This window comes from Silene latifolia, chromosome X (assembly GCF_048544455.1).
Source record: "Silene latifolia isolate original U9 population chromosome X, ASM4854445v1, whole genome shotgun sequence".
NCBI classification, from domain to species: domain Eukaryota; kingdom Viridiplantae; phylum Streptophyta; class Magnoliopsida; order Caryophyllales; family Caryophyllaceae; genus Silene; species Silene latifolia.
In genome coordinates, this window is record NC_133537.1 from 8,080,270 (window position 1) to 8,152,358 (window position 72,089).

Consider the following 72,089-nt stretch of genomic DNA (forward strand, 5'->3'; position numbering starts at 1 on the left):
TTCAGGAGAGGCCGAAAGGAAGAGTCAAGCAAAGTCATCATTCTTCAAGCTTACGTGGTAACAAATCTTGCTCCGGAATTACACCCGGAACACTAGTTTTAAACCCGTGCAAAAAAATTGCACGAGATTGAATATTCAGCGATTACACTAAATACGGATAAAAATTAAAAACACAATTCCACATATTTTATTTTTAAATACTAATCAATCATCTAATGTACGTGAAGTTATAAAATATAAATAATATAATAAAATTACAAATATTGGACCATACGGCTTATGATCATCTTTATACCATAATAGATAATTGCATAACTCAAGACAAAATAATATTAACCTTGTATACCGTAAATTTTGATAATTTGATTTTTATTACAGTGTAGTTGTTTAACGACAGGTGACATAGATTTAGGTTATAATCCATCTTATGTAGTTTTTTAATGGCAAATGACATAGGTTTAGGTTATACCTATCTTATTTTCCTTCTGTATAATTCATTAATGTATAATAATATGAGATTAGATTTTGTGCTTATGATTAATCGGTTTTGAAAAATTTATTCTAGCTATATGTGTTATTGTTTTAATCATTAAGTACTTAGTCTAGTGGTTAAGACAAAGCTATCCTAGACAATAGGTCCCAGGTTCGATTCCCCCTCCCCTCTAGACTCAAATGCAATGCGATTAAATGCGCGCTTCGTTGAACTAAAAACAAAATGAGTACTTTATTCATCTTAAAGGCTAATTGTGAAATACTTTTTTTTTTAATTGTTCAATTTGTAATTTTTATTTGCTCATATTGTATTGGTAATATTTGTTAGAAAGGGTATATTATAATATGTGGTTTAAAATTGACCCAAACCCAAAATAACCCATTTTGAGACCTTATCAACCTCTGTCGACCCGTTAGATCAAGGATTCCTAATTTTTTTTATATTAGGTCAACTTGTTTTGATAATATAAGCCGTGCATTTTAAAAATGCACGGTTATTTTTAAAATTCTAATATTCAAAATCTCGTTTAGTGAAAATGTGGTTTGACGTAATATTATTCTCAAGTGATAATACAATAATATGATGTATAATGATAATAACATGTTATAAATTATACTCCGTACTCATGAAGATATAGCTCCATATGATTGAATATTTAAATACTTACTAAATTCAGAAGTACTGAAAACAAATTATATTTTAAATGCTCTTAATATTATCCGATGTAAGTCGTGATACAAATTAATAATTATACCATATATGCCCAAATAAAATTAAAATAAACCCTAAACTAAACACCATATAATGATAAAAACCCAAACCCACCGCAATACTAAATTATAGAGTATAAATATTTATGTCCCAAATAATTAAACTAAGCTGAAATCTAAATCTAAATAAATCCTAAACTAAACACCTGAAAACCCAAACCCACCCTCACTAACCTAATACTCACAATTTTTCTCAAATTCCGCCTCCTTGCTCCCTCTGCATAGTGCCTACCCATGTCATTCATCTTCTTTCCTTTCATTTTTCACTAAAGCTGATCATCTCATTTTCCACAATTCATCTATCTTCATCATCCAAATTTTATAATTCTTCAATTTTTTTTATCACCCATCTCCGATTTATATCAAAAAGAACTTTAATTGTTGATAAAGATTCATGTAAGTATCGTACAATCTAATATCAAAATATACATATCTGCAATTTTCACATTTTTTCTGATTTGTTCCATATTTTTCGAAAATATGGATTTTTTGGGGCTTTTTTTCATCAAGATATTCTATCTTCATCATCCATCTTTTATAATTCTTCAATTTTTTTATCACCCATCTCCGATTTATATGAAAAAGAACTTTAATATTGTTGGTAAAGATTCATGTAAGTATCCTACAATCTAATATCAAAATATACAGATCTGCAATTTTCACATTTTTTCTGATTTGTTCCATAAAAAAAATACGACTAATCGTCTGCCAAATTTACGATTGATTAATGTCTCTGGCTCAAAAGAAGAAAATTATTTTTAATTTTCTATTTGTTTATTTTTTTTAGGCTATTTAATTTATGTCTATATAAAATTTAATTTTACTTTGTATAATTTAGGTTATATAATGTGTATTATCATGTCTATAAAAATGGAATATCTAGATGAAAAAAATTAGAAAGCAGATTAGAATAAGGGAGGAGGAGAGAGAGTAATTAATTAATAGAAATGATGGTGGGGTACATTTATTTTTTCATCCCTAAAATTGAGCAGCCAATCAAAAGCCAAGAAAGAACTTGGCTTTTATACTATGTAGATAGAATAAATAAAACTATCTACACAAAGCCGTACTTTATACTTTAGTAGACGGTAATTATTATCTTGTAGAATAGCCTATAGACTATAGTAATTGGAAAAAACATTACTCCGTAATAGAGTAGAGTTTTGTTTCATCATCGAAGCCTTTGACAGTCCTCCGAAAAATCAACTTAGACCCGAAATCGATTTAAAAATTATGGGTAGAGGCGGCGGTGGTAGTTCAACTAGGTTTCGCGCTGTGAGATGTTATTAATCCTTCCTCAATGGGCTCAGTCTCTTTTGTATTTATTTATAACTTAAATCAATTAAGATGTTGAAAAGCTATTTAATTATGGTTATTGTTTAGGAAGGTTACATAGACACGCAATTCAGGTCGTTTCTGGTTGCGGAACCAACTTTTATAGTTAGAGATAAATCAGATAATAGGAGTAGATTATAAATAATAATAATAATAATAATAATAATAATAATAATAATAATAATAATAATAATAATAATAATAATTAAATCCCTTAATTCTGCCCCCTAACCCTGACAAATTTTAATTTTAAGGTTAATATTTCGATTTAGCCCTTAGCGTCGATTTGGTTCCGCTTTTATTCTCGACGTGTTGGAGATTCGACCGTTGTATTAATTTTCAAGCCTGTAAACATACTGCTAATTGAGTATTATAGGATTAGGAACGTGTGTTAGCTTACAATTAGGAGACGTACGACTTTAATTGCATCATCATTTGCTCCGTTAGTCCGCTTGGTGTTCATACTAGTTCAATTAATAGTTCTGATTAAAGTCTAATAATAATTTGGTTCGCTTTGATAGAAAAGGAGTGCGGGTCAGATGCAGTTGGTAAAGGTTACGAGAATTGTAATCGCCTCTTGAAGAGGTACACAGAGGTGAGTTTCTTACTTAAAACCATGGTGTCGGTTGTCGAGTACATCAGCATCAGACCTGGGTATAAGACTATAAGTACGTTAAGCATATTGCATATATATTCCTGCTGTATGGTCGAAACTGATGCCAGGGTGTCCTGTATCCCCATTTTCAGTCTTGATCACTAGGCCATGACCTCATTGATTAGAGACCAAAAAGAGCCCATCACAAATGAGAATTTGCATATAGAACAAATACAAAAATGTCCAAACTTTTACGACTATTAATTAATGTCGGACAAGAAGAAATTCAACAAAGCATGGACAAATTTGCCCCATGTACACTAGAACTGATCATGGGCTAGGCCCATACAAGCTTGGGCTGGACTATCAGAAAAAAAAAAAAAAAAAAAAAAAAAGTCCGTTTATGAGGGTTGTGTCATGTCGTGCCAATGTGTGGGCCTATTTCGTGAGTCTAAGCTCAGTCCAACTGGGATAGCTCAGACTTTCAGAGTTCAAGGAGGCCCTAAGATTTACGAGTTACGACTTATCGAATGAGATTAGTAGCCTAATATCGTTCACTAGTACCATAAATACATGCTTAGTTAATAACATTTGTTACACGGTAAAAAAACTGATAAAGTATATGAAATGGTCGGTAAAAAAAAAATATATCAATTTTAGAACATGCTTAATCTTGTACCCATGGGCCCTGGATGTAGAGCTGGCCCGACTTTCGGTGTCTTTCCGCACACGACCAAACCCGGCCCGCCCATGCCTTTCTCCCCTGCCTGGCCTGGCCTGGATCATGAATCCCAAACCCGGCTCGCCCTTGGCCAACCTATTTAGTAAAAATAAATTACATAGGTCCGTCAATCCGGCCAGCCCTCCACCCCACCACGGGTCTGACCCGGGTGAAACATACTCCCAGCTCGGCCAGGCCTGCCCCTCCCCCTGACCGGTTCAGGGTCAGCCCGGCCCGAAGACAGCTATACCTGGATGCAATATAGGCTTTCTTATAATTTTAAGGTGGTGATATTCGAAATACACATTTTATTTGTGCATTCACGCCAAACCATGACCCTAATCCAGCCTAAAATTACTTTGGGCCCTTTGGACTCCACATGGCTGTTTCAAGACTAAATTCATGGCCTAAATGCGGGGCTGGACCGAGCCAATGGGCTTGGCCAACCAAACCGAATGTACACTATACATCTAGGCCCAATTCATTTATCAGTACTCGTGGCTAGTTAGTGTTGTAGTCTGATAAAAACCAAGGAAAGAGGAGCTAAACAATAATTATTTAATAATAAGGGCACCAACTTTATTTCGGTTGGTAAATTACATAAATTACCGACTAGGCAGAAATTAGATTTGATTTTAATAGTGTCACATAAATTAATTAAACAATAGGTATTGTTGAAGACGGATATATCTATCTTAAGGATAAAACGGATTAAATACCACCCCACTTACATGTGTGGGACAAATATTTTGCTATTTCCAATGCATTGGACTTTTGTCAAATGTATAATACTTGATCGATCTTAAGTTTAAGACGGATTATAACCCGTCTTTAAGTGAAATTTGTGATTGATTAATCAAATTGAGAAATGCGGCCACGTAGTAAACAAAAGTGTAGGTTGGTTGTGCAGTCACAACTTTTTGGTAAGAAACAAGGAATAGGCGTGGCCGGTTAGATAACGGTAGTTGCAAAACTTGAGAACGGCTACACATATCGTTGTACTTGACTCCGTACATGTTTCTTTTTCTAACTTCCTTTTCAATTTCAATCTTCGTATTTACTTTTGTGGCCGGCGTAAATAAACTTGAAAACGGCTACACATATCATGTGTCACGACTCATATACTTACAACGGGTTAAATACTACTCACATGAAAAGATAAGACAAAAGCAGAGTGTATAAAAAGTAGCATTTTGTTTTGCCTTATCTACCCATGTGGGTAGTATTTAACCTGTCACAAGCTTGTGACGAACATTAGATCACAAATGAGACTTGCTGTTTTGACAGGTCTAACCTTATGTCTCATTTGTTATATTCTTACGTTTCCCGTAAGTCTACACGATCATTTATGTTCATTTACATATATACCCGATGAAATGAATGTAGTTCGGAATATATAGAATTTGTGTTTTTAGTTACGACTAGAGTACATGGGAAAAACAACAAATTTGTGTTATAATGAATACTAGTTTTAAACCCGTGCAAAATTGCACGGGTATGTATTTAGGTCGGTATGAATGTTTTTTTAATGAATATTTTAATTTGCATTTCTATTATAATTATAATAGTTGTAAATCCGTGATCTATATGATTAATGTTTACACATCTTTCAAAGACGTGTTGAAATGCAATGATTTAAGCTGAAAAACGTAATATACCATTGTAAATACAATTTGCAAATATAAAAAACTTTACAACCCGAATAAAGGAAAAGAATTTGAGAATCTACTTTTAACATACGCAAATTATTCTAAAAATTGGACATTGATAAAAAAAATTTGAAAATCTACATTAGTAGTCGTATTAGATGTACGCATATCTGAATCACAAATTAGATTTTTCAAGTTTTCTTTCTTTTTGTGACCTGGAAAGTGTCACATAAAGCTGGCCATGAGTAAACACCGGTCTTGAAAGATAGATGTTGACCTGAGATAAAGACTGACCTTGACTCTTGTTTATCGTCCTCGCAAAACAAACTGTACTTTTTTTTCCAATTTTACTACTACTATCCTCTCTAAAGTGGCTAAAGGTCAATTTTGACCATTAATTAAGTAAATGGTGTAGTCATCGAGTTTAGTCCCATATCTTAATTTTATTAAAATTAAGATATTGTGGGCCCATTTAAGCAACAAGCCTCATTAAGCTAGTTGCTTAAATGGGCCCAAAATATCATATCAACCAATGACAAATTAGTTTTTTTTTTTTCATAATTTTAATTTTATTAAAATTTAATTAGGTTTGATTTTTTTTCATAAACTAGCTAAACCATTGGAATGAATTTGTCAAGTTACAAAATTTTTGCTTAAAATATGATGTGGATTTGTCAAGCTACAAGGTAATTGCTTACCATTGTACTTGCTCTTAGAACATTAATGGTTTGTTTCTAGGAACCTGCTTGCAATATTTGCGAAATTATTTACATGTAGCTTACCATTGAGGTTGGAAATTTATGTGTAGCTTTCAAGCATTGTAGGCTTGTAGCTTTGTCAAACTACATGGATTGCTTAAAAAAAAAAACAAAAGCGAAATTGTCTCATTGGTTGAAAATAAGAATGTGGACTCATATAAGCTACAAGATGTTGTAGTTTGTCGTTGGAGCGGTACATAACCGGAAAGAAGCGTAGCTTGAGAAGTCGATGTGGCAAATTAAGCTACATCGAATTTTAGATGCCCATTGAAATTGCTCTTAAAAGAACCCGGAAAGAAATGGCAAAGAATGATAAATTTTGTTGGATGTAGTGTTGAAAAGAAATGCTTTATGTAACCATATTTCAAGACTTAATTAATTTTCCTATGAATGATAGACGCCAATTTCAACATTTATTTGTTATGTTGTTATCCTATTAGTGACTTCTTAACCTAACGTATTATCTTTAGAGCGAGAAAATCTCTGTAAAACGAGTTTACAACAAGATTTTTTTTTTGGTTTAACGAAACGCGCACTTGGTCGCATTATAATAGAGGGGAGAGGGCAATCGAACCTGAGACCTATTATCCATAATACCTCCGTCTTAACAACTAGATTAAGACAACAAGATATTATGAAATCAGATAGCAAAGACTTTTATGCCTTTATTATGTAAAAATGATGGTTAGTAATTTGGATATTCTACAGTGTACCCTCGAGTTTTTCGGTATTTTATGTTGTACCCTTACATTTTCGAAATTATATGGCGTACCCCTAAATTTCTGACTTATTTCTCCATCATGACCTCCTTCATATCTCCATTAACTTTATCAGTATCAAACAACCGTACTTTAATCTTTATTTTGACTCATTAATGGTGTATCTCCATCTTATATGAGAAACATCACAAATCACTTTTAATAAGCACAAACTACTTTTAAAAACCCCCGTTATGAAGCATGAAATGATGATGGAGATTTGAAGAATTTCAATTAAATTCATATACTATTTGGTGGGTCAATGTGTAATTCAGCGAACTAATAAGTAAATAAGTAGATAATAGAGTAATTAAAATGGTAAATAAATGATTTAAAGATCAATTAAGAAACTAAGTTAGTAAATACAATAAATAAGGTCATGCTATAGACTAATGTATAGAGTTTAGGGGTACACCATACAATTTCAAAAATATAGGGGTACAACATAAAAAACCGAAAAATTCGGGAATGTACCGTAGAAAACTATGTTTACGTTTTGCTGATTGAAAAATTGATACTCAAGGAGCACTAACTTTAAAGATAAGAGTTAAAAGTAATTACTAGTGTATTTAGGGCATAGTAACACTACTACAGATATAGGGTATAACAACGGTTAAAGACCGTTATTATATAAAAAAGCGGACGTTGTTAAAGCATCCGTTGTTAAAATCTTTAACAACGGTTGGTTTTTTTAAGAAACCCGTTGTGAAAACTATTAACAACGGTTAAAAACCGTTGTCGTTACGAGTCATTCGTTGTGGAAAGTGTGACTAATTTTTGGTGGGAAAGTTATAACAACGGTTACAATAGAAAATAGTTGTTATAACTAAAGACAACGGGTTTTTTTAAATAACCGTTGTTATTGTTTTTAAAAAAAATAAAAAAAATAAAAATACAAAGCATTACTGCCAAAATCCCTCCTGCATCAATTAATTATATATTACTAGATGCATTATTACTGCCAAAATCCCTGCATGAAAGGACACAATATATGGAATGCGAAGGGTTATGAGATTTGAAGCAGGGATATGACACAACTTCCTAAACAAAAATATACTTCGTACTCCCTCTATTTTTTTATATATGACTTTCTCACATTTCGAGACACTCTCTTCTCTCTTCAATATCTCTTAAAATATAAAACTAAATATTATGATATGTATACTCATATGAAAGAGTTTTTCGTAAGGAATTTAATGGTACCATTTTTATATTTTTTGAACAAATATATTTTTGTAAATATTAAAGTCAAAGGCTTACCTCGTAAATGCAAAACGTCATATATAAAAAAGTGGAGGGAGTATTAATTTAAGTATCAAATCCTAAACATATTAATTAAAAAACAACTCAAACGACACATATACTAATTATAAATTCATTCCACTATCTCAATAACCAATCCATTATATCACTATCTCCACCCTAAACTCCCAACCCTAAATCTTTAAAACCTAATAAACTCCAAACTTCCTTCAATAATGAATGATACCATTCGTTTAACATGCATTATGACCGAGTACAACAAAAGTTTCATACGCCGCTTGCTGGAAATCGAGAGGAAGAACAAGCTCTTCCTTGAGCAAGCTCAGATCTGGCTTGGTGCAGGATTTAGAGCCGCAGTGAAACATGGCTTGGTGCAGGAGTTAGAGCCGCAGATAATGCAGCTATATGAAGATATTGCATCTGCGGAATGAAACCTCCAAATGGCAAAGGAGGAGAGGATGATTCTCATAGAAGAGAATGCATCCCTAAATGAACATCTAAGAAATGTATTTTTAGCAATGCATTAAGTTTATGTATATATCAATTAATTAAGTTTATGTATGTTAAATGTGGATTTGTTTTACTATCCTCTCCATCATCTTCTTTGTTTTATTTTATTTAATTTGTTTTACTAATAAACACAGAAAAACTAAGCGAATAATTAGAGAAAGAACAATGACGGAGAAAAACACAGCAAATAAAATAATTAGAGAAAGAACAATAATGACGGAGATGACAAAACCTAAAACCATAAAGGCGATAGATATATACCTGATAATTAGAGAAAGAAAGAGACGATGACAACAACAGTTACGGAGATGATAATACGACGATGAGAAAGAGACGATGAGAAAGAGTGTGGTTGTGTGTTTGTGTTTGTGGGTGTAGCTAATCTGTGTTTGTGTAATATATATTGTGGTATTTGCTTGAAATTATTGACAACGGTTATTACACATAAACCCGTTGTCATTAGATAATATATTAACAACGGCTCATTTGACAACCGTTGTTAAAAAGTATTAACAACGGGTTCTAATATAACCGTTGTAATTACTTTTCACTAATTTTGCGCTAAATTATTAACAACGGTTATAATGTATTACAGAGTAAACTTTTGTTATTAGTTTTTATATTAACAACGGTTGTGCAAGTTTGACCCGTTGTTAAACCAATAACAACAGTTAACAACACATAACTGTTGTAATTAAGTTTAGTAAAATTTCGCGCAATCCATTGTACAACGTCTTTTGGTGATTTTCGTGAATAAGCGTTGTTAAAGGGCCGTTGTGTTTGCCGGGATTTGTAGTAGTGTAAGCTCTAATATTAGTATATAATAACATTTTTTATCATAAAAATAAGTAAATAACCTTGAAAATACAGAGTAATTAATATATTTACGACATAAAAATTAAGGATTTCGGCCATTGCTTAAACATTTTTATTGTTGAGACGGTTCTTTCACAATAGTTATTCAAAAAAAGTTTACTACTACGGAAAAATAAGCAGTCATACAGTCGTCACACCTAAGACGTATGTCGTTAATGAAAGCACAAAAGATACATGACCGTTTTCTCCATTTTCGTTTTGATTTATTTTCACGTAATGTGGTGTGACTAATGCTACAATTAATTAGTACGAAGTGTTTTCTCCATTTTCGTTTTAATTAGTACGAAGTATTAGTTTGCCATATGAATGCTTACTACGAATTTCGGCTAAAATAATAATTGTCAAACAAAATTATTGACACAGACACCTTATCTATAAATAAGACAATAAGACAATAAAATTACTCCATCTCACCGGTTATTTATTTAACTATTTCATTTATGTGTGTTTCATTTATTTGTTTACCTTTTTATATTGAGAATATTTAAGGTAATTTAATCATCCAAATAATCGTTGTCCACTTGTCACTCAATAACAACTACAAGGCTACAAATGGTCATCTTCCTACTCCTTGATTTTCGTATCAAAACCAAAGGTAAACAACTGACGGGGAAAAATGAGTAAGTGACTTCAAATAATAAACGAAGTATTAATGAAATCTTATAAGCATCAGATATGGGTCGTCAAATGAATTTGAGAGATATGCTTTTATATTGACATTTGATTATCTTACGGAGTATTAAACTAATTATTTGGTTAAAAAGCTTTTTGAGCCCCAAATTCTGAACTTTTTTTTTTGAATTTATAATTAAACGGTTTTTGTATCGCATGCAATATTGTTGAATTAGAATAAACAACCTTCACAACTTTATACAACATATTTGCATGTCGTTATTATTCCTATAAAGTGACCATTTCATTTTTAAAACTCTATATATTTCATTCGAGTGCGACTTATAAATATCATATGATTTTGACATAGATTGGTGAATTACTAAGAGCCAAATATTCATTATCACATGTGAGTTTTTTTTTCAAACCCATTAATTTATACTCACAATTACTCCGACCGTCCATCATTTGTTTGTTTTTGATTTTGACACAAAGAAAAAAAAATGAGAGACCAATTATTAAATAACAAGTACACGAAATAGAGTGTGAAAAATTTAATCGTCTATTACAGGTATTCTTAAAATAGAAAGACAACAAATAATTGAATCATCCTTAAATAAAATAGACAAATAAATAAATGGAACTGGGAGAGTATTTTTTAAAATTCAGTAATTTAGTCTCTTCATTTCTCCTCGTAACTTTAAACGTGTTGACTAAACATTTCTTACTAACCTATCACCATAGTTCTCCTTCCCTATATATACACTCACACACTCAAATCCAAATTAAACACTAAAAGTTATACCTAAAAAATCCAAAAAAAAAAAAACAAGAAAATTTCATCCGCATAACCTCAATTTTTTCCTCAAATAATATTTATATTTATACGTTGTAAATAAAATGGTAGGAGTTAAAGAAATTATGGGTACACCAATTATGCAAAACTCATCATCATTATTAACATCATCAACTAGATTAATTCAAATATCACATAATATTAGAAATTACCCATTTCATAATGTTCCTATAAAAAAGAGAAGATTAGTGGTGCAACCAAAGGCTGTAATTAGTGATAATTCCTACGTGATTAAGTCGTCGGAACCGTCTTATTTGGGTACTAATCATTCTAATTATGGTGAAATCAAGGTTAGTGCCGTCGTTACGGTGAGGAACAAGATTAAGGAAGATTTTAAGGAAACCCTTGTTAAACAATTGGATAATTTGGGTGATAAGATTGGTAGAGGTGTTGTTCTTCAACTTGTTAGCATTGAGATTGATCAAAGTACGTATATTTTTCTTCTTTCTTCATTTTAAATAACTTGAATTGTTATATGGCACATGTTAGAAAACCGTTGTTATATTATGTCTTTTTATGTTCTTGGTTGTACGTAAATGTATTATGGGATCATTGGGATGTATCACGTTGTAGATCATTAATATATAGGAGTGTGCAACAACTAAACAAATTTCCTTTACCAAAAAAAAAAAAATTAAACAAATTTCGTAAAAAACCGTCTTATAATAAAGTCTCGAAAAGCCATTTGATAAGGAACATTTATTAATTGCTAAACATAGAGTCTAATTTTGGGAAAACAAGTTATTTTACATTAACACTATGAGATGATCACTTATTATTGTAGAAGACGATCTCATAATAAAATATTTACGACCATTCTTCTGTTAGACCGGTAATTGCTTTTGGCATAAACCATAAAACATTTGTATTACAGTTTTTCATAACTACTTACTACTCCGTTTTTGATATAGACCATTTTTTATAAGTGAACCATTTTATATTATTTGTGATTTTTTTAAAAAAAATTACTCCGTATCATTGCATTATCATTTGTCAAGAGATTCTCATATAAAACAATTTAATCTTATAATTTAGGATATCCATATGGTCACCGTTCTTTATTTTGCAATTTATCGTAAAACACCCGTTGGAAAATGAAACTTATTAATAAAATGCTTATGGAGTATTAATTTATGTAGTAGTGGAAGCTGACCAAAAAAAAACCCAACATGTTTTTGATATCTAATAAATTATTCTCTATTTAGTTTTGTACTCCGTCCATCCCAATTATTTATTTATCTTTGATTTTAACATAAAGACCAAGGACAAGGGAGGAATCACTTGTGGTGTTGATGACAAATGAAACATAATAGATGTTTATCATCAAATTTTTCATAGAAAACCGTCCTAGTATAAAAACGTAAATAAATAAATGAGACGCTCTAAAATGAAATATATAAATAAATGACCGTCCTTAACTACAATAGCTCTATTTTATTGTATTCTTTTGAGCCGACAAATTCCACGTTTCTCTATGATGAGATTCCAATACGTGAAGAGAAACACTTTATTTTCTGATTCCACCAAATAATGTTTGTATACTTGTGGTATACAATATGGTAATAATTGATCTATATAAACGATCAAATTTCCTCCACTTTTTTACGTCAAATGTTCTACTTTCACCAATTTAAGGAAACAACTTATTGTTGGTCGAATTTGTACAACAAATTCAGTAATTAAAATATCTCGGGATTAAATTAAATACTGAATTCAACTTATACGACATATATTCGTTAGGGTATGATTTTTCTGTCTGGTCCTACTCAACTCAAATTCGGACGACTTTCAACATCTAGGTTTGAATAATGAGTAAGTCTCACATGAAACTGTCTTACATGATAAGATAGTTTGAAACGAATAAAAAAAGAAAGAGAAAGATATGGATTAATGAAATACTACCTAGTATGTGAAAGTATGTGAAAGATTTCACGATAAACTTATAATAAAACCGTTCTTTTATAAGAATTACGTGAATAGTAATATGAAAATGTTTATTGTACGCAGGAGCTAGAGGACCAAAGAAAAGTGGTGAAGCAATATTAAAAGATTGGTCAAAAAAATCAAACTTAAAAGCAGAAAAAGTAAGTTATTTGGCAGAATTTATGGTGGACGGTAATTTTGGAATACCAGGAGCAATATTAATTACCAATAAACATCAACAAGAATTTTACCTAGAGAGTATTACACTTGAAGGTTTTGCATGCGGACCTCTTCATTTTCCATGTAATTCTTGGGTACAATCCTTCAACGATCTCCCAACTAGACGTATATTTTTCCATAATAAGGTACACGTTAGTAGTAATTTTTTTTTTATTATTTCATGCATGTTTACTACTCAAATACTCCCTCTGTTCGATTATTTGTTTATCTTTGTTTTTGGCACAAAGACCAAGAAAAAAAACGAGGCCAATTATAAGATAACAAGTGAATCAAATTGAGTATAAATGATCAAATTGTCAATCAAAAGTATTTCTAAAATAGAAACGTAAACAATTGACTGAGACACCTCAAAATAGAATAGCTAAAAAAATGACCGGGACAGAGGAAGTAGTTATTCATTTCATAAATAATTCCGCCGCATATGGTAAATTAGTAAATTACTAGTTTTCAACCCGTGCAAAATTGCACGGGTATATTTTTAAAAACATTGATATAATGATTAACATTTAAAAAATGTTAACCAAAATACATGAATATTTTATACTCTATTTCTTTTAGTTTTATTTTTTTAGCGGCAGTGATGAATTCATTATTTTTTCTTCTTGCGTTTAAAGTAATTTTTTAAGATTTTTTTTTTATTATTTTTCATTATTCATAAAAAAAATATCACGTTATTTTTTTTTTGGTAATAGTTATACTTCATGAGAATCAAATGGTAATTTTTTTTTTAGAATTAGAAAATAAGTAAATCTGGTAATTGTATGCTTAAAAAATTATTTAAGATTTATGTAACTACTCCGTAATTTTTTATAGCTATCAATTTTTAAGCCTTATTCTATCAATTTTAATTTGTTCAATTTTTGGGAACATTGTATTGATATTCTATATTATATTATTTACTTAATGTTCTAAAATTGTAAAATTAAAGAAATAAGAATCATTATATCAGATTATTTTTTTTGGTGCGTATAACTTATCCGATTATAAACACGATAAATCTGTAATGAAAAAGAAATTAATTCAACTAACTGACAAATAGGGCCCACTATTTATTTTATGGGAAAAAAAAAACAAAAAAGAAAAAGAAAACTGCATAAGGTGACGTGAATCAATGTGGATGCATGAAATGTTTCTGTATTTATTAAGATAAGATTGGGGTGAGACGGTTTTAAACCGTAAGATAATGCCTTTGTATAAAAAAATCTTATTTACTAGTAGCATTAAATAATTCTTGGGTGCAATCATTCAAAGACTTTCTAAGCAGACGCATATTTTTCCATAAAATAAGGTACGTAAGTAGTACACTAGTTTTTAAAATATTTCATGCATGGTTTGCATGCGGAGAAAAATCTAACTCATATTTTACGTTTTCTTTTTGTCTTTTGTTCATGCATGTTAGTTTCGTCTTCATTTGCTTACTAAGTCAATTTTATTATTATTGTTCTGACACTGATTTCCAATCTCATTTAATAAAGAACATTTGCCACATGCCCATGGCAATTGGCATAACATAACACAAATCAGTAGTTATGGTTAGGGGTGTTAACGAGCCGAGCCGAGCCCGAGCTTGGCCTTGCTCGGCTTGTGCTCAAGAACCAAAACTCGAGCTCGAGTCGATCTCGAGATTACCCGAGCTTGAAAAAAATGTGCTCGTTATAAAGCTTGCGAGCTTTAACGCGAGCTCGAGCCAAACTCGAGCCCAAATCGAGCCTATATAAAACTGTTTACTTTTTTTATTTTTTTTATTTCGATATTTTCAATAATAAGGCTCAAGGGTTATATGTAAAAATATTTGGCAAATCAGCGAGACATTTGATATGTGTGATACAAAAATATAATTATGATAAAATATTTTTATAAAATATCAGTAATATCTTATGTAATCACACAAATTCGAGCTGATCGCGAGCTTTTCGAGTCGAGCTAGCCTTTGCTCGGCTTGACTCGTTAAGCTCTCAAACCGAGTCCGAGCCCGAGCCGAGCTCGCACGAGCCGAGCTTTGACCGAGCCGATCTCGAATAGCTCGCGAGCTGTCTCGTTTCATTAACACCCCTAGTTATGGTACGCTATTACCCTGTGAGACGGCATTAGCATTAAACGAATAGTTACTTACAAAATTGACTTGTCCCATAATTTATGATTGTAAATACTTTGATAAAATATTAGTTTACGATTTATCGTACATTTTAAAAGATACTCCTAATGTATATTTAATGACTCGAACGAAAGAACAACGAAGCATTTCTCAAAAACTTAATACTGAATATAAGAAAAAAGAGGATTGATAATACTTAGGTACTCCCTCTGTTACTCCCCATTTTTTATAAGTCGTTTTAGGATATAACAAATGAATTAAGAGAAATTTTTGAAAAAAAATAAAAATACTCCGTATCATTTATGTATAATTACTTCCATTTGATTTTACACAAATCAAATGGATGAAAATGTTGAATTGTCTAGTATAAAACGCACAATAATTATTTTCTTCTCATAGTATATGTAAAAGTAAAACGATAAATTAAAGAAAATTTGACTTTTCTCTAAAACGACTTATAAAATGGAAGGGTATATTATTTTTCGGACTTTTAACATTGGAAAGGTAAACACTGAATAATTGAGAGTGTTTTTAGGTCCAATGTGTTCCAATTTATGTAAGTATTCAATTGGCACGAAATTCACGATTTGCATATTGAAACCTTGGTATAGAATAATTGATTGACTTGAATAATAAATACGAGAAATTCATGCAAGTAGAATTGACTTGAGTAAATGTAGTCATAATAGTAAAATCATTGTTAGTTGTTAGAGACTTGAGTAAATGTAGTCATAATAGTAAAATCATCTTCTGTAAATTCTTGTTTCAGACGGGCATGACCATTTTATCGTTAAATGTAGTCATAATAGTAAGATCATTGTTAGTTGTTAGAGACTTAGAGCTTATGGTAACTTATTTTTCAATAATGATCACATCTAACTGTAAAATGGTTATAAAATCTCGTCTTATTATTTTAGACCAAAATAATCTGTCTAAAATAAGACCAACATATAATCTTGTCATAATTTTCAGTTTTGGTGTTGTAATTAGTGTAATTGTTGCTTGGTAGTTGGTACAGTTGACTCAATTGATTACCTCGTACTACCCTCTCTTTTTACAACTAGTCTTGCTATAGACGGATATATCATATCCGTCTATAGCTAAAGACAGATATATCATATCCGTCTATAGCTAAAGACAGGTCAAATAGTTTGAAAGTGGTGACATTTTGACCCCCATCACCCACTTGTTGTTTGTCCTATTAGGAATGTGATATTGTATTTGGCCCGTCTTTAGTTATAGATAGATATGTGCTGTCTATAATGAGATTTTGTGCTCTTTTTAAGGCCAAATTGATTGGGTAGTCGGAGTTAGTCCTACGTACGGAAGCCTTGCTTAAAAAGCATGCGATCTTTTAGAGGTATATTTTTTTTGGGTTTTGATATATAGAATTCATTGGGTTGTATTTAAGGATTTAATATCTTTCATATTTGATAATAAATTAGGAATTCAAGACTAAATTATACATAACCCATTGGGTTGTATATATCAAAACACTTTCTTTTAATCGTCATCTGTATTGGTGCATGTTCTTGAGAGATTAACTCACCCTTAAATAGTTAAACATGAGGAAAATAAAACATACTATCAAAAGTGTTCGTTTTTGTACCAGAACTATAAAAAGGGAATAGAGTCCGTGTTATAAACATAAGAAAGTTCCATCTTAAAACAAATTCGCCATAGCATTATAGGATTAGCAAGTCATTGATTTATACAAGTAGATATTATTTAAATTTTGCCCATGGTATATTAATTTTGTTAGTTTTTTCATGGTACACCTGTTTTTAAGAATCTGTCTATTATATCATTGAGGTTTCACTTTTGTGCCCGTAGTACCCTTTAATGTAACAGCCGTTAACGGAACGTTAACTTTTGATGACGTGGTAACAATTAATAAATTAAAAATTAATAAAATAAATATAAAATAAAATATAAGTTTGAGCATTTTCCATATTACCCCTGCACTTTATATATTTTTTTCCCAGAAATAAAAATTAATTCTAATTCGGTTCACTTTACTTCAATTTTATTGAGTCTGCTTCCAGATAATTCAATTTGGGTTTCCGATATTTGATACTATTCCGTATTAGATTTAAACCTGATACGTAGCAAGTTTGAACATAAAACTTATAAGAATTTGTGATTATTATTTCGCAAAATTAATCAAGTCGTCACGTAAAATCGATTGGTGCAGCCATATCTACCACACCAGACTCCAGCTGGACTAAGAGCATTAAGGGAGAAAGAGCTTAAAGATTTAAGAGGTGATGGCAAAGTTGGAGAGAGGAAATTATCAGACAGGATTTATGAATATGATGTCTATAATGATTTGGGCAACCCGGATAAAAATTACGAATTAACCCGACCCATCCTTGGTGGTTCAAATATTCCATACCCGAGACGTTGTCGCACTGGACGCCCTCCTTCTGAAACTGGTAATGCATTACTCTCTTATCGACTTAATTATTATTTTTTCATTATCGATTTTCTAAAGTGAACATGAAAATATTCGGAGAAAATAATGGTTAAACTTGACATATTAAGGTTTAGTGTATTATACGACAGTGTTACACGAAACCAACTAATTGAAATGTTATTGTAGATAAAAGAGTTGAGACGCGAGTGGAGAAGCCATTACCGATATATGTTCCAAGGGACGAACAATTTGAAGAGGCGAAGGCAGGGACGTTTTCATTCTGCAGGCTTAAAGCAGTCCTACATAATTTGTTACCGTCCTTGACGACTAACATTTCGTCTAAGCACGACTTCACCGGGTTTCAGCATCTTGATACTCTCTTTAATGAAGGATTGCTGATAAATCTAGGTTTGCATGAAGATAATCTTCAGAAGTTGCCAGAGTTTGTGACCAAAATACGTACTACTAGTCAAGCCATGCTCAAATTCGACACACCCTTGATAATTGCCAGTAAGCCGTGCTCAAATTCGACACACCCTTGAAATTAAATTTATAAGAACGGAAAAATATGTAGGAATTGTTTTCGGTGTGCTAACAAAATAAAAATAATTACTGTGTGAATTGGCAGAGGACAAAATGGCATGGATGCGAGATGATGAATTTGCACGACAATTCATAGCCGGTGTTAACCCTGGTAGTATCGAGAGAATGACATGTTTTCCGCCAGTGAGCAAACTCGATCCAGAACATCACGGTCCTGTTGAATCAGCTCTCAAAGAAGAGCACATTTTAGGCTACCTTGATGGGATGTCAGTACAAGAGGTACGTAGGAGTACAATATTTACGACATTTAATTTCCATATTTTTCCGTTGTTGTAAATTTCATCACGAGAAGTTTATAATCCATTTCTGGCAGGCTTTGGATGCAAATAGGCTGTACATTGTGGACTACCATGACATATATATGCCTTTCTTAGATCGGATAAATGGTCAGGATGGCCGAAAAGCTTATGCAACGAGGACATTGTTTTTCTTAACCTCGCTTGGAACCCTAAAGCCGATTGCCATTGAACTCAGCCTACCGCATTCAGGACACAACTCAAAGTCGAAAAGGGTTCTGAATCCTGCAGTTGATGCCACCACTAATTGGATGTGGCAAATTGCCAAAGCCCATGTCTGTGCTAACGACGCTGGTGTACACCAACTTGTCCAGCATTGGTACGCCTTTCCAAATCTAACCCGACTCATCTTTATTAATAAGTATGTAGCGTGTGTTTTTACGTAATTAATTATCTTGCTGTCAATTATTAAATCAGGTTGAGGACGCACGCCACACTGGAACCATTCATCTTATCGGCTCACAGACGATTGAGTTGTATGCATCCTATTTACAAACTTCTGGAACCACACATGAGATATACATTGCATATCAATGCTTTTGCGCGACAAAGCTTAATCAACTGTGGTGGAGTTATCGAGGAATGTTTCACCCCTGGCCGCTATGCTATGGAGATTAGTGCCGCTGCCTATAAAACTTGGCAGTTTGACTTGCAAGGCCTTCCCTCTGATCTTATTCGAAGGTACACAAATTTGTAACTAATTGATCGGAGCCACACATGAGATATACGCTGCTCTGATACCAAAACCTTAAAGTTGATGGTTGAGGCCCAACTATTATAATTATAGGATATTCGCTCGTGTACCCCTGAATTTTTTCGTTTTCTAAGGTGTACCCCTCGTTTTTCACAACAACAAAATTTGATCGACAATAATTCTCTATTACGAGTTCAGAAAACGGTAATTTTTTTTTTCAAACCAATTATCTAATCAAGGCCTTGAATTTGAAAAAACAATTCACCGCTTTTTGAACTCGTAGCCATTAGTTATGGTTGGTCAAAGCTTTTTTAACGAATAAACTTTGACCGACCATAATTCTCGACTACGAGTTGAGACGTCGGTAAATTCTTTTTCAAACTGATTACCTTTTAAAAGACGGTTAATTTGAAAAAAAAAGTTTATCATATTCCGAACTTGTAGCCAAGAGTTATTGACGGTCAAAGTTTTTTGCAAAAAAAGAGGAGTACAACTTAGAAAACGAAAAAGTTCAGGGTACACGAGAGAATATTCCCATAATTATATTAATAATTGCAAATTGCTAATCAAATTGTTTATCATGTTTGAATTCAGAGGAATGGCGGTACCAGATAGCACAGAGCCACATGGATTAAGGCTATTGATCAAGGATTACCCGTACGCAGCAGATGGACTATTAATATGGGATGCAATTACTAAATGGGTTCGAGACTACGTGACCCATTACTACACAGAATCTAGTCTAGTAGCCGAGGACAGAGAGCTTCAATCATGGTACGACGAGGCTGTGAGAGTCGGCCACGCTGACTTCAGCAATGCGAACTGGTGGCCTGACCTAAAAACACCAGAGGACCTCACTAAAATCTTGACTGTACTCATATGGTTAGCCTCAGCACAGCATGCTGCCCTGAATTTCGGACAGTACCCGTATGGCGGGTATGCCCCAAACAGGCCGGTTTTAATGCGTCGTTTGATACCCGATGAGAACGATCCAGAGTACGCTAGCTTCTTAGCTGATCCACAGAAGTTCTACTTTACTGCTCTACCTAGTGTGCTACAAACAAGCAAGTTTATCGCGGTAATTGACACGCTTTCAACTCACTCTCCTGACGAGGAATACTTAGGGGAACGGACTCAACCGTCTACTTGGACTAGAGACGCCGAGATTGTAGAGAAGTTCTTTGAGTTTTCGGCCGAGATGCGTAGGATAGAGAAGGAGATTGATAGGCGGAACCGTGATCCGAGTTTAAGGAATAGGTGTGGTGCTGGGATTATACCTTATGAGCTCATGGCTCCTAGCTCTCCCCCTGGTGTTACTTGTAGAGGTGTGCCTAATAGTATCACTATTTGAACCCGGAAAACGAGATAGCGTCATCTGCTAATACTACTGTCCGCAGTATCACTCGGTGGAGTCCTTTCGTTATTCTTTGAACATTGGGCTCATTATTTAAGTGGGCTTCATCCTATGATTACTTGATGCATATATAGTGTTAGAGCCTTAGTGGGCTTATTAGAGGACTCAGGTAGTAAATGGGCCGCATTGTTTTGAATAAATTCGAATGGTTAAACATTATATATATGTGTCGCAAACTTCTAATGAGTCAAGTTTTCCCACTTGGATAGATAAGATAAAGTATAAGGAATCTCAAATGACTTGTCTTTTTCTATCCAAGTAGATAATACTTGACCCGTCGCAAATTTGCGACAAATATGACCATCACAAATGAGAATTTGTGTATATATAGTACCTCACATTCAGACCAAACTATCGTTAAATTAAAATTATCCTTATATATTTGTAGTTTACCGGTAACTTGATCTGTATGAGAGGCAATAGTATGTACGGAGTTATAAGTTACTACAATTGTAGTATATACGAGAAATAAAATTTTGTAATAATAACATGAGGATTTATAAAATTTTTACCATAATATATGTGAGCATAATAATATTATTATTTATTAGAACCTAATTCTATTTGGTGATCGACGTCACATAACTTTTTATAACATTTTTTTGTTTCATCACATTTATCACATAACTTTTTATAACATCTTTTACAAGTCTAACGAAATTATGCACCTCGTTCAAAATTTAATTAATAATTTATTCTAGAATCAGACAATTCCTTATACTCCCTTTGTCTCAATTATTTATTTAGTTTTAATTAAAATATTCCTCGCAATAATGTAAAAGATAAACAAATAACTGAGACGGAAAATGTACCTCGTAAGAAAAAGAAGACAATGATATGAAAATAATATAGGACAAAAATGTCAAAGAATTAAGTAGCATATTAGGTAATATATGTATATAAACTTTTTTAAAAATTCTAGAAGATGCAATATTAATCATACATGCATGCAATAATACAATTTCTATTACTATCTATTTCAGTAACAAACTTTTTTGGGCGGCTAAGATTAAAAGATAAAAAAAAAAGTGAATTTGGTCCGACCTACCAATTTTTATGGAAGATTCTGATGTCAGTTGCAAGAAATTAAGAGTAAATAAAACAAAATGTGTTGATTAAGTTTAGATAGTGACTGAGATTCTTTAGGTTAGTGAACTATATTGAGAGTCGTCTGGTTGTAAATCAATTGTGATTATTGATTGATAATGATACGTCCTCTTAATCATTGGTGCTTTATTTTGAACTTTGAAGCATTATACCAATACAATTAGTGAAACTTATATATACACATGCATGTATTTGTTAAATCATGCAAACGATGATAAATATTGGTGATAACAAATAATATATTCTTTTATCAATATAAAACGAATGTGTATTCGATAAAATAAAATGTGCTCCAAAGAAGAAAAAGTCGAATCCAATATAATCAATCATAGAGATATTTACAAAAATATCCATGTCTCGGTGAGTACGGTCCTTTTTATTTGTTCAAATTTGTACTCAAGACGCAAATATTCTCTTATTATTGGTGAAAAAGATCTACTAGTATGATAAAATGAGCGGACCTAATTCCTGAATGACCCAAAACTCAACCCTAATCAGCAACTGGGCTAATGTCTTGAATTTGACCTGCAATTCGAACTGATCCGACATCATCCAATCCAACTCAAAAGATAATTGTTTGTAGCCATTGTTTCTAAAGAAAACTTGATAACAAAACACCGGAAACATATCTCAACTCGAGATGACTTAGCTTAGCCCTAAATGTATGCTTACGTGCAAAATTGCAAACCTAATTAACTCGAATCTAAACTGCCCTGACTTGTAGTTCACCCGATTAAACCATTTGTTAGGTCTAGGACGATGAAGCACTTGTATATTGTACTCCTTCCATCCAGGACATTTGTTTACCTTTTGAAGCGTGTCTCAGTCAATTGTTTACCATTCTATTTTGGTAATGTTTTTGATGAGCAATTTGATACTACACAGCCAATTTGGTCCTCGTACTTATCATTCAATAATTGGTCACCTCTTCTTTTTTTTTGGTTTTTGTGCCAAAATCTAAGGTAAATAAATGACCGGGATCGAGGGAGTATTTGCAACTAATTACGAACTTGCGTCGAAGTTGTATGAGACACTAGGAGTAGTAGACTTAGTACTCCTTATTAGTTATTAGTACATTGCATATTTGCATGCCGTGGTGTACAATACCAACCTCTCCTTGACTTTGTCGTGAACAAAATGTCAAAACTTATGTAAGAAAGATCTTGCTACTTTTGCATTATCTACTTTTAGTTAGCTAGGTTCACATCGAACTTTCTATCTTCTATGGAGTATTTCTTCGTTTGTTTTCAACAAAACTGATGAAAAGCAAACATCCATGATCATAAACTACGTATGACTTGTAGTATACTTGTCTATCAATCAATCTTTATTACTTCTTTAGATTAGATTAGATTTTCTACGCTATTGTTACACGAAGTCATATTCCGTCTTGGAAATATTAGGTCACTACTAGATGGTACTGAGACTCGATTTCCCCTCTCACATGCATACAACACGTATGTTTCATAGATAGATGTGAGAGGGTGATTCTGAGTTTCTTTACCACCTAGTGACGCCATCTTATTTTCTTTCCGATTTCTATATCCTCTCACATCATTATATAAAGTATTTTAAATTTTAGATAATTTATTATTCAGATACGTGAAAAAGGGAAAATCAAACAGAAAGAGTTCGAATCAAGTTTAAATGAATAGTTTAATGTTTACAGTCTATATTATATACAGAGTAATTTTCATCTCATATAAATTTACATTATTGGAAGAAGAAATATTTAATTACAAAAATTCCGATATTTTTTTTAGTGTATGATATTCACTAAATTACAAGACTACTTATTAATATTTTGAATAGTATGTCTTTGTACTAAGCAAATTGAGTGTCACACAAGAAAGTATATATTCTACTATATACATATTTTAATTGAAAATGGAATAATTAATTACTATTATCTTCATCATCTATCATTCCTTGGAGAATTAATACCATAATTACCAAGCCTCTTTTGTAATTCATAATGTCTAACCCTATTATTACCACCATTTTGGTTCTTCTCCCTAATTTTGTTTACACTAATGTTCTTCTCTTCTTCCTTAGGCACCTCATAAACAAAATGTGTAGGAATATCTTTCATCTCCATTATCGACTCCAACGTCTTCACCGCGGTCCTCATTGTCGGCCTAGTCTTAGGCTGGTGGCTAAGACATTGATAGGCTAACATAGCAGCTATTTTCGCCCCTTGGGCCGAGTATTGGCCTTCGAGTCTTGGGTCCATGATCATATCAATTTTTCTAGGGTCCTTTAGCATAGGTCTGGCCCATTCAACCAAGCTAAGTTTTCGTCTTGCCCGAGTTTTATCCATTGACCTTTTACCCGTTAACAATTCCAATAATGCTACTCCGAAACTGTAGACATCACTCATAATTGTCAAATGACCTGAAAATACACACATTATTAAAATGTTAGAACGCGAACAATTATAATTTGACACAACGAACATTTATTATATTTTTAAAACTCGCGATTAATTAAGTTAATTACCTGTCATTACATATTCAGGAGCAACATAGCCTTTGGTGCCCATTATATGTTCTGTTGTAACATGGCTTTTATCTCCCTCAGGCCCATCTCTTGCAAACCCGAAATCAGACAGTTTTGCTTTAAAATCCTGAATTTCAAAAAATAATTAAAGAAATTAATATTTCATGCATAAAGTATGAGCAAATACATAATTAACTAATTAATTAAAAAAACTTACAGCATCTAAAAGAATATTAGCAGCCTTAAAATCCCTGAAAATCACAGGTTTACTTTCTTCATGAAGAAATGCAAGACCTTTAGCTGCTCCTAGAGCAATTTTCATCCTTGTTAACCATGGTAAAGCCACACTACACCCTGCATTTTCCATTATATTTAAGCATTATTAGTAAATGGATAAAAAAAATACGTTTTTTTTATAGTAAGTCTTCTGAGAGATCGACTGTCTCATGTTAGAATAATTCGAGAAATAAAATTAAACTTACTTCTAAATAATTGGTTGTCCAAGTTGCCTCTAGCCATGTATTCATAAACAAGAACTCTTTGTTCATTTTCACAACAATAGCCTATCAACTTCACCAAATTAGGATGTCTCAACTGCCCAAGAAATATAACTTCTGCCTGAAACAAAAAATAAAATAAAAATAAACATATATTAACAATAAAATTCAGTAAAAATAATATTTGCAAATATTACATACTTTTATACGTTTTTCATAATATGTGAGCAGAACTTTAAAAAAACGTATACAATCAAATGAAAAATATAATATGGAATTATTGCTTACCAGCCATTCTTTATGGCCTTGTGGACCGTCCAAGTCTAAAACTTTAACAGCAACGGTTTGAGCCTTTAAACCGGGTCTAAATTTATCAGTAATAAACCCTTTATAAACCGCTCCAAATCCACCCTCACCAATAAAGTTACTTGAATAAGAGAAATTACTAGTAATGACTCTAAGCTCATCAAGTGTAAATGCATGGAGATACGACCCGAGTAACGAGTTTGATATATCATTCATCGATATTTCCGAGCCTCCATAGCTTAAGTCTGAAATCGACAACCTTTGGGGCGAATTTGGTACTACCTGAACTCGTTTGGGTTCGGGTTTTGTTTTTGTTTTGGTTTTGGTTGTCTTTGGTTTGAAGCAACTAGGTAAAATGGACTCCCATGTAACCCTTTTAGAAACCATATTAATTAACTTTGGCAAATTGTTGAATTTTTAAGAATTTGTATTATTAAAGGAATAATTGGAAATGTTCTAATTTGATTTGCTAAAGTTTGAATTTTTTGTTGTTATGTTAAGAGTTGTTAAGAATGCACCTAATATATATAGAAGTACTCCGTATATGAGTAATGGGAACTTTGTGTGTAACATTGATGTTTCTAGGTTTGACTTTATCCTCCATTAAATGGCCCACACTTGAATTTTGGTGGGTTCCTAGCAATTATATACTTGTGGATTAAGTTGCTAAGTAAAATATAATTAAGGAAATAATTTATTTAAGAGAAATAATGTATTGGTTGCCCCTTTGAATTGCTACCAATGTGTGTGACCAACATAACATGTCATTTTTAACTAATGTCAGTATGTCACTATTGTTTTGTTAATTGAATTGTCATGTGTTAAATTAAAAATGGACATTTTTTTTTTGCAGATTATAAGGAAGTTCTTGTTTTATGTGATCAACAGACCGATCAATAATATTATCAATAACATTATTCGTACTGAATTTGTGGAAATAAGTAGCACGATGTAAAGTCAGCCATTAGATAAAACATCGTCATCTCAATATCTTGAGATCTCGAAATCGGAATGAGAAAGGACTCGAAAAATATAACAGACCGTCTTAATAGCAGGATATTACAAATATTATTGAAATTGATATTATTTTAACTTTTGATAAAAATTATCATCGCCTCAATTTTTGATGGAGATGATTATCGTGACGATGCTAACGAAGAGGAACACTTGCTTAGGTTCTATTGTGCATATACAAGATAGTATAATAATGGATTAAACGTTTAGAGAGAAGGATAAAAAGTCCAAAGTGACATCAGGTTGAATGACGAATCCGTGTAAAAAATTGCATACTAGTTGTCTAACCGAGTATACATTAAAAAAATAAACATGTGTTTCACCAAACATTCCAAATGATTGAAGTTTTTGCACGTAAACTTCCATTAGTAATAGTACTATAGTACTATAACCTAAGTTCAATGACAAAATAGTGCAACATGAATATGCTACTCATTATACAACTTACCTCATATTGTAATATATACCATTTGTTGATTTGCATGTTGTATATGCAATTTTCTATTCTTCTTTTTGTCTCTTTTACTTTTGTTAATTACGAAATTAATACGATACATACGGAGTATTATAAAAACATTAGAAAGTTATACATCTAGTTAAACAGTGACCTACGGTAATTATTGTCTTACAGTATGAGACAGATTTTATATATCATTTGTGAGACGGTTGTAACTTTTAACCGTCTCAATCATTGATGAGTAATACTATATATTGACCTAGTTGTTATAATTAATACTCCGTATTTTATTATAAATAATAGGGCTACTTTTTCAATAATTTTAGTAAACGAAAGACAAGTTCAACTCTTATGGGCTGTGGCGTATTAACTACTCCTGTTACAAAATACAAAGTACTATGACTATGTCCCAGGTTTTAGCTACGGAGTAGTATATTTACCAAATAAACTTGCCTGATAATTTATCATGACGGTAAATTCATGGTTAAATTCGAGTATTGCATGTTAACGGCAGATCTAAAATATTACTCTCTCGATTATTCATTATATACTCGTATAGTCGTATGTCGTTTTAGAAAAATGCACACCTATTAATGCAAAATGACCTATAAACAATAAAATTTCCAATCACTTAAAACGATATATATAAAGAATAATGGAGGGAGTATTAATAGTATCTCTCCAAAAACAAAAAACAAGTTTTTAGTTACTCCATAGCATTTACGGAGTATTTAATTACTTACATACAATTGTCTGACCGCTACTAACGCATGTCATTTGAACTTTTTTTAGTGTTAGTGTTTACGGAGTACTTAATGACTTAAGTCCAATTGTCCGTATTTTAATCGAACTGATTCTGAACCGCCTCAGATAAAATTTACAACTAACCCTAATAACTTTAACCATCTTGATTCTTGAGACCGTTTTATGATTATTTGTAATTTGTAATTAAATATAATCAGCAATGCGTTAAATACAAAGCCAACCTACAATAATACCCAGCCCGGCCTGGCCTCTCTAAAAAAAAAAGTGAATATAAAGTCTAAGATCGACCGTTCTAACTAATTTTATGTAAAGTTCGTGGTACATAACAGAAGTCCCTTTATAATAAAAAGGAGTTAATTGAATCTATTGTCTATCGTTAGGATGCATCCGCCACTAGTTAATTATTAACTCATTTGTCTTAATTATTTGTTTTTCTTATGAAAAATATTTTATTGAAAGGCAAACAAATAATAAGACAGTAATAGGATCTTTTATGTACATATGAACGATCACAACCACAGTAGTGCGCCAACTAATGTCAACAAGCAATTAGTTCAAATCTAATTCAAACGAAAATGATTAATTCATGATCATTTGGCTTGAGAATATAACTAAATATATTTCATAAATTGTTAGTACAAACTAAATCCTAATCAGCTAGAGTACTATTAAATAATAATCCATTAATAATAATAATAATAATAATAATAATATAAATATACCCTCAAAAACAAAATAACAGCAAGATTAGAGCAAACATGCGACTCGTGGGAAACATAAATTATTAAATAGAACGGTTTCACAAATGAAGTCAAGTCAAAAGTAGATAACAGAAGTTTAACTAAAACACTTAATAAATTGGAGTAATATCTAATTAACTAAAAAACAGCTCTCCAATAGAACTGCCCTATCACATAAGTGATAAGACGAGCATAATAACGAAAAAGCCCAAGTTTAAGACTTTAGTATATTGGACTCATGGTTTTATTTTTGATAATTTCATATCTTATAATGAAAACTAGCTTATTTTGATATGGAATAATATGAGTATTTTTAATGTTAACGATTGTATTCACACTATGTTATTCTTTATTTCAATATTTGATCATTCTTTTCGGTAATATATTAGGTTGTGAAATGTGAAACTACAATCGCAAACCGTATAGCAAAATAAAAAATCCAAAAAAAATTGTATTCTTATTTTAGGTTAATATCGTACTCTTAAGACAATCTCAAATCGAACATTGCAAGCAATTAAATCATGCTTAATGATCCTAAAAACATTACAATTCAATCATTAGTTCATTAATTAATACGCTAATTAATCATTAGTGTACATAATTGCGATCGTGCTTTTAGATGTACATGGTCGGGCAAATACGGACATGTGTGTAACGGGAACGTTACATTCACAAACATCCGCGTATTTGTTAGAATTTGGTACAACGTACGGAGTATTTTGTTTGATATTTCTGGTCAGTTGTTGTTGTTGAAAAATCCTCAATCAAATCTTTAAAAACTTTTATTTTTTCTTGACGCAAATTATTAGGCCTCTTAGCACTTAAATTAAGTCTCTAAAGACTCGGAATTACTACATTGTTTGTTTGAAATATTAAGTCTCTAAAGACTTGGCAAATAAGTGTGCGGATTGGATGGCAAACCTCGGGGTGTCTCAACCACATCAGCTATGTCGGGTAGACCACTCTAATATGCCGATGGACCTATTCCATCTAATCCAACAGGATATGGGAGGTGTAGCTTGGCCGCGTTTCGTTCCGATGTTCCCGTTCTAGTTTTAGCTTCTTTTTAGTTTAGTTTCCTTCTAGTTCTTTTGGACGTAATCCGCTTCGCTTGATCAAAAAAAAAAAAAAAAATATTTGCGTGTTTGATTAATTATAATTGGTCGATTAGAGTTTTTAGTAAGGTAGGTTTTGATGGCACCCTCAATCGGAATTTGGTTATTCACCACGTACGAGGATCCATGTTGAACGTTCATGGCTGAATGGTTAAAACCCGCAATTTAATTCATAATTGGCGAATTCGTATGTTCAATTCCTACTATATGCACACCAATGGAACCCTCCAATAAATTTGGCTATGTATCAATGGAATCTCATTACTCATATTATTAGCAAAATTGCAAAATCTTTTTGGTGAATTTAAGGATATCAGATCATGAAATATAAGTCAGGATTCTAATTTGTTACTCGATCAATATCTTATTTGAATATATTTGTATAGTATCATCAAAATATTGATGATAAATTTGTATTTTTCCGTCCTAATCATTTATAATCTACTTGATCATCACGTACTCATCACAATCGTAATTTACTTGGTCATGTACCGAATACAATGAATTTTTGGAAAGAGTGATCAATCTATATTTCTAAGCCTACGTTCACTAAGCTTTCCTAACATGCTATAACAAAATTTCTAAGCCTACGTCCACTAAGTTTTGCCCAACATGCTATAACAAATGACATGCATGCATTATGCATATTAGAATTCTCCATGTCGTTTTTAAGTATACAAAATTTTGATATTTATCAAAACCTTAATTTATTCACTATTATACTTTTTATCATTTTCATTCTTTCCAAGAAACATTTTAATTAAAACTAAAAAATTGAAATCTGTAATCTAAAATCGTCGTATACTAATTGCAAAACATGATGAAATTGAATAACGTGAATAGAAGCCGAAACATCATTATTCATGCCCAAGTCCTATGATCTCTTTCCTTCCTACGATAAGAAATTAAAATACATACTCGATCCGTTGAGATAATATCATCTATAAAACACAACTTTTTATGTAATTATCTAATGTGTATAGCTTAATTAAGTTAATCTTGACGTAGAATCGAGTATACAAACCTACACAAAATGTGACATGAGTGCACAGAAGTGCTTATATGTTTCTACCATGCATTTTCATTTATTGTTTACTAGTTTATTGGATGGTAAACTATAATCTATGTAATCGTTCTATTGGATGAGAAGGTTTATGAGAAAATCGAAAAGAGAAAATTCTTAACAAAATTCAACTTTTTGTTTAAAGTTAGACGCACCTTTCTTATTATAATCATATGGGTCAAAATTCTAGAATATCTTTTCCCCGTCCACTAGCTTAGCAACAAAATCTAACACTATTCCTAGTAAAATATGATACTTCGTTCCTATGTGTATGTTCCCACTTGAGTTTACTCACTTTAATTTAAAAGCACCAAATCTCATTGAAAACGGACGATATCCGTCACAAACTTATGAATATTTTCTAGACTTTGGTTCTAGCGGAGCAGCCAGAAATGTTTACGTGTAATGTCAATTTTAATGTAATTGATGTTTATTTCTCTTATTACAGCAATAAAGACAAAATTTTCAAATCAGACAAATCTTCAAGATAAAAAATGTAAATTGTCAGAATGATGTGGGGTCTCGAAACCGCACTAGCTTGTATATAGATACGCCATTGTTCGGTTCTTGTTCGTGTCACATGCAAATAAATAACGAACCCTTTAACTCAGATCCAATCCAAATCAATCTCGTATTGTGTTCCTATGTACTCCCGTTTGAGTGACTCATAAGATAATGTGATCGATCGATAGCTAGCCAATTCCAAATAGACATTGCACGTCACGCTTAATCACATTGTTTATACGAGTATATGTTTTTGTTTTATTAGTTCTCAGAAAACATAATCCACAAATTAGAAGCCGTAACTTATCTTTGGACACGTTATTGTAGTACGATAATTAGGCATTAAGTCAAGTCAATACTAATGAACATTTTGAGTATTTGACCTTCATACATATATCTAGTCATTATCTTTATTTTATTTTTATACTCTTTTTGGCAAGTTGTCGAATTAAACTAAGGTTTTGTGTAAGAACCAATTTGGTAAATTGTTGATTTTAATTGTCTTGCAAAATTTTTGGTTTTTATTATTTTTAATTTATAAATGCATTTTTCAATTTAAAATAATTTCCATTATTTGGTAAATTATTAAATAACATATTGTAAAACAAGGAGCAAGATTTGGTTTGATTTGTTATTGATTTTGATCATATGTTTACATATTTCTTTTTTTTTATATCTTATTCATTTAATTGTTCAATAACTTGAGATTATTTGACTTGGACGAATGAAGTACTATATTACAACATGCTACTTTACTAGAATATATTTCAACTAGTATTGGTGCCCGGCTTCGCCCGGGCTACCTTTACTTACCATTAATTTTTTTTTTCATTAAATAAAATTACTTAAAGTTGCATAACTCATAAATTTATCATTAATATATTTTTCTATGGCATATCCTAAAATTACGATTAAATAAATTTTGAGACAAATTCACCACTCCCGCTATTAATATTTTACTCTTATTAATGAAACAATAGTAATAACATTTAACTACTTGTCCGTACACTACAAAAAAAAGGTTCCATAGCGACGGAAAACTCCGTCGCAAATATGTCATTCCCGTCGCAAAAATAGATCTTGCGACGGAATTGCGACGGATTTAATCCGTCGCTCTATTTTGTCGCAAATTTTGTTTATGCGACGGAAATTCCGTCATTTGCTAAATACCGCTGACGGATCGATCGCGTCGCAAATACCGTCGCAAAATAGTGACTTGACGGAATGTCCGTCGATATCATCTTTGTTCATTGAAGGCCACGTGGTCACCAAAGTCAAACAGAAAGTCAAGATCTGCGACGGAAAATCCGTCGCAGATCACTGTTCATATGGGACACGTGGCCCTAAAGTCAAACTTAAAGTCAAACCTTGCGACGGAAAATCCGTCGCAAATTCCGTCGCAGGGTTAAATACCCGGTGGGTTTACAAAGCGTTCTTCCGGTGGCCAAATTGCTTTGAAAGCAATTACATATACTCCGGTTTCCTACAAACATTCGAAAATCCAAAGAATTGACAAATTCACAACTCGTTCAAGACGAGATTTCCAAACAACGTCTTCACATTAACTTAAAATAAAAGGTTTACAACCGTTTAATACAATAATTGTTCAACAAAGAAAGCCAAATAAGTCCATAAACTACGGGGTAAGAATGATAACTTCTAATCAACAAACAACTACATCAATACACGGGAGTGGGAGTAGGAGTAGGCCTAGCATTGTCGCCACCATCATCATCAAAGTCATTTCTAGCTCCGGATGGATCTCCGGGTTACAAGTTTGAGTGGTAAAACCTTGTTGGCTCAAGAACTCCTCTATTGCCGCAAGCCTTTGAGATTGTTCGGCCTCGACTTGCTTAAGTCGGGCATTCTCTTTTGCAACTCTACCAACAAAACCCGGAGTATGAGGAGTAGAAAAGAGGTTACCAGTCGAGCGGCGGTGGTGCTCCCAAATTTGTGGTCCGCATTTCCGCGCCAAGTACTCTACCTTTCTTATCAAATCCTCCATGTTCTTCAATATAAATCTCATTATCATCGATGTTCTCGACCCCTTGACTCGAAGTCGAGTTTTCTTTGAGACGATTTTACCCTATATCAATAAAAAACGAAAGATTAGATACCATCTACTAAATAATCAGGATTGAAAAAATGAGTTAAAAATTAAATAATTTTAGTAACTTACGAAGAGTTGACCAGTTTTTTTGGATAACCATCCTTTTGTGCCATGCTTCCTTGTTTTCTCCAACACTTGCAAAGCGGACGGAATATCTCCTTTCCCATCTTTATCAATCTGCAATTTTGATACTTGTTAAATGTAATTACTAACTTTAAATAAAGTTAAAGAAAAAAAAGGTACTAAGTTAAAAAAAAAGTGAAGAAATTACCATTGAGTCCATATATTGCAAAGTGTTTTTTCGACCCATTACGTGAGTAGCCAACGCCTTCCCTTTCTCGTCACTTCCCGACCTACGGTTGGCCGAATTCTGCTCTGATCTTGGCGTGAAAGTAGGATCATCAAGTGGTCTATTCTTCAATTGACGGTGAGCGACGGCGGCAGGAAGGGGCGGCGGCGGCGGCGGCGGCGGCGGCAGGAAGGGGCGGCGGCGGCTGCGGCAGAAAAAAAGAAGAGAAAGGGGAAAGGAGAAGAAAGGGGAAAGAAGAAGAAAGGGGAAAAGGGACAAGGGAAAGGAGAAATAGGAGTGATTTGGGAAATAGGGTGGTGGTAGGAGTGGTGGTGGTGGGAGTGGTGGTGGTCTTTTTTGAGGGAGACGGAGTTTTGGGAGTGAGGGAGACGAAATAATTGATGAGCGATAGTGAAGGAGAAGGCTGACGCTGCAGCCCGTATAAAGAATTCCTGCGACGGAAATTCCGTCGCAAAATTAAAATAATATTAAATTCTGCGACGGAAATTCCGTCGCAGAATAAAAATATTATTTTTTCCATTTGTTTAGAGGTATACTTTGGACACTTTAGAAAGTCTGCGACGGAAATTCCGTCGCAGGAAAAATATTATTTTAATGCAGCGACGGAATTTCCGTCGCATAATTTAATATTATTTTAATATAGCGACGGAAATTCCGTCGCAGACCTTCCCGCCATGTCAGAAAATTTGGCGGTATGGGAAAATAGGCTGCAACGGAATTTCCGTCGCAGCTTATAAGGCCCGTCGCAGCGTCCGTCGCAGGTTTAAATTTGCTACGGATTATTATTCCGTCGCATCGTGTCCGTCGCATCGAGACGTTTTTTTTGTAGTGGTAATCATTGTTATTTTCACTACTTCCGCCGTAGTTATTGTTACTGCCATTACTGCCGCGTTAATATTGATAATTTCACTACTCCCGCCCATTGTTACTTTTACTATTGCCGCATTAATATTGATTATTTCACTACTCCCGTTGTTTCTACCACTTTCACTAATCTCGCTGATAATATTGTTACTTTTACTATTCAAATGAGTGATTACTATCATATAACTATATCCAATGTTACTACAATTCTTTTCTTTATTGACGAAATTACTTTTACTACTCAGGCATGCAATTTTAAGAGGATTATATATTTATATAAATATATTACGTATATGAATTAAATCAAAACGAAAGAATGATGCAATATTATATATTATGGAATATAACTTGAATTATTTATAACCTACTTATATTATATTTTTGTACGTTAAATAATTAACATCTCTATACATCTAATAAATTATAAAGTTTAATAAAATTGCATAATTTTAAATTTAATATATGAAGTATAATTTTATGATGATAATAATTAATATCATAAGTGTGCATGTTTATACTAATTAATTATTTTATTTAAAGGAAATTGACCATATTCTAGTATTCTATAAATATTTAGGAAAATTACCAAGCTTATTTCTTTTAGTCTCTTTGAAACTGGCCATCTTAATCAATTATTTTATTTTAAGGAAATTGATCATGTTTAGGAAAATTACCAAGCTTCTATATAATTTAATTTTAACCCAAACTATATAATATTTGCATTGAGATCCCTTAATCGGGTCCATCACACGGTGCTAGTGATTTAAAACTATATAGTATAATTAATTTGTATAACTTCCTTTAATTACATTGAAGTCCCTTGGTTTCTGGAATTAATATATAGTATTGATTGATTGATTGATACGGATTAGTAAATTTCAAAAAGAAAAAAAATAACACTATTCTCCTTCACAAAATAAAAACCCTACAATATATAGTTTCGTTTCTTTGTGCCAATTATGAAATAATCTTTATTAATGGCTATTAGATTAAAAAAAAAAAAAAAAATCTCCATAAACATCATATTCAAGTCTTATGATCTCTTTCTTTCTTACGCTAACCATTTATCTACTTTCAATTAAAAAATACATCAGACTTCAAAAACAATATAAATAGTAATAGATAATTCAAACGAACCATTTTGGTCTGAAGTAATAAAATCGAATTTTGTAACTGTTTTATAGCCAAATATGACCACTATTGAAAAACAAATTATCATAAACTGTAACACTAATTGTACTATTGTGATTACATTTAACCATAAAATGATCAGATATTCCCGTCTGAAGCTTCAAACGAGGCCGTCTAAAACAAGAATTTGCTTTGAGTCGAATGGAGTAATTATCTAAAATCCATAATTAAGTTGATCGTGACGTAGAAAGAAATATACATATACAAAATGTGAAATGAGTACAAGTGTACAACCACGTGGTTATGTTATAATTCTACCATGCATTTCCATTCTATAATTTACTAATTTATTTATGTCCTCACCATTTACCTTCTTTGTTTGAACTTAAAAGCACCTTTATAATCATCATATATATGGTCCAAAATTATGGAATATCTTTTCTTCACCCACTAGCTTAGCAACAAAATCTAGCACTATTCCTATTAAAAATATGGTAGTTCATTCCTACGTGTATGTTCGGATGTTCCCATTTGCGTGGCTCATCATTCAATTACAATGTGAGAGCCAATTAGTCATTATTGCATGTCACGCTTACTCTTTTTTATAAGGTTTTTACACTTTGGTTCATGAACCGGATCACGAATCCTTCACTCCAAATCCGACCCAAAAAAAATTTGGGTCATGTCCGTGGTTTAATGTCTTCCTATTTGAGTGGCTCAAAGAATAATGTGATTGATGGCCAATTAGATAATGCATGTCTAGTGACAGAGTCAGAAATTGAATTCAGCGAGGATACATGGGTAATTAGTTAAGAGAAACTCGAAAAATGCTTGAAAATTTTAATAAAAAACTCGAAAATATATATTTTCTAGCGGGCGAGCGCCACTACGCACATGAGCGTAATCACAATTTTGGGGTTTTTGTTTTAGTTCATTAGAAAGAAAATCCACCAATTAGAAGCCCTAACTTATCTTTGGACACGTTGTAGACTAATACAGAATATATAATTAGGTATTAAGTCGAGTCATTGGTTATGAACATTTGACCTTCATATATGTATCTAGCTAGTCAATATCATTAATGTGTTTTTATACTCTTTTTGGGCACGATGTCGAATTGCACTAAATTTTTGTGTAACAACTCATTTGGTGCATCTCCTACTACTAAGAGAATAAAAATTCTCTTAGTTTTCCCGCCTAAAGAGACTTCTTCTTAATTGGGCCTATTTTTCTGGATACCACTAACACAACAAGATTTGATGGATTGTAAATTGTGGACCTTATACGTAGCCCACTTTTTCTATCTCATCTATCAAAGTAAAAATTATTAATAACCCATAATTTTGGACTCTAGATGAGTGAACTTGATTTCGTATAAATTTAAATTTATATTATATTTATATGTTACCTCTTTTGTAAGAAATCATCAGTTATTTATTATGTAAATTTTTGTCTTAGTAATATGAACTATTTTTTTAAGGAAGTAAATACACTTATGTATTTTCTACTAGAAATAAAAAAGTGAAAACATTATTTTAATAATTCGTAAATCGTCTTTTTCCTCGCGAGGAATAGTTTTTACAGGTTTTCGTTTTAAGGTCAATACGCGTTTTAATAAAATTATACAACTAACTTAATAATTGTACTATTAATGTCATAAATTAGTTGTATGTAACGGTATAAAATTATTGTGTTATTTTTAATAGTAAAAAAATAATTTAACTTAAAATGTCTTCTTATGGTAGTAAACTTTTTTTTCAGCCTCTTATTAATATTATATTTAGTAAATTATAACATTAAATTAAAAGTATACTTCATTTATACAAATAATTTAATTGATATTATCTCTTTATAAAATAAATCTAAAAAGTATCGTGCTATAGCACGGGAACTACACTAGTGGTTGATTAATTGTTTTACTAAATTTTCGGTTTTAGTAGATCTGATGTTTCAATTTATAATTTCTTGTATTTTATAAACATTATTACTTTAATAATCTTATTACTTGTTGACCTTTCCGTTTGAAAACATTTCACCGGGACGAATGAAGTACCATTTTACAACAGTACATCAAGCTACTTTCCCGGCTTAACGCTCAGCTCATTTCAATTCAGCTTAACTCTCTTTAGCTCAGTTCAGCATCATTTAGTTCATTCAGTTTAGTTCAGCTCATCTCTTCAAAATTAACTCTTACTTCAGCTTCATTCAGTTCAACTCAGCATCATTCAGTTCAGTGCAACTTCTTTCGGTCGAAAAGAAAAGGGCTTAAGAATCATTCTTAAATACTATGGCCGTAGTCTTTCTAACTTTAACTCATTTTAGTTCAGCTAAACTCCATCAGTTTAGTTCAGCTCATATCAGCTTCATTCAGTCCAATTCAACTCAATTTGGCTTATCTTTACTCAAAACAACTCTTACCTCGGCACCATTTAGTTAGTTCAGTTCAATTCAACTCGTTTCAAGCGAAAAGAATAAGCCTTAAATGAGGTCCGATTACATACGAATGTTCAAACTCACGGTCTTTGGAGTATATGATACTCGTATTAATTTATAGATTGGCAATTTTTAAAAATCTAAGTTTATGAATTACTACCTCCATCTCGATCATTTGTTTACCTATTTCATTTTGGGCGTCTCAGTCAATTGTTTGTCTTTCTATTTTAGGAATGCCTTTAATAGAAAATTTAATCCTCCATGCTTAAATTGGTCTACTTGTCATATGCAATCATTGACCCCTTCCTCTTTTTTAGGTTTTTCCGTAAAAACCAAAGATAAACATATGACCGGAAACGGAGGGAGAGAGAGTTAAAAAGATGTCCAAGACACTTTGCAAGGTTACAATAACAGGAGTGATGCAATGGATGAGAGTAGAAATTGAAACAATGAATCGAAATTACGTGGTTGAAAAGAAATAAGTAACGCGGGGTCGTCTGTCTACTCTTGTTGGTCGTCTAACGAAGTTTGGAATGCAAGAAATATACGTTTGCATCTTTATTTTAATTTCTATACTCACCAACTCCCAAATCTTATATCAACTAATTGAGTTGTATATTATATTATACATTTATTCCTCTAACTAAGACTAACAAATGAAAAGAGAGATGTCATCTTCTTATGCATAAATTATCAAGTTATCAACATTTTGGACTAATTATCTAACCATATCATGTCATAACCTACCCCTATATCTTCTTCTCCAAGTATACGCGAAAAAATTTGGATGATATAGGTGATGAAGTCAGCTTGGATTTAAGTTGAATATAAGGAAGGATTTGCAAGAACCGGAAGCAGATGTTTGATAAAATGATGTGAAATGATATATTAATTATTTAATATTAGAGTATGAAGGGGTAAAAACTAAAAACGGGAGATAAATCAGATCAGATGCCTTCTTCTTTAAATGTTACTCTAGGTGGCATTTCATTTCAGACAATTTATTTGGTTAAAAAAATTATTTGTCAAAAACATGCAAATAAGTAAGATAGCTAAAATTTTGGTCAAATAAATAAATATCTGAAATACCTTGTCAAACAGAGTCTTAATGATAGAGTAACGGGCTAGCAAAGTAGTCCCAAATACCCAAGACTGTGAAAAAATAAAATTTACTCCGTAATAAATTGTGTACCGTATGTAACAACCTAACTTCAAAGAATAATTTCGTAATTGAATGGTTAATACTCTTTAACATGTTTACGACTGGTCGTGTACCTAATGTTTATAGCTCAATGAAAAATGTTCTCCCCAAGACCATTAAGAGATTATTGTTAGGTTTTACCGTAAATCTTGTTTAAGATTGTTTTAACTTAAGAACTCTTATTATCTCTGTCTTATATTTCCACCACCAACTTAATCGTGTGTATGTGAGAACGATCTCGAGTCAAGACGGTTTTAAAAAAATGCATAGAATTTAAGGACTTAGAGAAGGTGTACTAGTACTACTACTAACAAGAAAATACACTATTTCAAATTTTCGAAGGACAATTGTAAGACGAAAATGTTAGGGGTCAAGTAGGTCTTCCGTTGACTTCTTATAAAGTTAATGGACCAAGCCCACACAAAATGGACTAGTGGATTAAGTGGAAGTGGACCCAACTTTTGTATGGGCTTTCAGATTACCTTTTTTTTTTTTCCTTTTTCCTTTTCATACTTTCTTTTTTCAAGTCAATGAAATAATTAAATTCCTAGCAAAATAATGAAATTGTGTCATTATAAAAAGAAAGCTAAAATTTGTAGTTCAAGTGACTTTTTAAGTTTGACACAAGAATTTACAATAATAAATATTAAGTTTATCAATTTTTTATCTTTTGGGTTGACTATAATCAGATTACTTTTTATTAAATTAATTAATGTGCTTGTTATATAATGGCATTTTATGGATATTTGGTCTTTACATAAATGTATCGTAAAATAGAAACTTTTAGTAACCACTTTTACATTAAAAAATTGTATTTGGACCAGTTTTACAACTATTTTAGTGTAAAACTATTTTAGTGTAAAACTATTTTACATAATACTACTTACTTTTTTTTTTAACGGTAATATTCTTTAATCTTTTGTGTCGGTTATATTTGATTACTACGATTCTCTAAATAAAAATTTTATATTTATTTCTTACGCAACACCAACATATAAATCAAATAAAATGACTTATATCTTATTATATTTTTCTCCCACTTTTTAAGAGTCCACTTGCACATGATTTTGTAATAGCTTTTTGATATCATTATAAGGTGAAACATGCTTTAAAAATACTTAAAAGGAAATACATAATGATTACAACGAGAGTATTTTTCAGTTAAGTTTATGTGTAATACAGTGATATTTTTAATGTTTGGAATGTAAATTGCTCTTTCTAGTTATTGTTAATTTTCGATGTTAAGTCTGAATGGAAGAAATGGGGTTAATATAATTTTTTTTTTCTTTTTTTTCGCTATTTATTTACGAGACATGCAAATTTTGGGTTAATCGAGTTAAACCACTTTGTGTAATGATAAATTCATTAAGCCTAAAAATCATGTAGCAAATGTAATGGGCTATCAACTGCAACCATTTGCAAGCATGGAACCGTATCTTGGGCCGAACTATAGAAACTTAAAAGCTTATCATTGGGCCAAACAAATTTTCCATTAAAAATATCCAGGAGCTAAAACTCGAGATCAAGCCCAATCAAAATTTCCAGCACAAATACTTGTGTAAGGCGATCTTACGCAAGTTTATTGCAAAACGAATTTTCTTGATTACTGGGGTACCTTCCAGGGGTTGTATTTGGATCCATCTAACATTATGTTATGGTAAAATCGGCCTTACATAAAAGTGACTGAATTTTTTGAGGCCAATCATTTGGTATGTTCTTTCAAATATAATACCGTCTTACAGTAAAATGAGTAAAAAAAAAGCATTTAATACGAAGTATTTAGTTAACTTATGCATTTAGGATTCGTTGAGAATGAGTTGGTCTTACCATAAGAAGGTCTAATCAAGCAATTTGTATTCGTTATTAATCCCGGAATGGCCTAGGCTGAATAGTTGTAACTTGTAAGGTAGCATTTTTATTTCAGCTAATCTCATTTTAGATGGGTGGTATGCGTTTTGACTAAAGACGAATAAAGTATAATTAATTACGATCAAATGTGAATTTTATCTGATAAAATTACCACTGGTTATTGTTAGATGTAACAATTTTTAGACGGATAAATCAACTAAATCAAATGCTTTATAAAAAAAATATGATCATTTTACAATTAAACAAACGTATGAAAATGAAAATTCTAATACGTCTTGTTGTTAAATGACTCGTGCTAAATGCGGAAATGATGGTACATTTTTTCGGCTATTTTGCTGTATAATCGTTGATGTTGCAATCAGAAAATTCAAACAAAAATAAGCAACGAACGAACGAACGAAAAGATTCAGACTAGTGAGAAGGAGAATAACCTCCTTCCTAGTAAAGGACAATTACAGCTAAACTGTTTTGACAAAATATTTGGCCTTTTGTTTGTAAGACAGGTACATCGTTTCTACCACGAAATTCCATGTTTACCAGAACTCCACAACTACAGGTCTATACAGGTCTATAATTAGTGGCGGATCTTAGAGAATTTTACTTAGATGGGCCAAACGAAACTCAAGCAACTTAATTTTGAAATTGGCCTTAATTGTAAAGAGTTATCAATAAAGCCGGCTCTAATGGTAAAGAGTCCACCTTCTAATTTTGAAGTCATGGTTCGATTCTTGTTGAATTAAAATATGTCTTATTTTAAGCGATATGTAAATATCATCGTACGTAAGCCCTCATAAAGGTCGGTGTTTTGCCCTGTCTTTGGACTTGATAAAACCTACCCTTTGACCAAAACTTTTATTTACCAAAAATTAATACAATTGTGTCATTCAAGTCGGGTTAATATAAAATTTAGTACTTACGCTAATGAACTAATGTCGGGTCAATATGGATTTAATATTTTGATCTAGCGAACCAATTATGACTCTAGGATTAAAAAAAAAAAAAAGGAGTATTGGTTAAAATAGTAATTCTCGTGGTAAAATTTTATTGATTGAGTTTTTTACTTGGCATATCTAATAGAATGTGTAATAATTATAAAATAATATCTCATTTTTATTATGTAAACCAATTTCTGAGTCACTAATTAATAAATCATAACGTAAAAATCTCACCAAAAAAACGTAAAAATCTCGGAAATTTCAAATGAGATCAATGTAGGACGTGAAATAATGGCATTTTATTATACAGTAATAAAGATATTTAACAACAAATAGTTTAGATCCCGCGCAATGAATGCGCAGTATTATAGAGTTACTAATATAGACCTCGTGCAATATATGCACGATATTTATAGACTTTTACTTTCTAGTGTATTATTTATAGAATTTAAATTGACAATTCACTTATTTTTCATGTTTCTCCTTAATGTATTTTGATTGGAGAAATAAATAATAATTTACATCGTAAGAATTAATAAAATGAGTATTTTTTTTATTTTTTTACCGAGAAATTAATGATGTTAATTTACAAATATTTACTAATAACATATTTTTTAGCTGCAAATTTTTATCATATTGTCAATGAAATTTTAACAAATATTTATTAATAGCATATTTTTTAGCCGCAACTTCTTATCATAAAAAGTCAATAAATTTTTATCATTAAATTCTTTAAAAAAAAAAAGAATTTCCTTATCATAAAAAGATCGGAGATAAATTTTTGCAGAATGTGAAATATTAAATGATATAAATATTTAAGTACAAAAGATTATGTCCATTTATAACTTATCATGTCCACACCGTATATGTTAAAAATACCACGCACTATTCTAGACGGAAAAATGGGAGTTTGACCTATTCATTTAGTAAATAGGGGATTATTGCTCCCTCCTATTCTCTAAGATCTTCCACATTTTCTAAAACGGCAAATTCAAATTCACGAAGATCTTTCACTTTTCTTACTTGTCTATCTTTCGTGGTTATAATAACGTATGACCTCATATTTTCTCTCTTACTTTCATTTACATCCACATATAATTATTTCACTAAATTCTACCCAAAAACAAATGTGGAAGAATTTTTAGTAGAAAATAAGATTATATCATTCGATCCTATGGAGATTCAGTATCACTCAAAATCACCAAAAGAATATGAATATTATACATTTATCTTTTAACTACTACTCCGTACTATGACCTACATTCTGCCTGTAAGAGGGTGGTACTAGATCTGACAAAATTGACCGGACCTAAATAATTCGATCCATACCTGACTCAACACCCGAAGTGAGGAACCAAACTTGACGTGAACCTGAATCGACCTGATCTTATATGACCCGACCTGAATGTTTATTGTTACTACCGTTATTTTCATAGAATTTGATAACAACAAACTCGAAAACGACATAAAGGCCAAATAAGCTGGCCCGACTCAAATTCTTCCAAACCTGAATCGACCCACTCAATCTAATTGACCCATTTACCGAATCTAAATGGTATTTAATGAAACTCGATACCACCTAATAATGAATCAAAGGAATTACATTAAGGCCGACTTTTTTGAGTTTACATCATGAGTAGTTTCAAAGTTTAGATGGCACCAAAGTAACAAGGGCATGAAATGCACGCGAGTTAGACAAGTTTAATGGTTGCTTGCACGCTAATCACGGCATAACGCATACGCATTGCGTTAGTTTGGAGCATGTGGAACCCAAACTTATCGTCTTACATGCCGACGTCAAAAAATGATGATATCTAATTTAACAAGTTGTGGAAGCGATTAGAGTAGTTTAGCCACCTAAGGATTAATAGGGATGAGACCAATGCATAATGACATGCATGCACCTTCGCCATCAACACATATAGACATACTCTATAATATAAGTAGTCAGCAAAAACATTGACAAGGATGTGTCCTATGTGGCAATCTTGCTACTCAAGAAAAATATCGTAATATAATTGACTCGATTTAAAAATGACTTTATAATTTGATATAAGGCTTAGCTTTAAATTCTATAGTTGATAAATGACTCGAATAAAATGTTGATTGATCAGCTTAAAAACTGACTAGTGTAGTTCCCGTGCTATAGCACGATACTTTTTAGATTTATTTTATAAAGAGATAATATCAATTAAATTATTTGTATAAATGAAGTATACTTTTAATTTAATATTATAATTTACTAAATATAATATTAATAAGAGGCTGAAAAAAAAGTTTACTACCATAAGAAGACATTTTAAGTTAAGTTATTTTTTTACTATTAAAAATAACACAATAATTTTATACCGTTACATGCAACTAATTTATGACATTAATAGTACAATTATTAAGTTAGTTGTATAATTTTATTAAAACGCGTATTGACCTTAAAACGAAAACCTGTAAAAACTATTCCTCGCGAGGAAAAAGACGATTTACGAATTATTAAAATAATGTTTTCACTTTTTTATTTCTAGTAGAAAATACATAAGTGTTTTTACATCCTTCAAAAAATAGTTCATATTACTAAGACAAAAATTTACATAATAAATAACTGATGATTTCTTACAAAAGAGGTAACATATAAATATAATATAAATTTAAATTTATACGAAATCAAGTTCACTCATCTAGAGTCCAAAATTATGGGCTATTAATAATTTTTACTTTGATAGATGAGATAGAAAAAGTGGGCTACGTATAAGGTCCACAATTTACAATCCATCAAATCTTGTTGTGTTAGTAGTATCCAGAAAAATAGGCCCAATTAAAAAGAAGTCTCTTTAGGCGGGAAAACTAAGAGAATTTTTATTCTCTTAGTAATAGGGGGATTAGACTTTGTTGGATTCGATATTGGACAAATATAAGTAAAGGATTTACTCAAAGTTAATCGTAGGTTTATAGGCTCACAATATAACTGATCTTATCAAAAACAATAAGTTTTGTTTCAGACGATCTGAAATAAGACGGATTAAATGTCACTATTTTTTTTTAATATAAAGTAACCCTTTAATGACAAAATGTTATAACTAAAGTTGTCACTTTTTACCCTGAAAATAATGGTAATATTTTATCGTAAAATGGCTATATTTAGCCTGTCATATTTCAAACGGGAAATTGCTCGTCTGAAATAAGAATTTGGGCATAAAAAATGGTGTGAATTAACTGTTCCGGGTGTAGTTCCAGAGCAGATTTGTTACCACGTAAGCTTGTAGAATGATGACTTTGCTTGACTCTTCCTTTCGGCCTCTCCTGAAACAATGAACAAACTGAGGGCTCGGCTTGGTACCGAGCGAATTCACTCCGACGCTCAAGTCAGTAAACTTAAAGGGATTAAGTTGTGTGTTACTTGGCACAAAGTATATTGTAGAGAGATAAGGGAGTTTATACCAGATTAGTATGTTTAATTGATTATTTGCGGATCCTTTCCTCAATGAGGGTTGAGGAGTATTTATAGTCTTTCACCTTTTGTCACGTAGTGGCCAAGGGCAGAAAGCGGTGGAAAGACGTTCTACCCTCGGCCGAGGGACCCATGGCAGGTCGGCGGGCCCCGTTGACTCCATGCCGAGGGGTCTTGGATGTGAGTACGCGATTTGTCTCCTACCGGCTAGTCACAAAGCCGAGACCCAAGGGACAGCCGACGACAGTCGCGCGTCGGCCAGTCGGGTCCAAGGTGTTGACTTGCTTTGGATATCTTTGACCTTGCTCAATATGTTTGACTCGTCGGCGGGTGCGAGAATATGCCCCATCAATTTGCCCCCGCCGTAGTCTATGCCGTGGTATGGATATTCGATGAGTGTTGAGCGTATTCTGCGCAAGTAAAAATTTCTCGCCCGCTTCTTCTACCCCGGCTTGGTTCTCGCTTAGGCCGCATCAGATCCCCCTCCACATGGATGTGTAAAGGGCATCAAATGTGGAAAAGAAAGTGGCGCTGGCCGAGACCGAGGTTGTGAGTGCCGTGTGCTTTTGATTGCCCCACCGGTCCGCCAAGCTTGGTTGAATCAGCGGGCCGTTTCGGCAAGTAGATACCAAGGAGCGTGTTGAAGAAGATACGTCGATTGGCATTCTGTCAAGGAGCGTGTTGAAGAAGTTTTGTAACTGTTTGTCGATTGACATTCCATGGCTGCATGCTTGACACGTGGCTCGGCGTTGATTGGTTGACGCTTCATGGGCTTTGCTCTGATTTGTCGGATTGAGTGGGCTTTGCTCTATAAATAGGGCAGTTAGCCCCTCATTTTGGCCTTCCGCATTTTATTTTCAAAAAAATTTCTCTTGTTAAGCTTTTCTTTCGCAGAGTTCCTTTCTCTTTTTAATTTCTCGAAGCGTTTACTCGGTGTAACACTTCCTTCCAAGGTAATCAAACAAATTCTTCAATCTTTTTTTCTTGTTAAATATTCATTGTCATGTCTTCTGCTGATGCCGGACCTAGTAATCCTGCGCCGGGGGGTTCCCCGTCGCGCCCTGATGAAGAGGAGGCACTGGCCGCCATCCCGATAAGGTCCGGGGGCCCTAGGTCTCCTTCTCCCGAGGTTGATGATCGGTATTTGGATGGTTTCTCGGATGATGATGATGATGTTGATGACAGTGATGATGATGGTGATGATGAGGAAAGGACTCATTCCGACGAGGAGAGGCCGCATCTCCTGGATCACGGCGACGCCTGTAAGATCGGCCCTGATCGTGCTTGGACCAACAAGTTCGCGGTTGTTCGCCCGACTTTTTCGAACATCATTTCTCCTTCGGCAGGGAGTATAGGATTGTTATTCCTAAAGAGGGTCAGGTCGTCTGTTACCCTCCCCCGGGTTGTATCGGCGTATACATGAGACACCTGGAGTATGGGCTCTGGTTTCCTCTCAATGCATACGTTCTCGCCATAATTAAAGCAATGAACGTCGCGTGGGCACACCGCATCCGTTGGCCATCGGGACGATTGTTGGCTTTGTGTGGCTATGCCGATTTAAGGGGAGGCCCCAACGGTGAACCTATTCCGCCGCTTCATCACCTTCGATCGAATGTTTAAGGTGGCAAGGGGTGGTATAGCATACGAGGCCGAGTTAGGTTATATCACCGTCCCCAAGCTTACTTCGTGCAAGGACTGGAAGGCACGGTGGGTATATGTTGAGGTTCCGGGGATTATCCATCGCCTCGGTCCTTCCAAAGACCGTGTCAATTTGCGGTGCGAGAGCAAAGGGGAGCGTGAGAAATATGTCTCCTAAGATAAGCTTAAGATGGACGCCTTGAAGGTCCATCTTAATGCGGACGAACGGCGGGCAATGAAGTTGTTTGAGATCGAGAAGGATGGGACGTCGAAGGGATGGATGCCCCGACGCAGATCATTCTTCAAGATGAGCCGCTCAGCACGTCGGCCTCATACCGACCCTCGAACACGGTGAGTGGGGTCGGTGTGAGGCCCATCTCTGCTTTTAATGTTTTGTTTTTGAACCTTGATTTATTTCTTTTATTTAACTCTTGCTTCGTTTCTTTTACTGCACCGTTTTGGCCGGATCCGAGGAAATCCTCAAGAAGATGGGACTTGACAAGGACAAGAAAGTTGTTGAGTTGCATCCGAAGGCCGATACACGTGATCGCAGACCGGCTCCAAACGACCTCATGGATCAGCAGTTGAAGGCCCTAGATGTGACGGCGGCCCAGGCGAAGGTTGCCGGTAACGTGCCTCGCCGAAAGCGAAAAGCAACGTCTTCGGCGGCGACGGCGTCAACTTCAGTTCCACCTCCAATCCCTGCGGTCAAAAGGAGACGGTGGTGGTCGTCGATATTACCGATGAAGAGGTCACCGTGGCAGAGGAATCTCCTCTCTTACGTAAGAGAAAAGAGGCTGCTGTCATTGCCATCGCTACCGAGGCCAAGCAAAGAAATGGGGCCACCGCCCTCTCGTCTAAGAAGCCTAGGACTGGTACGGATCTAACTCGTGGCTCGATTTAGCCGGTTCATTAGGCGTTCCGATGACAGGCTCTCGGTATGTCAATGAATGTTGACATGGATGCTTTGTCCGCATTTTTGGTAGATCAACCGCCGTCACCGGTCCCTCCGAATGGTTTATTGAGAAGCGACCGTGCGGACGGGTGATAAAGATGCCGCCGTCATCTCCTCCTCCCCGAAGCCTTCCCGCCCCGATTAGAAAGATCTTTGGCGAAGTGGGCGATATGGCGGTGCTCATATTATGGAGCAAGAAAAGGTCATGGCGAAGTCGCCCCTCAACTTGAGCGGCTCAGCTTGAGCTCGTGCTGCGAAGAAGGAAGCCGAGAGGGCCAAGGTTGAGACCGAAAAGGCGGTCCTTGCGAGCGAAAACTTAGGGAGAGGACGCCGAAAAGGCGCGTCCTTGCTTTGAGAGAGCCAAGGTTGAGGCCGGGAGGCGATGCCGCTAAGATCTTTGGAGGAGCGTGACAAGTTTCGAAAGCATTTGACTTCACCGTTAAGAAGAGGGAAGAATGGAAGTCTATGTATCGGCTTCAGTCGAAGTCACACAGGAACACAAAGGCAATCCTCACCCAGAGGGAGGAGGACATTGAGACGCTCCAAAGCGTCGTCCTCCCTAACATGTGCGCCCAACACGGGACTGGCCGAGGAAGCCGCCAGGGGAAGTGATCGGAGAGCTCTTTCTGAAGGCTCCTTTCCGTGGCAAAGATTTGACGAGCTGTTTGATGATAAGCTTGATGCTAAGGCGAAGGCCGCGGAGGAGAAGGCTGCGGAGGAGGCAAAGGTGAAGAAGGAGGAAGAGGAGGCTGCGGAGAAGGCGGCCCATGCTGAAAAGGCGAAGGCGGCGGGGAGGAAGCCGAGAGGCTAAAGGCGGCAAGCTGAAGCCGCCTCGATCGGCTCGGGTCGCCCACCAAAGATGATGTCTTGATGTCGCCGGTGGCGAAGCCAACGAGCATAGGGAGACGGGCGGTCGTCACCAGGTTCACCCGGCATCTCGGATAGCCAACTGCTCGGGGCCAATTATTAAGCCTTTCCTCCCTGCCATCTTTTGGCACTTCATGTCTTATGTCTGTACCCTTTTGTTGTTCCTTCTTTTTTTGTAAACTTTGGTAGGTAGTATTTAGGCTATCCTTATGGGGACGGCCGTCGACTTCTTCCTTGTATTTCCTGTAAACATTTTCAGTAAGAGTTTGTTTATTTTGCCTCTGGCTTGGCCGAAGTCTTTTTCTCATTTTTGTCTGAGTTGTCTTCCTTCGTTATTAATTGAGCGCTTTTCTTTCGTTTCTACCTTCGGCTTGGCCGAGGCAGTTAGAATGCGTATCTCAACTATACTTAACGTTTTTGAACATGTTGGCGTGTCGGTCGCTTCCTCCACCGCCCGAGGCAGTCAGATTTGCGTTTCCCAACCGCCGTTGTGAACATGTTAGCGTATCGGTCGTTGTGTCCCCGTCACTCTCGGTCTGGCCGAGGCAATCGGGGTTACGGCGCGACAAGCGTTCAGTATCGAGACGTGTTGATCGCTTCCTCTTTCACTCTCGATCTAGCTGAGGCGTCCGATTTGCGTTTCTCAACCGTACTTATACGTTCCTAAGCATATTGAATCAACTGCCGCGGGGCAAGTCGCGTTTCCCTCGTCACCCCCGGCTTTGGCCGAGGTGATCGAGTTTACATTTTGACTGCTGTTGTAAATATCTTGGTATGACTATGGGAGGGACATTTCACTTTGATAGAAAACTTGGAACATTCTTCATTAGATATAATCAAGCGTTGGGGTGCCTACAACGGTCTCGGACACCTCCGCCGCTATACAAAGTATTTTCTAAGATTGTCGGTGTTCCAGTGGCTCATTAGAGGCACTCCCCCATGTCCTGTCACCGGTATGTACCGGCCTCATTTCTTCAACCACTTTGTAGGGTCCTTCCCAGTTGGCCGTCATTTTTCCATGGATGTTTCCTTTGTTGGTGGCGGCTGACTTTCTTAGGACTAGATCTCCTACTCTTAAGTCTCTTTTGTGGACCCTACGGTTGTATGCTCTTCTCATTCGATTTTGATATACTGCCAAGTTAAGCCGTGCCGTGTCTCGGCTTTCTTCGACCAGGTCTAGGGAGACTCTCAGGCCTTCTTCATTCTCGACTGGGTCAAAGGTTTGCCTTCTGAATGTTGGCACCGATGCTTCAATTGGCAGTACGGCTTCAGACCCATAGACTAGGTGGAATGGACTGTACCCCGTTGCTTCTTTCTCCGTGGTTCTAAGGGACCATAGGACGCCGGATAGTTCATCAGCCCACCTTCCCTTCAAATATTCAACTTTCTTTTTCAGCCCGTTTAGGATTGTTTTATTAGCTGCCTCTGCCTGCCCGTTGCTCTGAGGGTGGCAGACGGAGGAGTATGCAAACTTGATACCGAGCTCTTCTAGCCAGTTCATCACTATGTCACTCCAAAACTCTCGGCCGTGGTCAAACACCATGACTTGGGGTAACCCAAATCGAGTTATGACGTTCTCCCAGATTACCTTTCTTACGGCCGCCGTCATCTTGGCAGGTACCGCGACAGCTTCGACCCATTTGGTGAAGTAGTCGACGGCGATAATCAGGTACTTTCTTCCCCCGGAGGTCGTTGGAAATGGCCCCAATAAATCCATCCCCCACTGTGCAAAAGGAAGGGGACTAAGCACCGGTTGCAGGTCTCGGGAAGGTGCATGTATCACCGGAGCATGCATCTGACAATTTTTACACTTCTCGGTCTTAGCTCTGGAATTCTCAAGCATGGTAGGCCAGAAGTAGCCGGCTCGGAGAGCTTTGTGGGCTAGTGTTCTTGCCCCCATGTGATGTCCACAGATGCCTTCATGAATCTCTGTCAGTATGAGCTCTGCATCGGCTGGGTCGACACATTTCAGAAGTGGCCTTATTACGGACCTTCTATACAACTCTCCTTCAAACACTAAGTACCTTGCGGCGATCCTTCTTATCTTCTGGGAGAGACTGCGTGCCTCCGGTAACTCATTTGTCAGTTTGTACTTCATTATCGGAGTCATCCACGTCTCTCGGCTTCTATGTCGCCCACCATGCCGACGGTCTCAGTGATGCTTTTAGCATTTCGATATCCACCAAAGCACGGTCCGCCGACATTCTTGATGGTAGAATTGGCAAGTTTTGAGAGAGCGTCGGCTCGGTTGTTCTCGGACACTGGGAATGCATTGGATTTGGAAAGATTTCAATTTTGCTGTGTCAGCTTTTACCCTTTCCAGGTATCTTACCATCCCGTCGTCCCGAGCCTCAAACTCTCCTCTGATTTGGTTAGTAACCAATAGTGAGTCTGTCTTTAGCACAATGTGCTCTGCTCCGGCAGCTCTAGCTAGCTCGACTCCAGTTATCACCGCCTCGTATTCGGATTCGTTGTTTGAGGCCGAGAAGGTAAATTTCAAGGCGTACTCAAACTCGTCCCCGTTTGGGATGATGATAAGGATGCCGGCTCCTGAGCTGTTCGCCGTGGAGGACCCGTCATTGTATACCTCCCAAACTTCGGGGTTTGGTTCTTCTTGGTATGTGCACTCGTCCAGGAAGTCTGCGAGTGCCTGCCCCTTTATCGAGGGCCTCGGCTTGTATTGAATGCCGAAGCCGGATAGCTCTACTGCCCATTTGATGAGCCTGCCGGATTGTTCAAATTTTTCCAATGCTTTCTCCAATGGTTGGTCGGTTAAGACCGTCACGGGATATGCGTCGAAGTAAGGTTTTAGTTTCCTTGCGGCAACGACGACAGCAAAGGCTGCTTTTTCAATCAGTGGGTAATTTCTTTCGGCGGGCAACAGTGTATGGCTGACAAAGTAGATAGGGTGTTGCTGTTTATCTTCTTCTCTGATGATCACGGATCGACCGTGGCCGAGGTAATCGCGCTATGTACGAGATATAGCGTCTCCCCAAAGATCGGCCGGACGGGGGTCGGGAGAGTTTGAAGATGAGCTTTCGTTGCTCGAAAGCCGTGCTCTGTTCCTCCCCCCTGAAGTCTTTATTCCCCTTCAATACTTTGAAGAATGGGGTGCTTTTGTCGACTGACCGAGAGATGAAACGGGCGAGAGCCGCCATTCTCCCGGTCAACATCATAACCTCTTTTCGATTCCTCGGCTTTGGAAGGTCCAGTATTGCTTGGACTTTCTCTGGATTGGCATCAATTCCCCTGGCACTGACAAGCACGCCGAGGAACTTACCTGCCCGGACACCGAAGTTGCATTTCATTGGGTTAAGTTTCATTTTGTATTTCCTTAGTGAACAAAACGTTTCGCTCAAGTCGGCCAAGTGCTCGCCGTCAGACTTGCTTTTTACAATAGCATCGTCGACGTAAGCCTCGATGTTTCGCCCTTTTTTATCTTGAAACACTTTGTCCACCAGCCTAGTGTAAGTTGCGCCAGCGTTTTTCAAACCGAACGGCATCATTTTATACATGTATGTGCCGTGTATGGTGATGAATGCGCACTTAGGCATGTCTTCTTCGGCCATGAATACCTGATGGTACCCTGAAAAGGCGTCGAGCAGGCTCAGCATAGTGTAGCCTGCCGTTGCGTCTATTAAACTATCTATTCGAGGCAAGGGATAACAATCTTTAGGACATGCTTTATTAAGATTTGTAAAATCCACACACATCCTCCACCCCCCCCGATGACTTCCTCACCATTACAACATTTGCTAGTCACTCGGGGTAAGTACAAGGCATGATAAAGTCTGCCTCTAATAGTTTGTCTACCTCGGCCTTGATGGCCTCATCTTTCTCGGCGAGGAATCCCTCATCTTCTGCTTGACAGGGCGAGCGTTGGAGAGCAAGTTCAGCTTGTGAACGATCACCTCTCGGCTCTCTCCTGGCATCTCGGCGGCTGAGTACGCGAAGACGTCTTTGTTCTTTCTCAACAGGTCCAGGAGGTCGGCTCTGAACTTTGGCTCCAGACCGACACCGACAGTTACGGTGCGCCCTGGGTCAATTACTACTTGTTCGGTCTCGGCCCCCTCGACCATGCTGACGCTGTTGGTTCTCATCGGATCACCCTCCTGTCGTAGGGATGGGCTCTTCCCCTTCTCTGATTTCTTCGCCACTTTGAGGGACTGCATGTTACACCCTCTGGCAGATATTTGGACATTGACAATTTCGCCTTTCTCGTCCTTTGAGACGAGCTTTTGTGCCTCCCCCCGGTCCGAGACATACATCAATGTCAGGGCCCGGATGGACATTACAGCATCGGCCTCGCTCAAAGTGACTCGGCCTATAAGAACATTGTAGGCAGACGAACCATCAATTACCACGAACTCAGACCAAACATTTTTGGCCGTATCCTCCTGGCCAAACATCACCGGCAACTTGATTGATCCCAGGGGTACCAGGCCGGTCCCTGAGAAGTGTGGACAGCGGGCCGCCGACGGGGGCGCTTGGTGAGAAACGAAACAAGCGTTTGCATTTTGTATGGAGTCGCCACCAATTTTTATGGGAAATTGGAACCGTTCGAATACCTCGTGTCATGTCAAGACACAAAGTAGTGACATGAACACTAAGCAATCGTTACCCTTAGCATTCTATGTCTAGAATGACTCTCGTGGATGCCAATGAACACGGGTGCTCACAGATATCTGGAGTAAGGGGTGAGGGTACGTATTAGGAAGCTCTTTTGATCGAACACCTAATCCCGCCCGCCTCGATAGCGGCCTCTACTAATGATTAGGGCAGTTGTCTATACTCGATATATCGTCGGCTATATGCATGCAATGCAACATCCAAGTTTTAATCCTAGCATGTGAGAATTAATACTAAGTCGGTTGACACGTAATTAGCATACAATTGGGTCGAAGTAGGATTTAATGCTCATTTACATGTGAGAACATACAAGCAATAAAAGAAATACAATAACTATGAATTACAATAAATATAAATTACATTAATTACAAAGGATAGGCGATTTATGTCGAAAATACCTTTAAAACGGAAAATTTGAGAAAAAGAATAAAAGAATGGAAGAAAGAATTAAATAAATTAACGAACAGGAATTAGCGTGATAATACGGATAATAGTCAGTTAATACGTAAGCTAATTAAAACTATGTCAAGGCAGAAACGGAGTTCAGGGACAGAATTCAGCCAGGAACAGGCGCAGCAGAGTTGCGTCTTTTGGAATAGGCGCAGCAGACGCTGCGTCTGTTCCTTGGCTCAGTTCTGGCTGTGAAGCCGTATTTGCAAGCCGTTAATGTCGATTGGTGAATTTAATGATCGATTGATGATATTTACTCGGATGAAAGTGATTAACATGTTATTTAACATATGAAGAGGTCATAAAAACAGTAAAACATGAACGAGACGGATGCAAACGGATTAATTACATGATGAAATAATGATAGAAGTGATAAATATTAATGAGTCCTCTATTGAAATCAATTAACTAACATTAGATATGGCGGATTAACGACGAATATGCGACGAATATGACAAAAGACGGATTAAACTACATCAAGGACGAATTCCAGAAACCCAATATGAACAAATTGAATCTCTACAACCTAGAATTGAATTTAATGACGAAAACCCGCAAATATGAATTACTTGGGATTTAAGTCGGATTTATGACAATTAAAACATGTGAATGAATGATGATTATAATATACATGGAATTTATATGTTATCACGACGAAGAATTACCAAGCGAACAAGCAAAAGGAAGAATTTGAATACGAATTACAGAAGACAAACGAAGAAGAAAGGAAGCGAGGAATCGGCGGCCCTCACGAAGAGGCGCAAGCAGAATCGCGCTCCTTCGAAAGAGGCGCGCAGCGATTCTTTGCGTCCTTTCTCGACGGTTACTTACTGGAAATCCGCAAAAACAGGTTTTAACAAAGGGTTTTAGAAATCGATTTTAACGGTATTTTCGACGTAAACCTTACAATTGATGATACGAAAAGTAAAATACAATAAATAAATAAGGATTATACACCCTCAGACTTACATGTTGACGAAACGAGAAGAACTAAGATATCGATTAGTGAATGCTCGACGCGAATGCAAAGAGAGTGCCCTCGTAAGAGGAAAACGATTGATTAATTAAGTTGATTGAGTGTAGTTGGTCAAATTGGTCGGTCATGCAACGGAGAGGTGGTACCGGAAGATCCGAGCTTACGTGGTCGAAAGTTCAAGCACGTAGGCGCCAATAAGTAAGAACAAAGTCTAGAATGCAAAGGGAGAAGAGAAGGGCGGACACTCGCGTGAGAAATATGAGGAGCGAAGGCTCCTATTTATACTAATCACGTGAAGGAATTAGGGTTTCGGAGACTCTTTGGAAGTGAATCTCGGAAAGATATGAAAAAGATACGTGAAACATGCGAAAGGGCACGGGAAGAGCGCGGCGACCTACTTGCGTCTCTTGGAAGAGGCGCAAAGACTGCGTTGCGTTTGTTCCCAGGAGGTTTCCTCGTCGAAGAAAGATTTCCGCGCGTTTGAGTTATGGTAGGACGGAAATAATTCGACTTCCTTAATATCTTATATGAATATTACGGGATATTATTTGCCAAAAGATAAAATTTATGAAATATGGAATAGAAATATCAGGAACATTCCGAACATTCGACTCGGGATTTAACGGTTATCGGGAAATGGAGACGGTTTTTGACCGGACTCGAATGTACTCTAATTATCGCCAAAACGACCGTATCGGTACGCAGATGACAACCGTGAGGTAGACATTTAATATTTGAGCAATCACTTGACGATAATCTTACGAACTGTCACAAATCGTCCCGCGTATCAAACATGCGGCCCAATCATCACCGGGTGGTTTGCGGAAGGTGCAGAAATGAGGTATCTACAGAGCCCCCACTTTGACTGAGGCTTGGACAAGGCGAAAGTCAAAGTATAGCCATCAGGTCAATCGAAGATTACAACCTGACGACTATGGCGACGCGAGGCGGTTCAAGGGGTCTGAACCAAGGACCTGTCGTCGGGAACATTTTAGAGTCTGTCGACTATCGGGGAGGGTCGTTTAAAGTCCATTAGACTACGTAAGGGGGCTCGCCAGCCATAAGAAGAGATCATACCTGAGACTTCTTTCTCGAGATGCTTTCGGAGTTGCGTAGGAGCTAAGGTTGAGCATGGGAGCTAAGGGTAAGACCTAAAGGTCATATAAGGATTGTGCTAGGGTGTGGGGCCCTAAAGGAAAACATTGACGGGAAGGAGGCCTAACAATAAGGTCAACTTAAAGGTAGCTAAGGTTTTGGTATAGGAACTTCTGGAGAACGACACCTTGTCGAACTCCGCGGGGAAACACAAAATATAGTGAGGGTAGCAGGACGTCGGTAGAAACTGCAGGGGCATCCGCTTGCGTCGGTCTCAAGCGAACTCTGGCAAAACTTGAGGTTGAATCTGCTTGCGTCGGTCTCAAGCGAACTCTTGTTGGGGAATATATTGACGATTAGGAACATCTTGATCGTCATGGAGGAAATCTTGAGTGAGCAATACTGCAAAATACTGCTGCGCTGGGGACAAATATTTTGACGACTAGGAACATCTGGATCGTCATGGAAGAAATCTTGAGTGAGCAATACTGCAAAATACTGCTGCGCTGGGGACAAATGCGAGCCGGAACGAAAGAAAATCGTCGAATGGGCCCAGAGATTAAAATAGCATTGTGGAAGAGGCGCACCAAAGATGGGCCCACAAATAACGAACTTATAACGAATTTTTGAAAATCCGTATGGAGGGAACAAAAGGAAGGGGCGCAGCAAGAGCTGCATCTCTTGGGAGAGGCGCAGCGCCTGCTGCGTCTTTTCTCCAATTTGGCTTTCCTGCGTAAAAACGCGAAAATCAGAGGGATTGTTTCATTTGCATTCGAAACACAAATCACTCGTTTCTCTCTCAAATATTCACCATTTCCGCCAAGGTTTGATTCAAAATCTTGCTTAAAACATGACTAATCGAGGTATGTGTCTTAATCTTGCATTAATCTTCTGCATTTGTCGAATTTTGAGCCGCGAATTTTAGGGTTTTCGACCCTTTTGATCGAAAATTTGGGGCTTTTCCCCCAAATGGATTTGCCTTGCCAAATTGATGTTAGAAATGGATAGTAGGTTATGTTAGGAACATAACCATGTATTTGTTTCGAATTTTCGTCAAGTGTTGAGCCTTTGAGTGAAAGTTTGAGACGGTTTTACAGCTAAACCGTAAATTGCTTCGAAAATAGCCTTAGGGTTGCCCATTTGCGATGAAATTTGATATTTGGGATCCTTGAATGATGGGTAAACTTCCTACCATCTCGGAATTTTGGTTTGTGACAGCTTTTTCAGGACACTTTTTGGGGCATAATCGTCGTTATAGCGAAATGCTGCCGAATTTTCGACTCGAACCTGGAACTAGGCTTCGAACTGGACTTGACTTGACCCAATTTATCACATGAGTGATCGGGTTGACGAGAATATGGCCAAAGATAGCAAGGAAAGAGCGATTTTAGGGCCTTGAAGGCTCGAGAACTCTTTAACAAAGGCTTGTCGTCGTGTGACGCGGCCTGAATTTGCTTTAACGTTGCAGGTGATGAGGCTTCTACTTCTGGGAGAGCTCCCATGGAGATAGACGCCGCTGTTGTTGAGGAGGCTTTAGAGCAGGCCTTCACCGCTGCGGTGATGGCTGCTGAGTTTCACGAGGAGGAGGCCGTCAAGGAGGAGGAGATCCCGAGACGAGCCAACGTCGGGCGAGGAGGTCGTCAGCTGAGGGGAGCTCCTGCGTGGGCTGAGACCTGGGAGAGTAGGCACCTCGTGTGGGCTGCAGAGGGTCACCTGTCCTACAGGACGGTGAAGAGCTTGGTAAATAGGAATTCACTTACTCAATACCCATCCTCTTTCATTCTTTGTCCAAATTTTCTTTCAAATTTCATTCAAAACTAAAGATAGCTTTTGTTTCAAATCATAATAGGAGGCCGGGAACATTAGGTCGTTCTCGGGCTACACGACCGACGATGGAGCACTACGAGCGGTTGTCGGCGGAGGAGAGGGCCATGATCGAGCGTGGAGCGTTCGGTCCTCTGGTTCATGTCTGGAGGGATATCGTGAATAGGAAGTTGCGGGCTAACCTTAGCCTGGTCCGCGCTTTCTTGTATCGATTCTGGGATACGACTTCCACGTTTCACATGCCTTTTGGTGAGGTGGGAGTCACTTTGGAGGATTACGGCATGATTTCTGGTCTGCCGTGTGGGACCGAGGAGGTGGTGTGGCCGGAGACTGCCATGAGGGCGGACTCGGCCGAGGCGAGGAGGTTGATCGGCTGGAACTTGTCGCCGAAGGTGTTCTGATCCGGGTTTGGTACCCGATTCTTACGTTCGAGACTACTTTGCGGGGAAGACCCCGCGCCGGTGACGATTGATGGGAGGGAGACAGCTCCTCCTCCTTGTCTGGTGAGCGAGAGGGCTCGCCCGTGGCTTTGGTGGTTCTGTCTTCGATTTACCTCGGGGACAAGGGCGAGAGGTTGTCGACGAAGCTTCTTCCTTTTCTTTCGACCGAGTTCCCTAGGGCGCGGGGACCGGGTCCGCTGGTTTTGCGGTCCTCATCCGCTTCATGAGGGCCATGGTTCGTCCGGAGTTGATGGAGAAGGGGACTTCTCTGGTGTGTCGGACCGGACTCTGTTGGAGGTATGAACCTTTAGACCAAAGTAAATTCCTTTCTTTATCAAACTACGAAAGATTGTTGCCGATTATTCTGTTTTACGGGCGTGGGTGTACTCTTACTTCCCGAGTCTCGCGCCCAAGAGGACGGAGCCGTTGGAGAGGGCCTATCCCGTGGTGAGGATTGGGTGATGTCGGACGAAGAGCAAGCGTTCTTCTCACAATGTCTACCGGCGGGACGTGAACGCCCTTGGTGAGCAAGCGTGAGTATCCCATTCGTATTTATTTATACTTCTTATACTTTGCCTTTAATTGATCATAGGAATGATCTTTGCCTTATCTTATCACAGTGGGTGCCCAGACCTTGGGCGGAGTACGCTGGAGCGCCTCCTTTTGTCGCTGAGGTCCTTCGACCTAGGAGCCTGAGTCGGCTACTGTTGAGGACGTCGATGGGTCCTGTGTGGTACTTGGGCGAGCGGTTGGCTCGTCAGTGCTCTCGGGACGCGTTGACGGTTCCCGTCGATCCTCCCAGGACGATGTTTAGGGAGCCTTCTGAGGCTGAGAGGGAGGCGGACTTGGCTGGTGCCAGTGGCGACGATCTTCTTCTCCCTGGCGAGGACTACTCGGCGTTCCTTTACGAAAGGTTGGCGTACTGGCCGGTAGTGGTGAGTATCTTTTACTTTTTTCCTGATTTGATTTTAGGAATTGCGACGAAAGATCATCGATTAACGAGAGCTATTTGTCCTTGTAGGAGGTCGAGGCGGCGGGCATCGAGCCCCCAGAGTATCCCGAGACCCTCGAGTACACTGACGCGACCGGGAGGACGACGATCTCTGAGCTGCGTGACTTTGACGTAGCTGTGACGGATGCTGGCTTAGGCGACTGGCAGCATCTGATTCGGAGGGTGAGCCTCTAACTTGTATAACCTTCGTGTAGGAACACATTTGATTGAGTTTGTTCAATTTGCTGAGAATTTCTTTTGATAATGCAGGTCGGCCGTCCCGATTCGTGGCACTATGGAGGGTGGCCAACCGGCTGCGAGCTACTGCCGTTGAGGCACTCGTCGGTGGTCGAGGTCGCCAGGTATGAACCTTACGCCTATTTCTCTTTTGATTTTTGATTTTGCTTGAATTGATTGACATGAGTCAATTTGTTCTTCATTCTGAGGTGACCGCGAGCTGGGGCGAGAGTTGACCCAGTCTCGGGAGGAGACCGCTCGCGTGTTGAGGGAGCTCGAGGTTCGGGATGCCGAGATCGCTGCTCTTGTGGCGAGAGTTGCCGAGTTGGAGGGCGCCCAACAGTAGTCTTGTGTAGTTTTGTAGACTTGTACATTTGGACATCTGATTTTGAATATTTTTTGGACTTTGTTTGGGGCGCAAGCCCCTAGTTTGCTTGGACTTTTGGACTTTGTTCGGGGCGCAAGCCCCCAGTTTGCTTGTACATTTTGCTCTGTTTGGTGTATATACGATGGCCTGAGTGTCTTTGCTGCTGGGTTGTGTTGCTTGTATCTGCAGGTTAGTTCTTGAACAGGTTTGGTAGACAACGGTTTATGCCGTCATGCTGCCGAAATTTTCATAGAAATCATGCAAAACATACATTTTATATACATATGGCCTTAATTAGCGCAAAATGAGACTCAAAAGAGCACAAAAGTGCACAAAATTTGCCGGAAATGACCGGACGGTAGGGAGGGTTACCCCCTAAAAAAAGAAAAAAAGAGAAATCTATAAGTTTAGAAAATGAAATGAAATAATAGAAATCAATATACACAAGCTAAAATGAAAGTGAAAGTTATGTTTAAAATGAAATATGCGAATGTGATATAATGGCAGAAATGTCGATGTTGCCTTGAAATGCGTGCCCGCGAATCTAGGAAGCCTGAAACATGGTAAACTTCGTATTTACCAAAATAAAACCCCGCAGAATAGGAAATCATGCGTTATAGAATTAGGAAAGATCCAACGCGGAAATCACGAAGTGAGATCGGGGAAGAGGCGCGGCAGAGTCTGCTTTGTTCCCAAGCTGGTCCGTTCTGGCGGATTTTTGGAAACAGCAATTAGTATAAATAGAAGCGTCGACGGAGCTTTAATTTACATAAATCTTTCGTCTCTTCTTCGTCTATTCACATAAAACTCCCAAAATAAATCTTCAAGAGAAAATTGTCATCATGAATACTTTGGAGATCCGCTTGAAGGAATGGACCAATGAATTTTCAAATATGGAGAAGCATGACATGGGTGCTTATAATTTTGGGTCTTTATTGAGTTTGAAACTCATTAAGGTTGTAAAACCGTTCTTGGATGCTTGCCTTGACTATTGGGACCCGAATTATCATGTTTTCGCATTCCCAGGAGGTGATATTTGCCCGTTTCCTGAAGAGATTGCTGCTATTGGTGGGTGGGATCCCGAACATTTACCTGCCATCCCTTCTACTTCACAAGGGTATAAGAGCAAATTCAGAGACTTGCTTGGACTGACTAGACTCGAGGTGGACCGCTTAGTTACCCCGAAAGGCGTGAGAATGTTGGACTTTATAGACCGATTCATCAACAGGGCCGACCCTACTGTTTCTCATGTTGCCGGGGAGGAGGGCATTTGGCTTTTGTTTCTTTGCACGTGTATGTCTTCCAAGGACACGTTGATGAAGATCTGAGAGGTGATCCCCGTCTTTTGGGTCTTATTGAGCAAATGGAGTCGCGCAGAGAGCCCACTTGCTTATGCTTAGGGAGATTATTTTGGGTTTGGATAATAGGAAATCCAACCGCGATTTGCCGTTCTTGGGAGTCCGTCATTTTGCGGGTAAAAGACATCTTTTTTTTTTTTTTTTTCCGATGTCTAATGCCTGCTCTTGGTAGGTTTGGCTTATGGAACGGCTCCGATTGATCGAGCCCCCAGTTCATGCACTTTCCTATCATGCTCGTTCGATTGCGATGAGGACGCGGTTGTACATGGTGGACTTTACCCGGGTCTGTGACTATTGGAAGAATAAGCTGAAGAATGATGATGGTCCGTTGATTAGGTGGGTTGTACCGTGGTGGCACCTCAAGTCTGTCACTGGAGTATCTTCTTTGGATCATACTAGGTCCGTGCGCATTCCGGGATTGGAGTTTATGGTATGCATCTTTCCGGAAAGACTGATGAGGCAAGTTGGGCTGAAGCAGACGATCCCTAGGCTTGATACCGTCCCGCAGACTGCTATGGCACTTACTACGGATAGCCGAAGAGAGTGGGCCATTAAATGGGCTCAAAGAAACATGTGGTTCTTGAGCTTCTCCACCAATGCTTTGTGGGTGTCGGATTCTTATCTGAGGTGGAGAAAGGCTGCAACTCCGGAAGAGCGCGAGAGACTGAGGAAACGCGAGCCTGTTGACTACAAGGTGCGCGAGGGAGAGAAAGAGAAGGAGAAGCATCGACGAGAGGGAGAAGAAGAAGCTGGGTTTGGTCATTCATCCTTCGAAGAAATCAAAGACTACTCCTGTCGCGGAAATGGTGGTTGGCAAGAATGGCAGAGTTTAGGCCTCGAGAAAGACCGTTGGTGATTAGGTCTGAAGTGGTGCAAGAGCGCCCAGCTCGAGGTCGTGACAAGAAATATGACAAGAATGACAAGGGCAAGGGGAAGATGGAGGAATAGCCCGAGTCTTTATTTATTATTTGATTATTATTATTATTGTTGTTGTAATAAAAAGGGAGAATTTTTAGAATCCTAGCCTATTCTATTTTTATTATGTAACGTACTACTATTATTTAGGAAACGAATGAAATAAGAGGTTAAATGGTTATGAAACCGTTAAGATTTTCTACTTTATTATTCTTGTCGAATTTCAAATGCAATGCAAATGTCCTTCTATTTACATTTTAGATATAATGGGTTGAATCCCGTGAAGGACTGCCTACGTATTCACTTAAAAAGCGAAATCAAACCCTTGCGCGTAGTTCGAGTAAATGTAAAAGAATAATTGTTCGAAGCAAGAGCTTGTAATGAACATAGAAAATAAGCATGAGCTTTTGCTTACTCTGGAGGTGCGAATTTAGTTTATTTGATGATATGAGGATGACAAACTTGTCAAAATGCAAGAGCACAGTGACATTTAGCTTATTTCAGCTTGGCCAGGGGCCGTTTATTTAGTGCCACAAGAGCGACACATGGGTTTACGCGAGGCGCGTGTTTGTTCCTATTCTAGGCATAGTACCGTTTCAGTTGGTCAAGGTTTGTGGGGTTTGAAAACTCATTCCCGTCTAAGTCTGTAATTCTAACCACACCCCCTGGGAGTATGGATTTGACTAGAAATGGTCCAGCCCAGTTAGGTTTGAATTTTCCCCGTGGGTCGACAGGTAAAAGAGCTCTAACCGATTTGAGTACTAAGTCTCCTTCTTTGATGTTTCTTGGCCTAACCCTTTTGTTAAAAGCTCGTTTGATACGTGCTTGATATGTTTGGACATTATGTAAGGCGCGTAGCCTACGTTCATCCAGGAGGATGAGTTCTTCATATCTGTCCCTCTTCCAATCGGCCTCCGGGATTTGACTTTCTAGTAGAATACGCAGGGATGGTATTTCTAGCTCGACTGGTTGTACGGCTTCCATGCCGTAGGTCAAATAGAAAGGAGTAGCCCCAGTGGGCGTCCTGACAGATGTACGATACCCCCATAAGGCGAAGGGTATTTTGCTTGGCCAATCTCTGTAGTTGTCGATCATTTTCTTGAGAATCGTGACAACATTCTTGTTTGCCGCCTCTACCGCGCCATTAGTCTGTGGTCTATAGGGCGAAGAGTGGTGATGCTTAATCTTGTATTTGGCTAACAATTGCTCGGTTTCAGCTTGAAAGTGCGACCCATTATCGCTAATGATCTCATGTGGGCAGCCATATCGACAGATAATGTTGTTTTGTATGAACCTTGCCACATTTTTGGCTGTAAGACCAGTGTAGGAAGCCGCTTCTACCCATTTGGTAAAATAGTCAATTGCCACTAGAATGAAACAGTGACCTCCTGTTCGGTGGGGTTATCTTCCGATTATGTCAATTCCCCATGCAGAAAATGGCCAAGGAGATGTCATCGTGTAGAGCAACGAAGGAGGGACATGTTGTACATTCCCGAAGATTTGACAATTGTGGCAATGTCTCACGTATTTGATGCAGTCGGATTCCATTGTGGTCCAATAATACCCCAAACGTGTGATTTTCTTTGCCATCATGGGCCCACTCATGTGAGGACCGCATTCTCCGTCGTGGACTTCTTCCATCACCTTTCGTGCTTGTGAATGATCAAGGCAACGCAAGACTACACCAAGAGGTGTTCTTTTGTATAATTCTCCTTGCATCGGGATGTATTGGGAAGCTAGTAGGCGTATAGCACGTTGTCCCCTCTTGTCCATATCCGGTGGATAGGTACCATTAAGCTTGAAATTCAGGATTGCTTGGAACCGGGGTTCCTGTGCGATTTCCTCTTCATCGGTGATTTGATGGACATAAGCCGCTCGACCGTCGTTCGATGCACAAAGGCATTTCTATCATGTGATCTGGCATATTTATCAAAGATGCAAGTTTCGCAAGAGCGTCTGCAAATTGATTTTCCTCCCGAGGTAGGTGTAGGTATGTTACATGATCAAAGAATTGAGCGACTTGGTCTATCCTAGCCTGATAGGGTGTGAGGCTTTCACTTCGGATTTTCCAAGATCCTGTAACTTGGTTGATGATCGGTGATGAATCCCCATGTACTCGGAGATTTTTAATGCCTAAGCTTATCGCCGCTTGTAGTCCAATGAGACAAGCTTCAGATTCTGCAAAGCATTGTTTGTCACCTCGAAGTCGAGTTTGACAAAGAATCGGTGTACGCTCACCTTCGGGAGAAATGAGCAACACTCCTATTCCGAATCCTCTTAAGTTGGATGCTCCGTCAAAGTATAGGTCCCAGGAGTCTACATCTGTTTGAAGTATATCCTCGTCGGGAAATGACCAAGTATCTATGGTTTGTGCGTCGTTGATAGGATTTTTTGCGAAGAATTCGGCGACGGCGCGACCTTTTATAACTTTTCGGTGGCACATATTTAAGGTCGATTCGAGAGCATCGGCGTCCATCTTGCCAGACGTCCATTGAGGACGGGTTTCTCGAAGAGGTATTTGACTGGATCCATTTTGGAGTATATCTTGACGGAGTAGCTAAGCATGTAGTGACGTAGCTTCTTCGTTGCCCACACAAGAGCGAGGCATGTCTTTTCGAGTTGTGAGTATTTGCACTCATATTCTAAGAACTTCTTACTTAGATAGTAAATAGCTCTCTCTTCACTTCCTACGATTTGAGCCGCATGGCACCCATGGCGGTTTCGATTCATCGTGAGATATAAACCAAGAGGTTGATCTCGTTGTGACGGCATGAGCACTGGTGGTTTGGCCAATATCTCCTTGATTCGGTCTAACGCCTTTTGACAATCATCATCCCACATGGTGTGGTCTGTTTTCTTGAGTTTCTTGAAGATAGGCTCACAAATCATCGTAAGTTTCGATATGAATCGACTTATGTCTTGTACTTTTCCCGGGAATCCTCGACTTCTTTTTTTCTGTTTGAGGTTGTGGCATTTCGATCAGAGCTTTGATTTTTGAAGGATCTATTTCTATACCGCGTTGGCTAACGACGTATCCCAGGAGTTTCCCAGATGTTACCCCAAATGTGCATTTCTGGGGGTTGAGTCTCATGTTGTACTTTAGTAGCCTTGCGAAGAACTTGCGAAGGTTCGCAATATGTCCCTCTCTTTCCTTGGATTTGACGATCATGTCATCTACGTATACCTCAACTTCTTTGTGCATCATGTCGTGTAGGAGTGTAGTTGCGGTGCGTTGGTATGTAGCTCCGGCGTTGATCAATCCGAACGGCATTACCGTATAACAATATGTTCCCCATTGGGTGACGAATGCGGTCTTGTGCATATCTTCCATGGCCATCTTGATTTGGTTACAACCCGCATATCCATCCATGAAAGATAGTAATGCGTGGTCTGCAGTATTGTCCACTAATATGTCAATGTGAGGTAGAGGGAAGTCATCTTTCGGACTCGCTTTGTTCAAGTCCCTAAAGTCAACACAAACACGGATTCTCCCATCCTTTTTGGGTACGGGTACTATGTTAGCTACCCAGTCAGAATACTCGGAAACTTTGATGAACCCGGCTTTGAATTGCTTGTCAACTTCTTCCTTAATCTTTAGAGCCCATTCCGTTCTCATTCGTCGAAGCTTCTGTTTTACAGGTTTGAAACCTGGCTTAGTCGGAATCCTATGTTCGGCGATATCCCTGTCGATCCCTGGCATGTCTTTGTAGGACCAAGCGAAAACGTCTTTGAATTCATTTAGGAGGTTTATGAAATCGGCCCTTTCGGTTGAGCTCAAGGTGGTCCCTATCCTAAGTTCTTTGGGTTCTAGTTCGGTTCCTACATTGATGGGTTCGGTGTCCTCTATTACAGGTTCCCCTTCCCCTTCCTGTAGTATTTCTTTGGGTACGTAGGGAGGTATTTCGATTGAGTCTGGGTCTTGGTCATCCTCAGTATCATCGTAAACAGAATTGCACTCAAGATAACGCAAAGAGTAAGCAGAACCTGATTTATTCATATTAAGATTTGAGTAAAGTTGAAACAAAGAAGCCAACTGATCTGTGGTCAGTGGCGGCAAAGGGACAGTAATTGGGGCATTTCCCGAACTACTGTGACTACTCGAGGCTAAGATAGGAGAAACGAAGGGAGTGGGGATGACGACAGGAATAGACTCTCTAATGACTTCTCTAGACTCCGACTCTGACTCCGACTCCAACTCGAACTCATCGTCTTCTGGTTCTCCTTTGAACATCTCTCATTCTCCTGTGGTGAGCTTGAAGAGTCTTCCTTGGTTGTTGGTCCATTTGATAGATTTTCTCCACCCTTTCTGCTGCTTTGTGTCGGTTTCTGTGATCAACGCGGTGGGGTTGAAGCGATCGTCCTGAAGTATCATAGTAATGATCTCATCCTGCGCGGCCCTAACGAATCGATCTTCTCCAAACAATAGGCTAACAGCTTGTTCGTCTAAGCAACGTGCTTGACGGGTTTTGACGGTAGGAACCGTTTCTGGAGGAATGAAGTGGCAATCGTGAAAGATCTCGATTCCGGCTAACTTCCTCTCAAGATAATGCCAAGGTTCGGGAAATCCATGAAAGAGTTCTGAACTTCCTTCTTGAACAAAGTACCCATTTAAAGTGGGGAGATATGGCCTCATTTGGACTCCCACGTGCTTGCGATTTTGGACTTGGGCTAGCATTTCGAGAACTTCTTCTTTTGTGGGTTTGTACCCTAGTCCAAGTGGTATCCTTGTTGAGTTGCCTTCCTTGTATGGTGCGAAGGTATTCTTCCGAATTGGGTTCAAAGGCATTCCAGGGAAGTATCCCTGGGATTTGAGTATGTGGTTGACCACCAAGTTGGAGTAGGGATTATAGTATAAGGGTGCCAATTCGCTTTCTATGACACTTACACTTTGGAAGCCCCCAAGTTCGTATACGGGATCCACAAGGACTTGATTGTTTGATTGCTTCTCGATTATTGCCTTGATGGGTGACGAAGTGATTGTCACTACTTTGCCATTTAGTGAGATCTTGATCTTTTGATGAAGGGTGGATGTTACCGCTTCAGAAGTATGTTGAATGAAGCTTCGATGTCCACTATTTGGAAGTTAACCTTTCGTTCGATTGGTCCCGTGGCTATGGTTAGGTTAGCAAGTCCTACCACTTTTCGTCGTGTACCATCATATGCACGCACACCTTGATTGGTAGGGGTCCAATCCGACTCTTTCATACCTAGCTTGTATGCCGTTTTGAGGGGTATGACGTTGACCCCGGAGCCATCATCTACCAAGGTCATTGGCACATTCTTCTTTAGACAAATGACAGTGATGTATAGAGCGAGGTTGTGACTAGCGCCAAAAGGTGGCAGGTCTTCGTCCGAGAAAGTAATAGGATTACTTAGCTTAGGTGATTCTTGGAAGACCAAGTTAACTACATCTTCAGGAGTAGAGTTATGTGCTACATTTAGCTTGGCCAAAGCTTGCAGTAAAGCTTGGCGATGTGGGAATGAGCTTGCTACTAGTTGCCAGACTGAAAGATCAGCCTTTGTTTTCCGTAATTGCTTGAGCAACTGATCAGTGGGGTCATCTTCGTTGTCATTTGGTGTGATGACGTTGGTTGGATCGTTTTGAGTAGTGTTTTGGTATGGGCGTCCCGAACGAGTTAGGTGATCCACATCTTGGTCTTCACCATTTTGGACTATTTCTTTGACTAGGGAGTTTTCAATGAGATACTCGTCCTCATCATCATCGGCCCAAACCCCATTAACTGCAGCTAGTTCCCTCATTCTCATGATATCACCTTCTAGTCGCATGATTTGATCGACTAGTTTATCAACCACGGTGACTACTTCTTGCATAGTGGCATTTTGAGAGAAGATCAATGGTACACGTTCTTTAGGTATTGCGTCGGGATTGCGTAAGGTTGTCACCATGCTTTCTAGTTCCCACACTTGTCTATCTACACTCCTTGCCCATGTGATGAAGTCGGAAATGGTAGGGGAGATAGTAGAGTAGAGCCTTTCTTTCTCAATTGCATGAATTTCATTTTCGGTGGGAGAAATGAGGTGTGAGCAATCTAAGGTAGATTCATCACTTGTAATCACTAGAACTCCAAGAGGATTCTGAGTGTTGTTGGGTTTACCTCCTGGTGGTATTGGGAGTCGACCATCTTCAATCATATCTTGAAGCACGTGTTTCAACTTGAAACATTTTTCTGTGTCGTGCCCTTTGCCCCTATGATATTCACAGTATGAATTTTCATCCCAAAACTTGGACTTCCTTTCGGGTTCGGGAGTAGGTCCAATGGGTTGGAGTTTACCTTGCTTCATTAACCTTTTTAGAGCGTTGGAGTAAGTATCCCCAAGGTTTGTGAATTTTCTTGGTGGAGTAGTTTTCTTAGATGGCTCGAGAAGGTTAACTTCGTCGGTCTTGCTAGTAGAGCCGTATGAACGACTTGTGGACCCTTGATATCCTCGACCTACCGTTTTGGACAAGAGTCCTTTACGGATGTCATCTTCAATCCTTGTTCCTAACACGGTTAAGTCTTTGAAAGTCTTGATGTTTTGATATCTCAAATGATTGGCATAGATGGGCTTGAGATTATCCACAAACTTTTCCACAAGAGTAGCCTCATCCGGGCGTTCAACTAGTTGAGTGCTAGTCTTCCTCCACCTACTTAGGAAGTCGGTGAATCCTTCTTTGTCATTTTGGGTAAGAACCTCTAGAGTGCGCATGTTGACTTGGATCTCGGCATTATCCGCGTATTTCTAAGAGAACTCGATTGCGGCGTTGATGGTATCAAGCTATACCTCGCAAGTGCACGATTCTATCGTTGCACACTATTAAGGGTCGATCCCACAAGGAGTTGAAAAGATTACTAATTGTTCTAATCCGATCGTTTAGCTAAGTCGAAAATAAAAGATGATGGTTGTTATACTAATGCTACCTAAGACAAAATGAAATGCAAACTTAACAAAAGCAAGGAAAATAAGCAAGAACGAAGGATAAGGTGTAATTCAAATAATTTAAAGGCCTAAGACTCGGTTCTTCCCAAACAATTCGCAATTCCACATGGTTAAATTTCTAGGCTAATCACAAAGGTAGTTAGGTGAGGAGGTGACGGCTCTAATTCGCCTAAGACCCCCCTCTCGGGTTCGAAATAGGACACTAGCACTACCCACCAACCCCCCTCTCGGGTTCGAAGGTCGGAATCCCTAACTCAATACCCCACTACCCCAAAAACATGCATTTTCCCGAGGTAGTCCGATATTCGCTAAGGTCATTAAGCCCCATCAATACCCGGGTCATCCCACTCCCTCTCTCGAGGGTCGATTTCAAACACTAATTTAGAGGTGTCCTACCCCGGTTCTCCCTTTCGGTCTCAACCGAGGTCAACAATAGGGTCAAGTCTCGGGTACCCAAATCACAACCTAACCAACTCTCGTTGGTGGTCAAGGGTCGTAAGTCAACACTACCCAAGAGTCAACCCATAACCCAAGTCATCCCTCTAAACTACCCTCACCAATTTCCCCAAATAATTAGCCTTTATGAAATTCAATTAATGAAATTACTCATGTCGGGTCAAACCGAGCCCTAGTGGAAGACTACTTACTAATCATGGTTCTAATTGCAAAATTAACAATAAAGATGGAAACTTTGGTCACAAACATGGTGAGAAGATGAAATTCACTACTAAACATGCAACAATCTAACAATGGGTGGAAGGAAAGATGATTTAATCTAATAATGAGAGAGATTTAAACCTAAAGACACAATCTTTAACCAAATCAACTCAAAGATTAAGTCTTTGAGGACAACTACCCAATGATGAACAAAAGCAAGAGGAACAAAGGAAAGATGAACAATGATAAGATGAGCAATGATGGAATTAACAACAACAAACAAACAACAACAACAATTTTAACATAAACAATCAAACAAACATAAAAGATGAACAAAATGTAAACAATTGAAAATAGGGAGAGAAATAATACCAACAAAATAGTGAAAGAGGAATTTGGATAGAAATAATAAAGAAGGAAATCCTTCAATCTTCTTACAAACCCAAATTCAATCACTAATTGATTGAAGAACTTCTCTAATTAAAGAAAGATTAACAAAGAGATTAAGAAAGTTTAAAGCTTGAAAGGGTAAAATTTCTGGATCTAGGGTTGTGTGTACAAAGGGGTTTAAGAGGGGGTATATATAGGTTATACAAGGATTAGGACCGAAATTGGAAATGGGCTTTGAAACTCGTAAATGCACTCCCGGCCGGTCAACCGGCCGCCGGTCATTTGACCGGCTGGGAGATCTCTGGAAGTTTTGAACAATTTTTGAGGTCATCAGGTGTGCACGGCCGGTCGACCGGCCGCCGGTCCCCGACCGGCTGGGACAAACTTGACTTTGAAGCTTGACTTTTGCCTTGAGGAACTCCCCACCAATGGCTGGCCACGGCCATTTGACCTACTGGGAGTTTCTGTAACATTCTTCCAATTTCTTTGTTTCCTAAGCTCAAATGTCCTCCCGGCTGCCAGCCCGGCCGCCGGGCCACCTACTGGGAGTGCTTCTTCACAATTCTTCCTCCATTCTCCTTGTAGATGTACTCCCAGGCCAGGCTAGCCGGCCGTCGCCACCTACTGGTGAGGGTACTCCTCAAAGATAATTCCCTTCTTCTTTCATGCAAGGCTTAGAAATCCCGTCTATCTAGCTTCGTTTCGCCCGTTCCCGCCTCAATTTCTGCAAGGGGGCCAAAGTGTCATAGTAAAGGGAATCGGGACTAGAAACGAGAGTAAAGGGGGTACAAAACCGCCTTAAATGGGGTCGAATATGCATGAAAATAGAGGGAAAAAGAGTGCAAAATGGTCCTATATCAAACCTCCCCACACTTAATCCTTACTCGTCCCCGAGTAAGTCCTTAAACCAAATGTACAAAGCATTATTATGATAGACATGGAGAGTGGATGCACAATATAAGCATCACTCAACTAAACTACTACTTAAGCCGATCGAGTATTAGCGCACTCAACGCCCCTTCAACTCACAATTTGACACCCATGAGGGGAGAGTGCCCTATTGCAAGGCAAGTTGGGTCTTGCTACAAAACTTTTGACACATTCATCATGAAAGCACATAATCAACAAATAGAATGCATCTAACAAAATGATCCACTTTCCTCATCTAAGTGGTCGGATTTTTCAAATAACAAAACATGGTCTCGGTCGGGAGTACCGTCTCTCAGAGTGCCAAATGAGGTGCCAACCCCTAAATGTGACAAAAGCGACCCATGTGTGACCAATGCTCAAGAAACTAATTCGAGAGCGGGGAAAGGGAAGAAAGGGCAAGACCGCCGAGAATTACAAGGCCGACACAAGATTCGACCAAAGGACCCATGACTAAGGGGACCAAGGCAACGACATCCTCACGGTTTTCACTCGTCACTCAATGAAAGAATAGGGTGATTTTTGTGACAAAAAGTAACCAAAATCACTCGACTAACTCGACTAGCGAAAACGTGCCCGCAATCTAATGTGTAAGACCGTCCTAAGTCCAATGAAATGCAAACAATGATAAAAATGCATACAATATGAAGCAAAGGGTTACAACGGGGCTAAGGAGAAGGTCAAAACGGGATTGGTGCAAGCACCGTTTGGACATGTGGAGCTAAAATCAAGAATCGTCGACACATCACATCCCATCTCTTATTGCAACACATGAGACACGTCTATGCCCTAACATAGCAATGATGACCAAAACTATGCAAAAATTGCATAAACCCAACTCAAGTAGGAAAAATTTGATAAAACTCCTTTTATTTCAACAAATGGTAACGTCTACACCGTAACAACGACTCGGTTTCCCAAGTCATGCAAAAAATGTGCAAACCCGACTCATTTTTGGAAAAACATCAATTTGCCCCTTTTTATTTAGCAACGGCTTTTTCTACCCCTTTAAATGATGAGTAGGGGTGTTGCTTGCCTTTTTCTTTTCTTGACAATAAACAAATATATACAACACAAGTAACTCATTTTTTGGCTTTTTTCATGACTTTTTCACTTTTCTATTTTTTTTTTTTTTTTTTTTTTTTTTTTTTTTTTTTTCAAAACCTCTTATTTATATACAACACCAAATGTAGAC

The 72,089-nt window shown here is 37.3% G+C and overlaps 2 protein-coding genes across 2 annotated transcripts; one reads left to right on the forward strand and one right to left on the reverse strand.

Moving 5' to 3' along the window:
• The first annotated feature begins 11,119 nt into the window (after positions 1–11,119).
• On the forward strand, positions 11,120–21,340 carry LOC141622731 (linoleate 13S-lipoxygenase 3-1, chloroplastic-like). The gene is made up of 8 exons (XM_074438730.1): positions 11,120–11,622; positions 13,204–13,484; positions 17,649–17,889; positions 18,057–18,380; positions 18,499–18,692; positions 18,787–19,088; positions 19,187–19,450; positions 20,058–21,340. The coding sequence occupies exons 1-8, from the start codon at positions 11,241–11,243 to the stop codon at positions 20,812–20,814; spliced, it is 2,745 nt and encodes a 914-aa protein (XP_074294831.1). The 5' UTR covers positions 11,120–11,240; the 3' UTR covers positions 20,815–21,340.
• A 2,464-nt stretch (positions 21,341–23,804) lies between these two features.
• Positions 23,805–25,784, reverse strand: LOC141622750 (serine/threonine-protein kinase RIPK-like). Its single transcript, XM_074438747.1, has 5 exons — positions 25,269–25,784; positions 24,966–25,101; positions 24,701–24,837; positions 24,484–24,610; positions 23,805–24,378 (listed from the first exon to the last, which is right to left on the reverse strand). Exons 1-5 carry the CDS (start codon positions 25,671–25,673, stop codon positions 23,900–23,902), a joined length of 1,284 nt encoding a protein of 427 aa, XP_074294848.1. The 5' UTR covers positions 25,674–25,784; the 3' UTR covers positions 23,805–23,899.
• Between the last annotated feature and the right edge of the window lie 46,305 nt (positions 25,785–72,089).

Coding starts and splice junctions, on each gene's coding strand:
- LOC141622731 (XM_074438730.1), top strand. CDS start 11,241: ATGGTAGGAGTTAAAGAAATTATGGGTACACCAATTATGCAAAACTCA. Junction 18,381..18,498: donor CACACCCTTGATAATTGCCA/GTAAGCCGTGCT, acceptor GTGAATTGGCAG/AGGACAAAATGGCATGGATG. Junction 19,451..20,057: donor CCCTCTGATCTTATTCGAAG/GTACACAAATTT, acceptor GTTTGAATTCAG/AGGAATGGCGGTACCAGATA.
- LOC141622750 (XM_074438747.1), bottom strand. CDS start 25,673: ATGGTTTCTAAAAGGGTTACATGGGAGTCCATTTTACCTAGTTGCTTC. Junction 24,838..24,965: donor GGACAACCAATTATTTAGAA/GTAAGTTTAATT, acceptor TGGAAAATGCAG/GGTGTAGTGTGGCTTTACCA. Junction 24,379..24,483: donor TCCTGAATATGTAATGACAG/GTAATTAACTTA, acceptor GTGTATTTTCAG/GTCATTTGACAATTATGAGT.